General features: G+C 35.4%; 2 protein-coding genes across 2 annotated transcripts in view; both read right to left on the reverse strand.

Annotated features, from left to right (window-relative positions):
* Positions 1-7,823: 7,823 nt before the first annotated feature.
* Positions 7,824-39,391, reverse strand: Fhl5 (four and a half LIM domains 5). The gene is made up of 6 exons (XM_042679602.1): positions 39,352-39,391; positions 18,601-18,768; positions 17,339-17,513; positions 15,907-16,076; positions 11,574-11,760; positions 7,824-8,060 (listed from the first exon to the last, which is right to left on the reverse strand). The coding sequence occupies exons 1-6, from the start codon at positions 39,352-39,354 to the stop codon at positions 7,897-7,899; spliced, it is 867 nt and encodes a 288-aa protein (XP_042535536.1). The 5' UTR covers positions 39,355-39,391; the 3' UTR covers positions 7,824-7,896.
* A 9,199-nt stretch (positions 39,392-48,590) lies between these two features.
* Ufl1 (UFM1 specific ligase 1) overlaps positions 48,591-72,089 on the reverse strand; it is a 25,782-nt gene continuing 2,283 nt past the window's right edge. Inside the window, exons 3-19 of the mRNA XM_042679565.1 lie at positions 72,012-72,040; positions 71,144-71,241; positions 70,536-70,650; positions 68,107-68,237; positions 64,741-64,799; positions 63,859-64,005; positions 62,528-62,703; positions 61,259-61,438; positions 58,652-58,772; positions 56,160-56,282; positions 53,394-53,511; positions 52,372-52,535; positions 52,163-52,293; positions 50,775-50,855; positions 50,389-50,474; positions 49,583-49,763; positions 48,591-48,979 (exon numbers count right to left, since the gene is read on the reverse strand). Coding sequence (XP_042535499.1) covers positions 48,761-48,979; positions 49,583-49,763; positions 50,389-50,474; positions 50,775-50,855; positions 52,163-52,293; positions 52,372-52,535; positions 53,394-53,511; positions 56,160-56,282; positions 58,652-58,772; positions 61,259-61,438; positions 62,528-62,703; positions 63,859-64,005; positions 64,741-64,799; positions 68,107-68,237; positions 70,536-70,650; positions 71,144-71,241; positions 72,012-72,040 — 2,159 coding nt within the window. The 3' untranslated portion in view covers positions 48,591-48,760. The remainder of the gene's footprint in view (positions 48,980-49,582; positions 49,764-50,388; positions 50,475-50,774; positions 50,856-52,162; positions 52,294-52,371; positions 52,536-53,393; positions 53,512-56,159; positions 56,283-58,651; positions 58,773-61,258; positions 61,439-62,527; positions 62,704-63,858; positions 64,006-64,740; positions 64,800-68,106; positions 68,238-70,535; positions 70,651-71,143; positions 71,242-72,011; positions 72,041-72,089) is intronic.

The following is a 72,089-nucleotide window of genomic DNA, read 5'->3' on the forward strand; positions in this document are numbered from 1 at the left end:
ACAGACAGTGGTTGTATTATAGTTCCCTAATTAAAAAGCGGAATACCAAGGCTATGACAGTTTAATATCTCTGCCAGGTATCATACAAGCAGCAGGCAGAAGAGCTGGGATGGAAAGGTTTTCTTGTTCTTTTAACTAGATTGCCTCTCCTTCTTAATGTAATATAAACTAAGTTGTTTAAACTTGTCATGGAATGATGAAAGAAGCCATAATTTTCTTCAAGTTGGGAGAAAATTATTAAATTTTGTTAAGAGACATTTGCAAAGGTTTTACAGAGGAGGTAACTTTGATCTGGGCTTTAGGGATTGAGTAAAATTTTGACAGGCAGGCAGGAGGAGGGGCATCTTAGAGGGACCAGCATGGGTAGAAACACAGAAATTGGTATTGTGGAGAAACAAACAAAAACCGCAAGGGAAAATTAAGTTATTGATTTACATATAGCTCTTAGACATAGGGACTAGGGACAGAGGTCAACTTAAATAAATAGAAAAGCCTTATTGAGATGCAGATTATATATCATAGAATCCACTCATGGCAAGCATATAATTTAATGATGGTTTTGTAATTTTACCAAGTGGTACAGCCACTATCATAAATGTTTTAGAATATATTCATTTCCTTCATTGCCATTCACACCATCAATCTCAGGAAACCATTAATGTTTGTTTCTATACATTTGCTTTTTCTGGACATTTAAAATACATGGAAATCCTAAGTATATTACCTTTGTATATGGTCTATATCAGTTAGCATCAAATTTTCAGTGTTTCTTCATGTTATAGGATTTGTATTGATTGCTTTCTAGGGTTGTATAATATATTGTGTGGCTATGCTCATTTTATTTACTGATCAATTACCAATTCATTAATCCACTGCTTGAGTTGTTTTGGTGTTTGACTATAAGTAATTCTATGGACATGCACTTTCATTTCTCCTGGGAAAATATATAGGAGCAGAGTTGCTAGGTTTTCTAGTAGTTTTATACTTTAGAAACCACCAATTTGTTTTCCAAAGTGGCTGCATAGCTTGGCATTTTTGCCAGCCATATATGAAATTTCCTGTTCCTCTGTATCTTCCACAGAATTTCATACTTTGGGTCTGACTTTAGTAAAGGCATCCTAGTCTATGCAAAGTGCTATATCATGGTGCTTTTAATTTGCATTCCTCTAATGACTAATTTTTAATACATTTTTTATTGTAAAAATACTGTTCAGAGAGGTTACAGTTACATGAGCAAGGTAATGAGTACATTTCCTATCAAGCATTGTTGCCTGCTCCTTTGTTTTCCCCCTACCATCCTTTCCCTCCCACCTCCACAACAACCGTCCCCACAAATTGTAAAGTTCATTTTTCAACATAGTGTCTGATGACTAATTTTGATGTGGCCAAGATTTGGATTCTGAAAACTCTGTTTCAATAACACTATGATGAAAACTGTAGAGCAATGTATGGAATTTACAGGAAAAATAAAGCTATTCTTACAAGAATAAGAACAAGTTTAACTGCTATATGTCCTTGAGTTGCAGACAGCCAAAAGACAGCAAGACACTTGGGATCAGAACTCGGGAGATGATTCAAGTAAGCAGAGATGTAGATTTTAGAGAAAACAGAGAAGTCAGTTGAGATCATAAAATTAGGTGAGTTCACTAACAAAAAAAATACAGAGGAGCAGCCTTGAGAATACTGAATATTTATTTTTAAGAAATTGATGTACATATAGCCTGGCACTCGTGACTAATGCCCGTAAATAATTCTAACTACTCAGGAGGCTGAGATTTGAGTATCACAGTTCAAAGCCAGTCTGGATAGGAAGACCTGGGAGAGTCTTATCTACAATTAACCACCAAAAAGCTAAAGTGGATCTGTGGCACAAGTGGTAGTATGTCAATCTTGAGCACAAAAGGTCAGAGACAGTGCCCAGGACCTGCATGCATGTGTGCGTGTGCACACACGCACACACGTGCGCACACACACACATACAAGAAAGAAAATTGATGGATTTATATAAAAATAGAACTAGAAAATTTGAGGGGATGGGTGTGGTTAGGAAACATAGGGAGAGGTAAAAAATGATCAGGATGCATTGTACACATAGATCAATGTCTTGTAATTTCTTTGTACACCTATGTATAGATAAAATATATCATATTTTTTACAGAACTATTAAGGAAGGCAGAGACTCATGAGACTTTGTTATCATGGAAGATTCTGAAGCAGCAAAGGGAGGTCAACAACTGCAAATAACTCACATCTGTATAGAAGATTGAATAATAAAAAAGAGAATATTAACTTTGATAAGTCCATATCCTTTGGTGGCATTCAAAAGGATAATTTCCATGAAGTTGTTTTCAACTTCCAATTTTGTCAATGTTTTCTATTTTAAGTATCTATTTGCTTCCTATGGATGCTATGTAATTTTAGAAAATGTTAATACATAAGGAAAGCAATATTTAAAAATTCTATTTCTACCAGGTGCTGGTGGCTCATTCCTGTAATCCTAGCTACTAAAGAGGTTAAGATCTGAGGATTGAGTTCAGAGTCAGCTTGGGCAGGCACACTAGTAGCCCTGAGGGAAAAAAATAAAAGCTCAGGGATAACACCAAGGCCCTGAGTACAAGCCCAGTACTGGCATCAAAACAAAGCAAAATTCATTTTATTTTCCCATGAGTCCTCTCTCTGTACTTCCACATTTATTCTGTTGAGAGCTTGAGTTGGAGCTATCAGGAAAAAAAAACTTCCCCATTAATGATGCTACAGAGAAAATCCAAGAGAGGTAGACTATTATATGTTTAAAGAATCAGCGTTTGGAAATCAGTGTGTGAACATCCGTAAATATCAAGTGTATTTCTTTTTGTGTGAGGTAGGAATAGTATTTAATGTAACTGAGTCATTGAATGAATGTCTGTTGAGCTCATTAGTCTCACTCAGAGAACCCTTTATGGACATCTACTCCACAAGTTCATTACCATTCGTGGGAAAGTATTTGGCCAAAATACTCTCTGCTCCTCTGTGACACAGATCATAATTCTATCAGAGCAAGCCATTCTCAACCACAGATGTATCCAATCCAGTCACCACAAATACACACAAACCCTGTTATTTTATAGATCCAAATTTTCTGCCCTATTCTCTTCTGTTTACTTTCCCTCCTTTTGATTTCCAATTTTAGAAATAATGCCTCCATCTTCAACAGGATCTAGTCCTAAAACTATTCAGCTAAGAAAATTCAGAGTGGCTCTAATTCTGATAAATTTTCTAATTTTTTTCTAGAAGATGCAGTTTTGGAACTATCTAATAAGCCACATGTGTAGAGGAACTCATTGCTCAGTTCTCTTCAATTGAATGGTTAAAATGAAGACTGATAATATTTTGTCTCTTGGCATTTTTATATTGATATATAAAATTCAGATGGAGTAATTTCTGTGAAGTTATAAGGTTGTATTTATCCTTGTGACATACTTTCCCAAGTCTTGCTAGGTCTCTTTGATCTCATAGAAAGAGAATGCTTCTAAATATCACTTTGTTTTGAAATGGGTTTTCACTAAGCTGTCCAGGCTAGCCTTGAATTCCTGGCTTCAAATGATCTTCCTGAATCATTCTGCCTCAGTTTCTCAAATAGTTGTGTCTATAGAAGAATATTATTCTGCTCAGTTCAGACATTTCTTTACTGTGACTCAGAATGTTTCTGGTAGGTTAATAAACCTTTTTCCTAGTTTTGAGAAAAAATGGTAATATCCCACAAACAATAATTCCTCTTTACTTGATAATTACTACTCCAAGACAAAAGGTTCATATTTTGAGTACCCACAAGAATTTCAAAACCATTGATTAAAGCAGTAAACTGGAAATAATAGGTGTTTTCCTAAATATTCCTTAGTTCTTGAATTAAACAAATTCAGGATATAAGGACATTAAACAAATGAAGATATTAAATATTTAAGGTAATTCTAGAGAGAAACTACCTGATGCGTGTGGTAGTGGGAAATGTTTCATGAAAGTTTATATGTCAGACACAAAATTTGCTTCAGTTAGAATAAATAAAAACTTAAAAACTTTGTGTGTGTGTGTGTGTGTGTGTGTGTGTGTGTGTGTGTGTGTGTGTACATGGACATACACCAGTACTAGACTTTAAAGTAAGATCCTGAACTCTGTTCCTTAGTTTTTGGATACTGCAGCTCCACTTCTGGCTTTTTGGTGGTTATTTGTAGATAAGAATCTCATAGACTTTCTTGCCTTGACTGGTCTGAACCACGATCTTCAGATCTCATTCTCCTGAGTAGCTATGATTATAGGCTTGAGCCACCGGCATCCAGCTTCCAAAGATTTTATTTTTCTCCACAAGGAAGAAATTAGGAAAGCAAAAATATTGAGTTGAAATTTGCAATTTCTGATAGAGTCATTAGAGTAACAGATATAATAAGTATAGATGCTCATTTTAGTTTAGGATATTTCTAAATTTGACCACTATAAGAAAGATGAAAGCATGGCTCTTATTTAGGAGAGTGCTGTGTTATTTTTCAACTAATGCTGTGATTTGATATCCAAAGGTATCTATTTTAGTTAATGTAAAAATGTTTGGAACAAGAAGACCAAAGTCATTATGTAACAGAAAGGCAGACATCTGTAACCAAGTAGAAACACTGTAGATCATACTTCATATCTGTGGTATTTACAATAGTTGAAGTAAAATGTAAATCTTTAAAATAATTTTAGAAAATATACTATGTGAAATGAACATTTATTCAGTTTAAGAAACTTCTGAAACCCACTATTTGTAAAACAAGCACAAAAGCAGTATTATTGCAGTCATCAACATCTATCTGTTAGCGTATTAGAGAGAATAATTTGTGTTCAATTATACATATCCAAACTATACTGTAAAAATCATTTTTATTTAAAATGTGAAGTTATCAATGTGTCAAGTAGATTAAAAACTATTTCTTTAAATTACAAAATGTAATTACTAACATCAAAAATGGTTTTAGACTGATTTTTTTATTTTGACATTAAATTTTGTGATAGTTTTTAAGCAAAGTCATTTGTAATTAGTCACATCTTTCACAACGATGGCTCATTCCTCACTGCAATGCACAATGTAATATTTCCTTTTCTAAGGTTATAATAACTAAGGATTGATCCTGTGATCACATTTCACTTGACCAATGGTGCTAGTTTATTTCAGTCTAACATTTTTCTAATTTTACTAAGTAAAAATTGAACCCTTTGGTATCCTACCCATTAACATTGAAGTCGAAATTCCTTTTCGATTTTACCTTTACAGTCTTTAATACCGAATATGACAACACAAAATACTTTTAGATGTCGATTTGTATACTCACCTTACATCTATAACCACAGGTCTAGGGCTATATAACCTTTTGCTTGTCGCTACTACTGAAACGTATATTACTGTAGTAAGAAACCTGAGCCTTGGAACCCTAACTACATTGGTTCTATTCCATACAAAGTCATTAGCAACAGTTTCCCCAAACATTGTCGTAATATTTTTTCTTCCATAGTTAAGAAAAGTTGTTAACTGACAGTGACATTTGTGTATGCCAGTTAAACAAGTTCTCTTTTCTTAGTTGTGCTACACATTTGTGCTGTGCCTGTAGTGGCATCTTCTCTAAGTTGTAGGAGTAGGATCTCTGCAGCTAGAAGGATATCTACATCAAGAATTTTCACATTTACCACTTCCATATTTCCATGCCAGGATTCACCTCCCTCTGTCTCAGAACCACAAGAGTGGCTCTAGTTATGATCATAGCATATGTTTAAATACATGCTTAATGACTAAGTCGCCTACTTAATACAGAACTATAGGAAAAAATATAACAAATTACACTCACAAAAGATAATTAAATCTGTGTCTAGTAACTCTATGAATTTTAAATGTAAAGATTAAATGCAAACTAAACAATGTGCTCACTTAACCCCTACACCTTAAACAGCAAATGTCTAAAGCTAATGGCTTAGCTAAAAATCTTTATGCAAAATATATATATTAGCAAATACAATTCTATGCATTATATATCTATCCAGGTTTTGCATGGTTTAGCTTTCACAGAGATAGTGTTTTGTTTCCAGATCATAGTATGACTGGTGTGCTTAGTGGATTGTGTGCAATTTCATAAAATTTACAGGACAATATTGATATAGACTGTATTTTATAACGTGAATATGAGAAAGCACTCTGCCATTATGAATCTGAAAGTACAATTATAGTTTTCATAATCTAGGTACTCTGTCCTTGGAGTATCTCTAAATGGTTAACATCACTAGATGTCTTTGCATTTGAAATTGCTTCCAAAAAACTTTTGATAGTAATTTTAATTGCATCTACTGGGTTGTTTTAATTACTGTAATTAGCCATAGCCCATACTTATATTTCCCTCAGGATCCTTAATGTTTCTACAGTAATCTGAAAGCAGATACATATATCTAGGTGAGTTTCTTTTGAACTCTTACCATATCTGAAAGCTGTGATAATCAAAGGTGATAACTGCCTATTAGCAAAAGATGTTTTCCCTTTGTACCAAAATGGAAATTACTGCTTGGGGAAGTTGGTAGGGTCATGATGAGTTAGATATCTTATTTGAAGATTAACATATGGTGATAGACTTTTCACTAAAACTTCTTTTCACGAAGAGTGACTTTCTTTAGAGACCTCATAAATACTTATTTGTAGGATTGCTGTTTAGGGTTAGAAATAATGCTCCTGCCTTGCATTAAGGTGGATACAAGTGTGGTGAAAACCAGCAGGGCCGGAGAGGCTCATGCACAGCCCATATTACTCTATTGTGCTTTACAGGTTCCGATTTGTCAACAGTGAGTTATTCTTGTCAGTTCTTATTTTTACTGGGTTTCTCTAAAGCCCACTTTTATGTCTGACCGTTAATCCTCTATGTAATTTCAGAAGGCAAAATTCATGAGGCTTGGAGCTAATTTTGTTTCTGTTATGCCCTTAGATGTCTGGATGAAAGTTGTGTTCTGACACTCGATTCCTTCCCTAAAATTCATTCCCAGCATGAGAGTTTAATGATCTATTTACTTTAAAAGTTTGCCTTTGGGAGCAATGATTAGCCTCACTAGCTTCACTTAAAAGAATAGACTTTCATTTCATTAAGTCTATAAGCATTTAGAAAAAGATCATTGTGGGCTTTGAATATAGAATTCATACAAAATGTGCTGAAGCCCATGCCTCAGCTATCTGTAGGTAGAAATGGTCCCTTTATACATCTGTGAAGGATGAGGCTCCCAGCATCCACAGTGCAGAGGAGATTCCACTGCGAAAACACAGGGAACTAGCCAGAGAGGCAGCCTGTATGAGGACCAATTGTATTTAGCAATAAAATAATGATTGGGGAATGATATTTCAATGATACAATTCTTAAGTGTGCTGATCATGAGTCACAATTTCTTATGAATCTTATTCTACCATTCATAATCAATCTATCAGATTATATGTAACTCATTAGGCTAGAAATGCAAACATTCATCTCATGCAGACCTCTCAAATTTGTCCCTAGTTTTCTTTTACTCTGAAGTTCTGAAACATGCCATTCTTCATTAATTAATGTGAACAAGTCCTAGGTATGGGTCATACACTCAAATATGAAGAGATTGTTTTCTAACAGCAGAGTGCAGCATTTTGCAAGGTTGTAATTTTGCAGCTGTAGTATATATTCATTTGTGTTAAGCTGTGCTTTTGTGCACAGATCCTGTAGCTCAGGAGGAATATATGTAAAGCCTTTTCTGTTCTCACCCTAACATTAATATTCTTAAAAGCATCAGTAAAACAGAAAATCAACTAGTTGACTGAGACCAAGTTCTGGATTTAGTGAGAACAATGGCAAAGTGGATTTTGGGTGGGGATAGACTGCTTCCTTTCTCCTTCTAGTTGTCAGTGTCTACCCCAGAGCCACACTTGCGGCACAAGATTTCAGTGTCCTGGGTCAGGAAGCCTTCACCCACCAAGGAGACAGAGCACTTCCCACAGTTGAAGCATTCACTATGCCACTGGCGGTCTTGAAAGCAGATGAACTTGGCACCTCTGAGACCTGTGAATGATTGGAGACACAGAATCATCATTCTTTCAAGGATCCCTTAAATTTCTGTTGGGTACTCTTCTAGGAGTGAACAAGAGCATGTAGAAGCAGACAACTACAAAATAAACCCTTTTCCCTCCCAGCTCTCTGTTCAGGTGAGATTTTTCAGACATGCCTCTCTCTCTCCCTCTCTCCCTCTTTCTCTCTCTCTCTTACACACACACACACACACACACACACACTCTCCTTCATAAAATGCACCAAGATGTAGTTCATGAGCAAAGCAGTTGCCTACCAAGTGCAACCTCAGTACCAAAAAAGAAAAGACAAAAGAAAAATACAGTTAAAGATTGCCAGCCAACTTCTGCAATCTACAGAAGTGAGTGAGTAGAAGCTAGATAAATATATCACCTACTTTTCTAAACATTTAATCATTTCAGCTAGGCAAGGAAATACAATTAAGTGCAGTGGGCAGACAGAATAGATTTTGAAGTCAGATATGCATAATTTTATTTGCCCTCTTTCCAGGTGACCCAGTTTTCTTAGTTGCAAAATAAACACAAAATGGAATAAATGTACATATTCAAGACTGGTATTTGGTGTTTTAATGATTTTTAGTTCTCTTCCTTCAGTATCATATGCTTAGTTTTACCTGGAGTAAGCACTATGGTTCTATGATTGTTTATAACATACTTTCTAGAAATCCAAAATAGAAAATGTCATCCATTATAAGATTGAGTTATCCTATAGTGGTAATCTTAATACCTGCCCAGAGACAACTTGAGTTTAGGGTTCTCATGAAGATCTACAAATCTGACCACTCCAGCCTCTGCAGCACCCTATCTAGTGATGAATTTCTATGAAATGCCTCATTAACTTTTTCCACTTTAACTTGGGCCTCATTTGAGTTTTCAGTGACACTCAGATCTCCATCTCCTCTATGATTTCAGGGTACACATCAAGGAATTGATTTTGAGGAGTTGTAGAAAAGAGAAGAGTCTGGGATAGTATAGACTCCTCCTATTCTTCCTCTTTTGTACTGATCCTTGGGCTTGAATTCAGGCCCTGGGTATTGTCTTTGAGCTTTTGTGCTCAAGACTAGTGTCCACCACTCGAGCCAGAGCTTCACTTCTGGCTTTTTGGTTTTTAATTGGAGTTGAGAGTTTCACAGACTATTACCTGGGCTGACTTGAAACTTCAATCCCCAGATCTCAGTCAACTGAGTAGCTAGGATTATAGGTGTAAGCTACTGGAGTCCAACAACATTTGGGTTACTTTTAGATCTAATAATTTGTTCTTGACAATCTTATGCTTCACCTAGCAATGTCTTTCTGTTTAAACTTAACAAGGGTTGGTTTAGTGATACTCAAAAGAAGTCATCAAAAAGAATCACTTAGACATAAGTCTGTGATAGATTGGAACTGAAACTCATCAAGTTGAGGATTTGCATAGGCTCTCTGAGAACATTAGATAGGGGAGTTCCTAGGATTCTTTATGATTTCATTTTCTCATTTACCTATTAGAGCATCATTTTTTCCCCAGCCCAATTCAAGAAAAGTTTAGAATAATTTGGGATTTCAGATTGCACTAATGAGAAATTAGGGTTCAGTTACTGTAGCTAATCTGGAAGCTCCATTTTTTTTCTAACTTAATGTCATGGAGATAGTTTATTCCCTTAGCAGTAGAAGCTGCCAGATGTACAAAAGGCAGAAGAATGTAGTGGTTAGAACTTTGTTATCTGGAGTCAAATAGGTCTGAAATCATTAATGCAAGTCCTTGTAACTATCAATGAGGTAATGCAGCTGAGTAACAGAGGCATACCCCATTCAACTGGGCAGCCACTGAGCTCTTTGTGATGGTGATCTTACTCAAAGAATCTGAAGGCAGCTTGTCCCTTTGCTTTTGTCATCAAAGATGGATTTTTAGTATTCATTCTTGTTTGTTTGTTTGAAATTATGCGTAGGCCAAATAAAACCTGTCTGCTGACTGGACATAGCCAATAGACAAGAATGAGAATCTACACAACATGATGTCCCTGTACAGATAAATACAAGTATGACTTATCTGGGTAGTTTAGGCCTTTCTCTTTGTAAGTGGATTAAAGTCTCTAAATTGGGATTTGCATGGAAACTCTTTTCCTTCTTTGGAAGATGAATGTATGCTCATCTTTTGATATGTTATGTGTATCTTTGGAACTGGAGGGAAAGTCTTTAGTTCTCTGTTGCCTAATCCAAACTAACAAAGTGAAATACGGTCTAAGAACACTAGCAATGGAGAATAGATACTGTCAAGTTATGAAGTAGTGATGAATTCCTTGATAGATTAGCTGCTGGTTTTTCAAATACTGAGCTAGCTTCGGTTCCTTAACTGCAGGATTAGAACTTTAGAAGAAATAGAATATGTTTTTCAGAGCATTATCAATCTAACATTTATCAATTTACTATTTATGTTACTTTTGAATTATTTCTCATCTATTTTCTTTTTTCCCGGACAATGCTATGTTGTTTTCTTTCATCTAGTCATAAGTTCATCATAAGTGAATAGAAAGAAACAAGAGTAGCACATTTCTTAGAAGCATCTTAATAAGTTGAATTAATTCTTGATTTATGCCACTATAATCACTGCAGCGTCAGATAGTTTTCAGAATAGTTACACTCAATTAACTCTTACCCTTTGTTTGGAACTAAGCAGAACTCTGATTTCTTTCTTTCTTTTTTTGTCAGTCATGAGGCCTGAACTCTAGGCCTGGGCGTTGTCCCTCAGCTCTTCAGCTCAAGGCTAGTGCTCTACCACTTGAGCCATAGCACTATTTCTGGCTTTTACTGCTTATGTGGTGCTGAGGAATTGAACCCAGTGCCTCATGCATGCAAGGCAAGCACTCTTCCACTAAGCAACCTTCCCAGCCCCAGAACTCTGATTTTTTTCTTTTCTTTTCTTTTTTTTAATTGGTCTTGGGGCTTGTACACTGGGCTTGGGTGCTGTTTGTGTGCTCTTCAGCTCAAGGCTACCACTCTACCGCTTGAGCCACAACACTACTTCTGGTTTTCTAGTGGTTTATTGGAGATAAGAGTCTCACGGAGGTTCCTGCCTGGGCTGGCTTTGAACCGTGATCCGCAGATCTTAGCCTCCTGAGTAGCTAGGATTACAAGCATGAGCCACCAGCGACCGGCTTCAGAACTCTGATTTCTTAATATCATTCTTTCCACGCACTTTGTTAATGAGATTCAAATTAAGGTTTATTAAGGTTTGCTCTGACCTCTTAGCTCCTTTCTTTTTACTCTTCCCTTGACTTTAGAGACTGTAGGATTGGATTTTTCTTTTTACAGAGGATAAATACACATATTGTATTGTCTTTTCCTTGAGAGAGTCATGTAAGTTACAAATGGGCACCCATTTGTGTTGATCCCCAAAAGGAATATAATAAAGAAGGTTTACATTTTCACTTGCATTTTTGATAGTAACTAGATTTCATGTTACAACCCTCTAGCTATGTTCTACTAAATCCTATTAAACTGAAAAACTTACCCGTGATGGGTTTGGTACAGGCTGCACATTTCTTGGCATAAAGGTGGCTATAGCAATCCAAACAGAATGGGTAATCATCTCGGGACATGAACTCCTCTTCACAAAGCTCTTTTCTACAGCCACTGCACAGAAAACACTCTTTGTGCCATATCTGGTCACGAAATGTCACTCCACCTGTGGTTATCACCTGGCAAAGGATGAGAATGGCTATAAGGGTGAGTGCCATTACGGTTCAGAGCATTCTATGGTTTTCTTCTGTGTTTACAGCTGGTGCTTTGCCATATGATAGCCTGATGATTCTAGGATTTCCTTTTCCTGACAATTTCTCTAATTTTTGTTTATAATCTGTGGGAGAAACCAAAGTTTACAGGAATTGAATATTGCTGGAAACAATTATTCTAATATTTCTCCATCTGTGGATTAGAAAACATTCACGACTATTTTGGACTCCGGCAGCTGAAAAGAAGAAATTGGGGATTTGATTTACCTCAACTTCTCTGAGTTTTTTTTTTTTTAATTTGGGTCTTCAGAGATCTGCTATTAGAGCTAAGAAACTTTTTTTCTGGGGGGGGAGGGTGTCCGGTCATGGGGCCTGAACTCGGCCTGGGCACTGTCCCTCAGCTCTTCAGCTCAAGGCTAGCGCTCTACCACTTGAGCCACAGCACCACTTCCGGCTTTTTTCTTTTTGCTTATGTGGTGCTGAGGAATCGAACCCAGGGCCTCATGCATGCAAGGCAAGCACTCTGCCACTGAGCCACCTTCCCAGCCCCTAAGAAACTTTTTATGCCATGTTCTTATATTAAGAAATAACTTTCAAAGGTGCTGAAAACAAACCTGCTATTCCTGAAATTTTACACTAGGTCCAAGAATACCCAGCAATAAAAAAATCCTGAATGGAACTGGTGAGGACTGTCATTGGGAAATATTGATTTGCATCTCTTTTTTTACTTTAAAAAAAATCTACAAATGGTTACACAAGAGCTTATGATTTATCATAGCTATTTATATGCACAGTGCATCAAGTTTTCAACTTCCTTTCTCAGCTCTGTATATCACCTTTACAATAAAAATAAAAATTAAAAACAAGAAATATTTGTTTATCTTATAGAAAAATTTATTCTAAAGTGCTTTTATTTTGTAATACTATCTTAGAAATTAAAACACTTTTTTTCTATAGAAACAAAGCATACTATGTAAATGGAAAGGAAAATAGTGTGTGTTAAAGTAAAGCAATTTAAAATATTCCCTACTAACTTCAAACGTCTTTATATCAAGCACAGCAGAAACCGTGGTTTCTTTGATTTGTCTGGTCAAATGATCAGCACATAATGTTTACAAGCCTGATACCAGTGGTTTACGTCTATAATACCAGCTATTCAGGAGGCTGAGATCTGAGGACCTCGGTTCAAAGCCAGCTCAAAAAGGAAAGTCTGTGAGACTCTTATTTCCAGTAAACCACCAAAAAAAAATCCAGAGCCGTGACTCAGTGGTAAGGCACTAACCTTGAGCAAAAAAATCTCAGGGACAATGCCCAAGTTCCAGCCACAGCATCAACATTTAAAATAAAGATTTGAAAGTTAAGAAACTGATCAACAGCAAGATGAAACTTGATATATACACCAGAATCTGTTTAATTTGGAAGAAGAAACTCTTGAACATTAAAAATAAGTTGCTTGTGAAGAGGTAGGCAGGCATAAATAAAGCTGAATGTCTAATCTTGGTTTTTACCACTGACTGATGTCAGGATTCCTTATGTATTTTATCTGGCAAGATAAAGACAATAATGATTTTGCATGCAATAGATGACCAATGAAGAACTGAAAAATATGTTTAACTCTATTTAAATCCTGAGGTGGAAGTGGTGCTGTGGCTCAAAGTGGTAGAACATTATCCTTGAAAGGAAAAGCTCAGGGACAGCACCGCGGCCCTAAGTTCAAGCCCCACGACCAAAAAAATAAAAAAATCCCAAGGAATTTGAATTCAAAGTACTAGGTTGAAGTCACTTACTTTTTAGTGGAAAAAAATTTTAATGTAGAACAATGAAATCAATGGGAAAACATTTAAGGTAAAGATCTATTGTCAAGTAGTTTTTTTTCTCTTTTTTAATCGTCATTAGTTTGGTTTGAAAAGTTGTTTTACTTTCACTTGGATCAAAATAGCTTGTTTTCAGATTTTCTTGAGAAGCTTGTCATTTTGGAATTTAAATAGAAAATAATCTGGCATGTCATGATCTATCTGCTTCCCAACATAAATATTTCATAAATTTTTATGAAATATTCTATAACCTGCACTTTGTCCCTAAGCTCAACACTGCAGTATTAGAGATTTTCCTTGGTTACCTCTTTACAGCAGTGGACAGATTATACTTTCTCCAATGAATTCTAAGATAATTCTCACAAATTTCATTAATATTTTAGCCTTAGTTAACAAAATGAAGCCGAAAGCTTGCTACAACAGTAAGATTAATGGACTAATTGTATTTCCTGTCTCTGCTTTTGAATGCATGTCACTGACTTTGATATTTCAATGGAGCTTTGTATAGTCCAGGGACATAGGTTCTGACTACTGCCTATAATAACATCACTTTGTAGAGGCAGTGTTCCTTCCAAAGTAATGGAAGACTTTCAGTATTAGGTGGTTTGGTGTCATGTTACTATCCATTGTAATTCTGTTATCATTTCAGTATAATTTAATAATTACAACTTAGAAAAATATATATTCCAAGTTGGTCCAAATGCAATAGTGATTTTTAGTACAGGTAGAAAATTTTTCCTCTGCCTATTCCTTTTCTCTCTCCCTGCATCTATGTGAATGCATGTGTTTCATTATGCATCTTTAGGAAATGGAATGGGACTTCCACCTCTTCAAATGCAAATATACAAAGGTTTTAAGGAATCTACCAAAGGATCCCATAGATTAAAAAATGCTTAGGAACCACTATACTGCTTTAGTGTGATGATGTTTTGTGTGTGTGTGTGTGTGTGTGTGTGTGTGTGTGTGTGTGTGAGAGAGAGAGAGAGAGAGAGAGAGAGAGAGAGAGAGACAGAGACAGAGACAGAGACAGAGAGACAGAGAGACAGAGAGACTGAGACCTGGGGCTTGAATGCAGAGCCTGGGTGCTCTTCTTGAGTTCTTGAGCTGCCTGACACTCTGCCACTTGAGTCACAACTCCACTTTTAAATTGGAGAGAAAATCTCCTAGACTTTCCTGCTCAGGTTGTCTTTGAGCAATGGTCCTCAGGTCTCAGCCTCTCTGAGTAGTTAAGATTATAGGAATGAGTCACTGATGCCTCACCTATAGTGTCATTTAAACTTACGATGTGTCAAGGATTTCTTTGGGAACATCAATGTATGTATTTCATAAAACACAGGCTGGATTTCACATGATAGACATGAACCACTTTTCATATGAAATCTTAAGAAGCTAAAATGTTAGACAATGTTTGTCTAATTTCCCTCTTATTAGAAATGTGATTTGAATGAGGAACCAAATGAGAAGGTCTTTCATGTTCCTCTGGAACAGGGAGTACAAAAGCGTTCAGCTTGCCTTCTTTGTACTTTTGTTGTTGGTGGTAGTGGTGGTAGGGCTTGAACTCAAGGCCTGGGCATTGTCCGTGAGCTGTTTTTCACTCAAGGTTAGTGCTCTACCACTTTGAGCCACATCTCCACTTCCAGTTTCCTGTTGGTTAATTGGAGATAAGATTCTCACTACCTTTCCTGCCTGGTCTGGCTTTGAACTGCAATCCTCAGATCTCAGCCATCTGTGTTGCTAGGATTACAGGCATGACCCACCAGCACCTGCCTCTTTGTGTTTTTATGCTACTAAATTTCTTATACAATCCATCTTCTCACTTGCTTAAGCCTACTAATCTAGTCCATGAGAAGAAAGCTTCAAGCCACAAACCTATTTGCATTGCTGAAAGAATACTGGAGGAGATCCCAGATTGACTTGTTTTCCTTGGTGAATCCATGGGCAAACCAGTTAACACCAAATGAATCACAATTTATTTCCTAACAAATTTCCTGCATTGGAAGACAAATGTGCCCTCTCCCAGAACACTTGCAATCTTGTATTAGAGCTGCAAATGAAACTTGACTGTTGATTACGTGAGTTGTTTAGAGAATCTAATATCCATGTTCTAGGAGGAATGTTATGGATGTGCTAAGTAGGTACTCATCGTAGCAGCTAGGACTTTAGAGAGTTGTTGAAGTTCAAAACTAACATGTGAATGTGTTGGTTAGACAGAGCAGGAGAGCATCAGTTTACTCCAAACTGCAGCAAAATACTAGTGGTAGATGAGGTCTTACAGCCTTCCTCTTCTATAGATAATTACCTTCTTACAAAAGTTGCAGTAGTTAGCAAACTCCTTCTCAAAACATGGCACACAATAATTGCCAGTCTCTTTGGAGATCAGAGGCTTTGTTCCTATTGGTTGTCGGCAATGCTCACACACAAAGCACGTTTCATGCCAGTAGTTGCCTTTAAATTCCATTTTGCGAGAACCTGAACTCCAAAAGAAAGAACCTGTTAGTGCAAGTCCAGTATAAGCTTATTTTCTTTGAGCAAATGAAATTACCTAAAATACATTTTAAAACATAAAAGCTATAAGCTAATTGTCCTTTCAGGAACATAGTATTTCCAGAGTTTCAGGAACATTCATCTAGAGAGAGAAAACAGCCATGACAACAACGAATCCCTCCTTTGAAAGAGAAGTCTTGCAGGCTTTGTGCGTGCTGCAATGTAAAGATGTGAAAGTATTTTAAGTGGAGACTGAATACCTCATGATTAAGATAAAATGGGCCATAATAATCATTAGAGGGATGTTAGGAACGCCCACTGCATGACTCCAGTAATTTGTGTTGTATACTTCTGACCTCTGAATTATTTGAGTCTTTAATGTGTGTGTGTGTGCGTGCATGCGTGTGTGTGTGTGTGTGTGTGTGTGTGTGTGTGTGCATAAGTGAGTGAGAGAGATAAGAGAGGCACAGAGAAAGGGGCATAGACAGAATGACACTCTTCTATGCTTATGTTTGTAGGGATAAAGATAAATTCCAAAACATAGTGAATCAACCTTGCCAAAAGTGGCCGTAGTGTGGCTCAAATAGTAGAGGGTCTGCCTAGCAAATGCAAGGCCCTGAGTGCAAATTCCAGTACTCCTGAGAGAGACAGAGACAGAGATAGAGATAGAAGAGAGAAGAAACTTCAAAAATAAAAGTTTAGAAAGAGTAATGTAGATGGGGAAAATTGGGTCAAAGTACATTACATTCATGGTGTAAGTACCACAACGAAGTCCTTTCATATAATAAATGTATGCCAATAAAACATTTTTAAACATCAGATTACCTAAAATGGATTGTTTTACACGGGCCCTTTTCTTCCCTAAGAGAGTGTGACAACTGACCCTCAAGCCTGCTTGTAAGTAGTCAAAAGTGGTGATTGCCCTCAGTCTCCCTCTTCTAATGCTATTGGTGTTGCCTAGCTTCAGGGGGCTTACAGTACTTTATTCTGCAGCTCAACTTCTGGTCCAAAATGTTTCTGAGAATGAGGTTTTATGAAGAGAAAACACTGTACATTGTAATATCATTGGGGATCACTGTAATTTACTGTTCAAGGATAATGAATGAATAAAAGGTACATGAAAGAAGATGTTGAGATGGAGAAGCCTCTGTCAAACCCAGGGCTTTGTGGCTCACTCAGCTCTTTATGCTGGTGCTTATTGAGAAGCATGCAGCGTGGGTGGGAGCCCAGCTCCCTGGGGGTCTTACCCGGCATGATGGTCCTCTTGCAGTGGAAGCACTTGGAGGAGCACTCATTGGAGTAGCACTCTGTGCACAGCAGGCGCTCATCCTTGGCAACAAAAGGCTTCTCCACCAAAGAGTGATTGCATTTGGTGCACCGGAAGCATCCTTCATGCCAGTGCCAGTTTTTGTAACACAGATCCTTGCAGACAGCAAATAGAAGTTAGTCTAATGCATTTGCAACCACACAAACCATTTTATAAGCTAAAAGTGAATACCCTTGGGACTCTCGCATAGTAGGCTCTGCCATCAGTTTGGGGGAAGTTGCTGTTGATATTGTTAGGTATTGGGAAGAGATTTTAGGAGACTGGTGTAAGGATTAGATGGAGCCAGGGCATCTTTCATTGATCAATAAAGGACATTGGAAAATAAACAACTCTGCTGCTCTTTCTTCACATTTTTTTCCTATCTTCTCTTTCTAACTACAGAAGAGGCTTTTCACATGTTTTAAAATTCTTGGTTGCAAAATAATACCACCTAATTAAAATAAATGAAAAAGAAGAAAGTAAATAATGAGCATTAGAAGAAGAACGGGTGGTAGGTAAATAAGTTTAATATGTGGAGATTAGGGAAGATAAGGTTGATAAGTTAGAAATTTGCAAAGGGCAAATTGTTTTATTTTTATTTTTATTGTGTGACTATGCGTGTGTATGTGTATGTGTGAGTACTGGGGCTCAGTTTTGCTTGGCAAGTTTGCTCAAGGCTGTCTCTCTACCAGTTGAGCAACACCTCCATCCAGCTTTTTACTGGTCAGTTAGAGATAGGAGTCTTAGATTCAGCTGCCCTAGCTGACTTCAAACTGCTGTGATTCTCAGATCTCAGCTTTCTGAGTAGCTAGCATTATAAGTATAAGCCAATAACACCCAGGAATATTTCCAATCTTTACACCTCCAATTATTTATGTACTTATTTATACTCTTGTTATTATGAAAGCAACTTTGGGAAGTAGTTTAACCACTTTAATCTTTTAACATCCTAAGCATGGAGTTTCTGTATTCTCTTTTACACACATACACACATATGCAGATACACCTACTTTACAAGATAATATTAGGATTAAAGAATGCATTTTGAAGTGGCTGGAACTTGATTAATGATAACGTTGAGGATCTTTTATGCATAGCAACAAAGAGTGTTAAAATAAAGTCAACACAGGTGGAACAGAGGGAACTCTAAGTCATTTATCTCCAGCACATAACTGTAATTCTGTGCACTGAGGTGAGCCCTACCTTTGAATCAGATTCAATGGGTTCTTTGCACTGCTCACAATAGTTACAGAAGATGCGATCATAACAGGAAACGCAGTACAGATTGTCATCCTTAAGTACGTACTTCTTCCCAAGAAGGGGTGCTGTGCAGTATTGACAATCAAATGGAGACGTCATTTTGGTTTGACTCTGTGAATAAGAAAATGATTCTTATATTAAAAAAAAGCAAAACTGTGTTTATACATGATGAGCAATCAAGACAATGTGAGTCAAGTACTTAAATAGATGTATATTTTCTTATTCATAATTCACTCATTTAGGAAAAGATTCTTGTAGTCATGGTGAAACTTAAGAGTGACAGAAAAAGACTGTTTTCTTTCTTTTAGGCAGAAACACAGAAAAATGTTTTGCTAGAAATAACTAAATAAATAAGACAGCACTCAGGTTGTGGGAAAACATATTCATGATGAGCTACACATCACTGAGAATGTGATTTGTGTGGAAATCAGATGGCCAAAGCTCAAGGATATAAATATGAACTGGTGATGAGGGCTGCCTTGATTGTCACATCACCTATTACCGTGGAGAGCATTGGAAGGGAAGTGAGATGAATACAGCTGTTACCCCCCCCCCCCCCGCCTTTTCCTCAATCTTAAATAGGAATGCATGATCAAGTGCATTGCCATATTCTCATCCATGTTATTTCTCAAATTTGGCAAGAGGCTGATGGCTCACACCTGTAACCCTAGCTACTCTGGAGGCTGAGATCTGAGGATCATGATTTGAAGCCAGATCCAGAAGAGAAGACCATGAGATCCTTATCTCTAACTAGCAAAAAGCTAGAAGTGAAGTTGCGGTAGAGTTCAAGAGGTAGAGGACTAGTCTGAAAAACTGCTAAAAGCAAAGGCACAGGGCTCTGAGTTCAAGCTTCATTATGGCACTAAAAAAGTTATTGGTTATGAAATAACTAATAGAAGGCTTTCACATTCATCCTGAAGTCTTCCTATATCATGTACCCTCTGTTGGAACAGCCTCCTTACCTATGGATTTAACCTCCTACAATGTCTTGATGACTCCAAAACCTAGTTTTTGATCATTCTAATCCCGGACAACTCTTAATATCCAACCAAGCTGACAAATAATATGTAGAGTTTAGTGAAGAGCTATAGGTCTTTGTGATAACTGTTGAGCAAAAGTCAGATAGGAGATGTAGATAAAAACACCAAAGGCTATGAATATCTACATTGTTCTTCAAGCATTAAGGCTAATTAACGTGTACAACATGAATAAAAGAACAGAATCTTACCAAATGAAAAACTGCTATGAAACAATGCCAGGATGGGACTAGAATTCTGGTTGTTGTATAAATTTGATGCCATTAAGAGAAAAAATATAGGAAGGGGTAACATGGAACAAGAGACATTGTACTCAAAATATTTTTATGTTGAATTGAAACCCCTTTGTTCCACTACTTAAAGACAACAAAGAAAGAAATGATTTCAGAGGTTTGTAATTAGATATGAGTATGAAACTGAGTCTGACATTTTCTATATTAACAGAAGCAGTATTTATTGGAATACTTTCATTGGAAATTGACATTTATAATTTTTGATTGATTGGAGTATTATATTAAAATATATGAAGATTTTCAAATTCTCTAAGGAAAAACATTTTTAGTAAAAAGCAGAGGATCAGTTAATCAATATGATGCTTTCACAAACCATTTCAATGCTATTCTCAGATGTTTTGCCTTCTTGTTTTAAAGACGAAGTTCATAGCATAGTGCCTGGTTGAGTACTCATCATTAGTAATTCTGATATGACACTTTTGCTATATTGCTACTCATTATTAATAAAAGGAAAGACTGATTTGGAATATGTGTTCCCCCCCCCCCGCAGGAAAGATGAAAATTCAGACTAGAAAATTCCCAATGGGACATAGCCAAAATTATCTACAAGGAACATTGAATTCCCTGTTTGATTAGTTCTACAGATACATCCCTTCCTAGTGACCACAAACATTCTCAAAGGGATACTGAGGACTTGGAAACAGCTGGAAAATAGATCTTATTCCCTTGAAACAATTTAAGTTTCTATTTACATTTTCAGTGACCAAGTGTTTATTTCAATAGTAACATAAAGCTAATACTTTTACTTTCATCACTTCATATGAAAAATGTCCTTTTAAATACCTACTTGCATATGACCATGTAACATATTTACATATGACCAGGAACTCCAAGACATGGACACAAGAGGTTTTTCTTTGTTGTTGTTGTTGTTTTCAATGTACTATGTCATTTGTTGTTTCTTTTGTATGTTCTTCCCCCTATGGTATGTCCCCTGTTGTCACTGTATTTGATTTGGTACCTTGGTATTGTATATACATTTATTTGAATTAGGGAAGGGAAGGGGAACCACAGAATGATGAGGCAATGGAGAAAGGGATAGCAGTGATATACACAAGACAATATATTGGAAATAACGTGCATTACTTGGGGGTATACTACTAGTTGGGGAAGGGAAAATAGGTGAAAAATGAGGGAAGGCATAACAAGTTTGACAAGAAATGTACTTATGCTCTTACTTATGTAACTGTAACCTCTCTGTACATCACCTTGACAATAAAAAATTTAAAAAAGAACTTCAAAAGATAAAAATAAATTGTTAATTGTTATTTAATTTCAGCTGTACATCATGAAGCATGGCCACTCTGTTTAGGTATGCTCAAGCCAATAGCATCTTATAAAGCTTATGAAGAAATAACAAACGATATTTCAACAGAGGTACTATTTTAATTGTCTGTCTTGAACAACACTTTAATTAAACAACATTATAATAGCTGGATCTCGTCCATTGATCTGGCCTTAAGTCTAAGTGCAAGTACAATATTGAATGGCACTTTTCACCTTTCATCTCCATCCTAGCTATATGATAGGCTTTGTGTCATGGATTCTTAACAAAATGAACAAAATTCTTAATTTTCAGGGAAGAGTAAAGTCACTCCTTTTTCCATTCTGTTCTATACGTGCAATGCCAAAGAGTTGGGTATCAACAGAATTGATGCACTATCTTAAAATCTTCATCTATGGGACTAAACAATGATATCAAACATTTAGTCCGTGTCAACACTTTTACTGTGCTGGACAGATGCATAGATTCACAACAAGTGGGTATTAGAATCTGTCAAGCAGGACACAGGCAAGGACTTAAGATGCCACTTTTGGTCTCTTTAATATGCTCTTGCTTACAAGGCATCCTGCACTATTCATTTAGTCAGGAAGTCAATAAATATGTGAAGTATATGCCATTTGCAAAGTAATCTGCTAGAAGCTGTAAAGCACATAAAATACATTTGATTTTTATCCTATCTGCAGAAGGCTAGAATCCATTAGGAAACAAAGACATTTTATAAATAACTAAATAAAAGTTCAGAAGTGATCAGGAGAAATGGAAGGTAATAAGTACTTAAACATTACAATTAAAAATTATTGCTCAAAGTCCACTCCTACTCTAAATTGGAAATTGGGGTGTTAGAGGCTGAAGATAAGTATTTTTTTGAGTTATTAAATGAAACTAAATGTTCAGTGAGGGTAGAAGTCTCCCAGCTGAAAGAAAGGGAAAGGAGAAAGGATGATTACTTCTAGCCAGGAAAGATTGAGGAGTAAGTAGAAACACCATTTGAATGGCAGTGAGACAGCTATTCTGGATTGACTTTCCCAGCCTCTTCCAACTATTCTCCCACTAATTATAGAGATTAGAGAGATGATAGCATCTCCTGAATCCTTTTACAGACTTACTATTCAGGACACAAGTTGGCCTGGCAAATTGGAAGAAAGATGAAATAAAAACCATAATGAACTTTACAACTTTGGTGGCAGCAGGGGGAGGGGGAAAAAGGGGAGGGGGGGGATATGGGAAGGGATGGTAAAGGGAAACAAAGGAGGAGGCAACAATGCTTGATAAGAAATGCACTCATTACCTTGCCCATGTAATTGTAACCCCTCTCTATGGTATTTTCACAATAAAAAACCCCCAACAAACAAACAACCAAACAAAAACGTACCTGGCTGCGGTTGATGGCAGCATGCTGGGTCACAGAGTTATAAGTGGTTTCTACCCACCCAGGGCAAGGAATCAGTTTCCCAGGGCCAAGCAGCTAGTGCTAGGCTGTGATTGACAGTCGTGGTAGAATTGGATATAGTAAAAGCAGTTTCCTGCTCTGGAGAGCAGATCACAGGGGGGAATGGAAGTGGAAATGAGGAAGGAGTAGTTTCAAAGACCCTCGAGAATATTACAAGTATTAAAAATGGCTTCTAATATTTCTGCTTCCTGAGTCCTGCACAGTGTGTTAACCATTGTGCATGGATTTTCCTTATGTTCTCACCAGTCCATTGGAAAAGTATGTTTTTGTTATTCTCAGTTAACAGAATAAGAACTCACACTTTCAGAAGCTAACATCACTTGGCTGATGAAAATGTTGGCTCCAAACTTCAAATATACACATGAGAGGACAGAAACCTAGGATGTTAGCCCAGATGAGCCTCTCTTTACCTGAAAATTCAGGGAATGGTATCTGAGATGAAATAACAGAATTGAGAAGACAATTATGCTTGTGTGTGTGTGTGTGTGTGTGTGTGTGTGTGTGTGTGTGTGTGTGTATGGCCCTTATAGACAAGGACCAGTAATTAATTCTAACTGGCTAGTGGGGCATGAAAAGGTAACTATGGAGGTTCCAAAAGAAAGACTGGAACCAGGTCATCACTGGTTCAAGCTTCAATCTAGTGGGTAATTTTTTCTGTGGACAAAATATTGTTGTTGATGATTTATAATAGGTAAGCGTTACATATTGAACTGATGAGTATAAAAGTTGAGTGATTTTGACACAAAGGATTACATAGGAAAGTAAATTAGAAGCTTATTTTTTAATATTATGTTTAATCAGCAAATAATATCATACCTTCTATATAAAAAGTGCTGTTTTATTTAAGGGAAATATGAAGGAAAGTCAGTGTGTGTATGTGTATGTGTGTGTGAGTATACTTTTAACAACAACAAAGTCAGAAAGGAAAGAGAAGAGAAATACAGAAGGAATCCGGAGGGAAGAGAGAGAAGGAAGGAAGATACAGAGAGACACAAACACAAAAGAGAGAGAGAGAGAGAAAGAGAGAGAGAAAAGACTGTATAGACCATGAAAGGAAGCTAGAAAAGAATATTTACATATGTGCTCTCATAATTTCAAGAATCAAAAATTATAGTGTGATGGGTGAGGATAAAACTTGGAATCAAGATGGGGAAGGATGGAAGTTAGAGGTGATCAGAATGATGGTCATAATGATCTCATTTACAAACCAAAACCAAAACCAAAAAACAAATTGTATGGATATGACAGAATTGTGCCAAGAAGACTCAGGTGTGGTAAGACTTAAAAAGTAGATGATTTTCCAAGGATATTGATAAAAATTATATTAAGTGAAGTGAGCCAGAACCAAAGAAATATAGCTCCCATGGTTTTCCTTATCTACAATAACTAGTATATGTCTAGGACAAGCAGAAGAGGTCAAAAGTTATGTACATATGACCATATAACCTAATGCTAAGTGAAATGAACCCCAAGATAGAGACACAAGAGATTTTTATCTTTTTTGTTATTCTTTTTAATTTATTTGTAATGTACTATGCGACTTTTTTGTTTCTTTGTATGTTTTTCCCCCATGGAACAATTCCTGTTGTCACCGTATTTGATTCCAGTGTCCTGCATCTTGTATATACATTTTTCTAATTTTAGAGGGGAAGGGAAATAACAAAATGCTGAAATAAGGACACAGGTCGACCCATTGGAACAATGAGATGTACAAGATGAACTTTACAACTTGGAGGGGGGAAGGAGTTAGAGAGGTGGGGAGGGAAGAGATGGTAGTGGAAAAACAAAGGAGGGGGGTAACAATGCTTGAGAGGAAATGGACTCATTACTTTGCTCATGTAACTGTAACCGCTCTGGTACAGTATCTTTACAATAAAAAATGTATTTTTTTAAAAAAATAAATGAGCCTGGAAATCAGAGAGTCATCTTGGGATCTTACAAATGGGTTCCTAGTAGGACTAGTGTGCACTAAGATGGGAAAATGGAAAAGAATCTACTTGGGACACCAAACTAATTATGTTTATATACATTAATTCTAGCAGGGCATCAAGTTGAATATTAATGAAATTGATCTGAAGCATTGTATTAAACAGGGAAGTTTAGTCTTTGTCTCAGCTGAGTTACTTAATGGAGCTGATGAGATGTGATAACTGAAGTTAGGAAATGGAATGGGATGATCAGAGAAAGTTGCAAGTGTAGAAAAATATAAAAGGTAAAAGATGAGCTCGTAAATGAATATATACTGTTTGATGGGGAGGCAATAAAGGAGATGGACAAAGGACCACTGTGTCTTGGAAAGCAAAGTAGTGAAAATACTAAGAAAAGAGTATATATTAATGAACTTAAAGTATTGGCAGAAGGTAAAAGATGTTTTTAAAAAGTCATTTGAAAACACTAGCAGATGTCAGATTTCAGAGTCATTTCAGCTGCTGTTGCTGACAGATTGTAAAGGTACACATACAAAAAGTGCTTCTAAGAATAAAAACTAAAGTAAAATGCATCAAAGAACTGACAAGAAGGGAATGTCTCAAAGATCACAAATAGACGGAAAGCAGTAAGGTAGAAAAGATGTCTATCTCAGGAGGAACTTCAATTCCTAGAGAGGTTTTCTGAGCCTCGATGACATTGGTAGTATTATATACTAGACTTCTACTAACTTAAAGCTCTAAAATCATTTAAATGACATAGTCCAAAACAAAAGTGGGTTGGTAGCACTAAGGGATCTGGTATTAACACAAGAAAATGCTGTATGAAAATTTCCAATTTAGGCTTGCCAAAAAAATTCCAAAGGAAAGTTGAAGAAAGAATAGGAATGAAAGACCTTACATCACATGCAGTTACATACTAATAAACATTATAAAAATTAACAGAAATAATTTGTGAAGTTAAAATGTAATATTTTACTCATACTGAGCAAAAACATTTAGGTAATTAAAAAGTTGATTCTTCATTTCTGTATTATTTGAGTCAACTAATAAATTTTTCATGTTAAATTTTTAATGCTCAGTGCTTCTGACACACTGAATTTTTTGTGGGTCATTAAAAAACACAAATACAATAATTGAAATAAAAAATAATTTTGTTATGCCAAAAGTAGAGAGGGAAAAATTAAAAATCAGGGCTTAACATGCAAGCCAAAATACATATAACTGTGGGAAATAGTCTATAAATATTTCTATTAAATATTCTATAGACTTTATAAATATTCTATAAAATGATATTTAAAAATCTGTATTTGCAACAAATCTTAGTTAGAATCCAACTGAATTCTAATTAACTTAATATGCTTTTTTTGTTGTTGGTACTGGGACTTGAACTCAGAGCCTGGAAACTGTTCCTTAGCTTTATTTTGCCAATGCTGTTGTTCTACCACTTGAACCACAGCTCCACTTCACACTTCTTGGTTGTTAACTGGAGGTAAAATTCTTATGAACTTTTCTGCTCAAGTTGCATTTGAAGCAAAATGCTTAGATTTCACCCTCCAGTGTAGCCAGGATTAAAGATGTGTGCCACCAATGTCATATTATGGTCAACTACAACCCAATCAAAACCTGAAAGTTAGCTCCTGTCCTTAGTCATGTGAGTGAAACACTGTGTGGGGGAGGGGTGATAAAAATGATACATATATCTTTAATATCTAGTGAATGAACAGAGTACCACTTTGAAGTAGAGGAGTATGATCTGTTACCAAGAAAAATGAAGGAATTTTCTTTGTAGTATAACTTAAGGGAGTTGCATTACCATATATCCTTTATTCTAAGCATCACTATAACTTACATTGATTTGATCACAGCCTTCCATTTCCCATGGAGACAGCAATGCCCATAATCACATTAAATATAGGTCTTACAGTAAATTATATGGAGCAAATGGTAATTAGTCCAATATGTGCTTTGCTCTTGTAAATACATTCAAAAAACACTGCAACCATTACTTTCACATATATGTACAAGTGCATTTTTCTTTAAAGTCTGATGGGATTTCTGGCTTAATTTTCATCTGTTTCTTCAAGGTAAGCTTCACTTGTGTAAATGTGTCTGTGCTCACACTCACTCTTGTCTTTCACGGATTCTGTACATTTGTTTCTGCGTTTCTATCAGGAAGAACTTGAAAGAATTAAAATATGAGTACGGTAGGAATATTAAAATGCTATTGGGAAGTGTTAGGGTGAAATTTGAAGGCTGAAACTTGTTTGGCTTATACACAAAACTTAGATCGAAATGGAAACTGGATAAAATATTTTATCTTGGTGAGTTTGCTTTCAGTGACTTTCTCATTTAGAATGAAAAGGCCAGCAAGTGTCTGATGAGCAGCCAAGAGCATTTTTAAAGCCTTGTTAATCAAAGTATACTGTAGTATTCTCTCTTATAAAGGGCTATGGAAATCAACTGCAGTGTAGAAGTAGCCAACACACCTAGTCTGCTAAGGCAGATGCTTGCATTCTCTTCTTTCCCTGCACCCCCTAGAGCCAAGCACGTATCTATTACATGTTCTTGTTCTCTGTTGATAGCTCAGTTTCCCTGAGGAGTACCATAACATCTTCCACAATCCTCAACAAGATTTACTCTCAGATTCATTGTTTTCTTTCCCCAGTGAAAGAATTTTAATGGCCTTTTCTCTAATTATATGTTCTGTCATGGTGAAGGGCGAACCAAGAGGGAAGGAGACGAGAATGGAGGAAGAGTGAGCAAATGCTTATTCATTATATTCAATGCATGTTTAAAAATGGAACTAAATAGCTTGTGAGTAGGCATGGAATGGAGAAACTCTGATTAAGATGCATTATGCTCATAACCTGACTTGTGGAATTGAAATGCCTTTGCACAATAAAACTAATAAAAAAATAAAGGCTAAACTCGATTGCTTAGCATAGAGATCCTTAGCTATCTTCTCTCTCCTTTCTCTCCTTTTTCCAGTAACTTCTAATGAATGACTGCTTCAAATACATCATGATCACCCAAGTTTTTCTTTCTGCTTACCTCATTCAAACTGATGTTTTCTTTATCAATAAAAGTCTAGTTAAAAGTCTTATCCTCAGGAACATTGTCATTTCTCCAGTGCAGAGTAATTAGTCTCCTAAATAGATAGATGCTTTTATCTTTTGCCACATTTTGTAACAGTTGTTCTGTTCTGTGCATTTCTTTCTCCCTCCATGGATTGCTCTTTAAGAATGTGTCTCTTACTTCACATTTGTATCTTAGGAGGCATAGTAGGATCTCACTAAGTGTTTTACAAGTGAATGGATGGATGAAAGGAAAGCTTGGAGTCTCATACTCCAATACCAAGACTAGTACCTAAGAAAGCACATTTTCAAAAAAAAGAACAAAAGATAAAGACTTGGATATGAAAGAAGAATTTGCATGGGATATGTCTCTTGATAATGCATTAATTTATATCTATTATATGTGTGGCAGAAATGTCAAAGGAGGGGGATGGGAAGGTGGCTCAGTGGTAGAGTGCTTGCCTTGCATGCATGAAGCCCTGGGTTCGATTCCTCAGCACCACATAAACAGAAAAAGCTGGAAGTGGCTCTGTGGCTCAAGTGGTAGAGTGCTAGTCTTGAGCTGAAGAGCTGAGAGACAGTGCCCAGAGTTCAGGCTCCACAACTGACAAAAAAGAAGAAAGAAAGAGAGAGAGAGAGAGAGAGAGAGAGAGAGAGAGAGAGAGAGAGAGAGAGAGAGAAAGAGAAAGAGAAAGAAAGAAAGAAGGAAGGAAGGAAAAATGGCAAAAGATCAAGAACAAAACAAGGTTCTGTGTGGTAGTGAGAATTCTTTCAGGATGGTGACCACTGAAGACCATTGAAGATTATAGATAAAACAAAGCAGAAAAGTAGATAATCTGTTGCTATAATTAAAAGAATTTCCCCCTAAACTAAAAGCAGTGATAAACTACAGTTAAACAGTTTTGAACTCTTTGATATGTTTTGGAGTCTGAACTGGCTCTTGTGTTCTGTATGAGTTGGTAGAATTCCTTGTCTTTACCAATACTGCAAAGTAATTTGAATTCACTATGTTAGCACAAGTATTGTTGATGTAATGAGCCACAAGACTGGAGAAGATTTAGCAGAGTCAAATGAGGTATGAGAAAAATAAATCTTCCAAACTTATTATTAGTCTGTGTAAACTAAGCCAAGTGGACTAAGCATATGTTCTAGAGCAGAAAATCTTCAATTTCCCATGCTTTAAAACTAAAAAGGACTCAGAAAAACTAGTAAATATGTTCTACTTTTGTTTCTTTTCTTCCATTTCTTCTGATTATGAGGTCAAGGTTGAGCAAACCTATGTGCTTCTATTTGTTTTGAGTTTGTAACCAAAGACTGGCTCAGAAGTCAAAAGCTACCGATTTTTGATAATAGTTGTTTTAGCATTGTATTTGATTTGTTCATTGCTGTAGAGGCCATTTAACTCTACTGGCCTTTACATTTTAACTGTAAACTATGAACCATATGCGCTGTCTATGATCTCATGCAAGGACTATATAAGAACAAAAAAGTCATGGTAAAATCAGCTGTAGGTATCCTGGGCTCAATGGAAAATATTCAGTAATGACCATAGTCTACACTTTGAAGGAAGAGGCTATTTTCTTCTTCTTCAAATGCTACTTTTAAAAAACTCAACAAACAATCTTAAAAATAACTAAAGCCATAACTTCAGGCCATCAATCAAAAAAGTAACCTAAAACAAGCATCATAGAATTGGGGTGGAATGTTTGATATTAGTCTCTAGGGATGTACTTGCAAGGTCAGTTTGTTGGAAGCTCAATGTCTTGTGTAGAGAGGTCAAACATGAATTCTCTTGAGGGCTGATGAACTATTCTCCCATGAAACAAAACAGCTGACTAGAGCTTTCCATCTGGGTAATCAGTGTTCTATGGATACTAACAAAGCAAAATAAAATAATAAAAAAAGGACTTTGTATAATTTTCTTGGACCAACTACATTCAGAAATATGCAGTTATGGTAGCTATTAGTAAAATAGAGGCAAAATATAATTCAAGATAAAACATAAGCCTAGCAACACTTTATGAAATGTTGCACTATAAGTAGTAAAAATGTAGAAAACTCTTTTAAAATACATAAGTTTAACATGATTTAAATTTTTTTCTCCATAAGCATATAAACAGGTTTTCAGGACAAGAGTCTTGCCCTTAAGGATAAAAATGAATTATCTGCACCTGTCCCTAAATAAATCTCAAATTTCAGCTTTAAAACTCATCATCAGGTTTGTGTCTACATTCTGATCCCAAAGGAGCCATAATCATTTTAAAGGATGTAAACTGAGTGTGTCCTCCTACTCTATTATCTTGTACAGATGTTCTGGAAAAGCAAGTGTAGTTCCTACATGGTCACAGGGGCTCCTGAAGGCTTACCTAAGGCTTTGTTATACACAAGGAACTCAGCCTAGAGAGATCATGTACCTAACACTTTCACATAGGTCAGCACATCATTTCTTAGCACATCGTTTCATTTGTAGGAATCACCAAATTGACCCTGTTTCTACAGGTGAAGTCTATGAGAATGTGAGCCATATCAAATGTGAGCCAGTAAGGGGACCCACTCCTCTCCATGTTTCTTGGGATATTCAAGAAACACTCTAAAATTCCTTGCAGGTTAACTCCAGGTTTTTTATTTTTATTTTTGTGATAGGTCATCCTTTCTATTTGGAGACCATTGATATCATGTTCTTTAATATGACTATTGGAACACAGACTGTAGCTTTCAGCATTGAGGAGAGAGGTTCATTGACTCTTCTGTTTCACACTGTCTCCTTTTATGTAATAACTAGTACAAGTTCAGGGGCCTGCCTTATTGACATTGAGACTATTGAGGAAGGGCCTAAACTCTAACCCAGGACACATCTATCAGCTAAATAATTCATCAGACCCAGGTATCTGGGTGCAAATGGCCATGTGGAAAAGTATGCGATGATCTGGGAGAAGCTCATGATAAAACTGATGGTGATTTGTGAGCAATTCTTGCTTTATGGAATATGAAAATGATGCAAGGCCAGGGAATAGGCATGAACATCCCTGCCTTGTAATGTCCTTCTTGGGCTCTCATATTCCCTTCCTCTTTCCATGTAGAAGGTGGTATGCGTCTTTTCCTTGAGTTTTAAAGATGTCTGGACACATTGGCCAAGTTAAAGGGTATTTACATCCGATCTCTCTACAAGTCTACCAGCATTGTTGCTGAAGGGTATAGGTATGGAGTAAGGATTCACACTAATGTTACATTTTTTCATTGTGTTCTCAAAAGCAGTGGTCCTTGAAGTATTCAGACTCTCGCTAGTCTGTAGAGGAATAAAGAAAATAAAAGTCGATTTTACTCATCAGAGCTCTCTTTCACAGATCTGGGGGATGTCCAACTCCAGATACTTGGTGAGGCTAGCATACCACTATCAGAAGGGCTCATGAGAAGGTGCATGCACTCTTTGACATATGCATTAACTTTCAAATCTGCTTCCAAATCCTTAACGTCCATTGATAATTTTCAAGATTTTGGGGGGAAGGGGATAAGTCATAGTAACTTTATACTAGAGTAACTTAAGAGGCATTTTGACAAATATACATATATATAATTTTAGAAAGCATATTTATAGATGATGTTTTATAGCAAACAAGCTAAGATATATCAAGCTACCTTAAAAGGATTAGAAGATACACAAATATGAACATTGTTGAGGAGTACAGAGAAAATACAGTAAGGATAGTTGGAAAATGACAAATATTTTAAGAATATCTATTTACCTATAATTTAGTATTCTAATAGTTCTGCAACATTAGTATTTATCAAAACCCAGGATGCTGGTGGCTCATGCCTATAATCCTAGCTAAACAGGAGGCTGAGATCTGAGGGATGCAGTTAAAAGCCAGCTTGGGCAGGAAAGTCTGTGAGATTCTTATCTCCACTAAGCTACTCAGAAAAAAGCTGGAAGTGGGACTGTGGCTCAAGTGGTAGAGGGCTAGCCTTGAGCAGAAAAAGCTCAAGGTCAGTGCCTAGGTCATGAGTTCTAGCCTAAGGGCTGGCAATTCAACAACAACAACAACACACACACACACACACACTCACACACACAAAACCACACACTCATACACACACAAAACCAATTTGGCTTCCTCTCAGTTAATTTAAAAATATCTAGAATTTTTTTTGGGGGGGGGGGTCCGGTCATGGGGCCTGAACTCTGGGCCTGGGCGCTGTCCCTCAGCTCTTCAGCTCAAGGCTAGTGCTCTACTACTTGAGCTACAGCGCCACTTCCGGCTTTTTTTCTTTTTGCTTATGTGGTGCTGAGGAATTGAACCCAGGGCCTCATGCATGCAAGGCAAGCGCTCTACCATTGAGCCACCTTCCCAGCCCCTAGAGTCATTTTTTTTTTTGTGTGTTTGGTGGTTCTCATTCAAGTCTAGCACTCTATCACTTCAGCCACAGTTCAACTTGTGGATTTTAGGAGTTAATTGGAGTTAAATGTCTCCTAGAGTTTTCTTCCCAGACTGACTTTGATCCATAATGCTTGGATCTCAGCCTCCTCAGTAGCTGGAACTAAGTAATGAGCCACCAGGCCCTGCTAAAGTCACTCTTGAAGAAACCACAGAGACAGCATGACGAAGAGACAGGAAAGGCAGTAAGATTTAGTTTTTACTGCAAAGCCTCTTTTATATCTTTGGAACTCTGCATTTAGTGTGAAAGTTGCCTATTTCAAAAATTGAATTAAATCTTCAAACATCTTTGTTCTTATTGAATCTCTTATCTTTATCACAGAAGGGAAGGACTAGAGAGAATTCACTTTCAGGGTGTTATTCTACCAGTATGAAAACTAAGTTCAAAAGACTATTTCTAGTATTTTTTCCCCCAGAGAATTGAAGAAAACTACAATACATCATTCTAAATATAATCTTGAAAATATTTATTAGAGAATCCTCACACTGTTAATCCAAATGAACTTTACACAATCTTTTTTAAAATTATAAATTAGCAATGAGTAGCCTACTTCAGACAAAGTTTAGTTAAATAAAAGTGATAGATTTCCTTTAAAATTAAATGCCCAAATTTGATGCCAGTTTAGTGACCCATTTAAAAACATTCTTATATCTGACACTATTTTGGTCATTTTGCAATTTATGACTCAGCTTAACTCTGTATGATATTTCCTTTTCTTAAGAAGAAAGAATTTTCACTCTGAAACGAACTAGTTGTACAACTATTTTCTGCAAATACTTACTGAAAAGGAAGAGGAGAAGGAAAAATTAGGGTGGGCAGGGGAAGAAATAAGATGAGAAGGGAGAGCAGAGAGAATTGTTAGCAGAAAGCAGGAAAAAGAAATCCTTTAATTTATGGTAAAGATACAGACTCTTAAGCTTAGTCATGTTTCTTTTCCTTTTAACTTTTTAATTAGCATCATTTGGTTATACAAGGGGATTTCCCTTTCACAAGTCTATCATGTATATAATTATCTTATTTGCTCATCCTCTCCAATTTTCCTCAACTCTTTTCTCCCTTTCCAAAAAAAATCTCAACAAGTTTAAATGTCCCTTGGTATTGATTTATTCCCCCCTTCTAAAAATACACTTTTAATCCAAACTCCTAATTTTCACAGGACCACTAAATCTAGGAACTGAGAAGGGGATGGGATTTTTAAACACCTAGTTTTCTACTTAGCAATTCTCAACTAACAAATGAGAAAAACTGAGTTTAGTAATTTAGTGGTGGCACTTCTCCCCTCCCCCCGCCTTATATACAGCAAGCAAATATGCTTTAGCCAGAATTCAGGATTCCAGATATATATGTAACAGAAACCATTTTTCCCCTTGGTTTTTACATATAGATATCTGCTATCATCATCATCATCATCATCATCATCACCATCATCATCATCACCAACAAGATTATTTGCAAAGAACTTTGGCTACTTTAAGATTTTTTGAAAGAGAAAAGGATGAAAGCCTTCTTCTTATTTGCATCTGTCAGTCCAGGTTTTAATTATTGACCAGATCACAGCCAGAAAGGTTCATTTCAAGCATGAGGACAGTCTACCGCTGACTTTCTATTAAAAAAAACAAGGTCTTCCAAAGGAAGTACCAGGACCCTCCAACATGGCAGCTCAGTTGTAGTAGCTTAGATTAATTATAAAGGGGAGAGGTTCATTGTTATAGTTTCATGCATGTACACTGCATTCCAATCAATGTCATCGCCTGTATCATACTCCCTTGCCTCTCACCCCCCAAAATAGCATCTCTAAAAATAGCATTTCCTTGTTTATTTTTTCAGAGTTGCAAATAACCTATTGGACAACCTCCTTTTATCCTCCTCACCAGCCTAACCCTTCCTGCCTATCCCATCTATCTACCGAGTCTACTTCCCTTCCTTCTCACCTTATTGATCAACAGCTTTCATTGAAGGCAACTCAGCTTTAATTATTTATTGTTGTCATTATTCAGTTGCTTTGGAGGCTGGAAAGAAAAGCCCCAAAACCAGATTTGGTTTTATTTTCTGGATCATCAGTAAAAGTGAGGTAGTGATACATACATATACATATACATATATATATATATATATATATATATATACATATACATATATATACATATACATATATATGTGCATGTATATATGTATGTATTGCTATATATGTATATACACACACTTATGGGTGTGTATATGTGCTGTATAATAGTGTCTGAGTTGGGACTACAGGATGGAGGTTGATGTTATCCAGTTATTTGTTTTCAGTATTTATGATGAAGAATACTGTACCTCACACTAGAATGTGATTTTAATACATACAAGGTAGACCTCTATTTGGTACTTTGTGTCGGCAGTACTCAATAATTATAAACTATCCTTTAACAGCTCAAAATTTATTGGCTATAAAAGTGGTTGGGCACCATCCAATATTTAAGGCCAAGCTTCTATTTTTGTCTGCTGTCAATCTCAAAAGATTTAGGCATGTTTGTTCCATAGCACCTGTTAAAGAAAAATTAGTATAGCCAAAGAATTCCAGCCTTCACTCAGCAGTTCTAAGTTTACAGCTTTAGAAACACAAGATGTTGGTATCAGGTTTTTATGCTAGTTCTGTATATAGAGAAGTGAGGAAAATCTGTTAGCAGCCTTTGGAAGCTGAACGATCACAGAATTCGTTGACAAATATTGGTTGGTATTTAGCATTACTTTTACTTTTCATCTCAAACATCTCTCCCGTGCCAATGAGTCACACAAAGCAGACTTCAGGGTTGTGTCCGCCACTCCTACAGCAGAGCCTCATACAAATATGTGTTGAATGAGTGCAGCTGTCTTGACTACAGACAAATCTGCAGAGCAAAATCCTCATTCATATTCTGCTTTATAAATAAAGAAGCTAATCCAGATACTTCAAGATACTTGGCTTTGAATCACACTATTCTTCGAGATGTAGAGAATTCAAGCTTTCAGTATAGCATTAAAGGAAGACCTTCTTTATCTGGCTCCCCACAGTCTGTGGGTCTTGTTTTATTAAAATATTGTCAAGCAACATTGAGCATGTGTGCTTTAGTTCTGTGGGTTTTGTTAAATCTCTCAAGTATTATTGCTGGACCAGCAATCATGTTTGACAATGACTCTAAGACTAGGGGTCAGCCTATAGAAAGTTTGCACGTTGACATGGGAGATGATCAGACACATACATCATTTCTTCTCTTCTAGTGGATTAAACCCTGTCTTGTGTTTTCCTGGCCCCCACTCTCTACCATTCACATTATTTCAGGTAATGATCTTTCTGCACAACAAAAAGTGCAGGCCAGGAACTAGACTCCTGGTGACTGTTGTGTTCCCAGTTCATATTGAGCATATAAACACCCACAGAAGTAAAAGAGGAGGAAGATGTGGAAATGCTGCTGGGTAGGCACACTGGGAGTTTCAGAATCATTTCTTCCTAACTTTAAGCAGAGCTTCTCCTATGAACTATGAAGATAGAGTAAAAGAGAGGCTCAAAGAAGAAGTGGAAGTATCACAAGTAGAGGACAGGCTCTAGTTGGGTAGGCGATGGACAGAAGGAGAATGAACTCAGCTTGAGTGGGTTCTAATGCAACTGCTTGTGGGACCACACCTAGGGCAGTATTCCCCCATGCCTGAATCACTGAGAGCCATGTTCAAAACTATTGTTCATGTCAGAGCTACACCTTGCTGTGAATGCTCTCAAGACCATTGTTTTCTTCTTAGTCAATTGAAGACACCACCACTGGAAAGGCAGATCTGTGACAGATTCCAGCAGCTAACAATCTCTCTTGCTTGGCATTTTGACAATTTTCATGGATGACTTACATTTAAAACAGACTAAGAATTTATTTTGTTGTTGTTTGAATTAAATATCATATGAGGGAAACTTTGCTTCCCCCTTGGTTGTGCTTGCCTTTTGTAGCAATCTTTCTGAGGATAAGATTTCTCTCCTTTGGCTCACCGATTTCACTCTCCACTCCAGTCAGTTCAGTGATAAATAACTGGGCAAAGGGGCACTTTGAAACCCCGCCTGCATTCTCTCCCTGTCCAATCATGGAGTGGCTGAGTGAGCCCAGTGCAGCCACTCAGCCTATGAGCACATCTATAAGCTGTTTGTTGTATTGGGTGTGTGCAGATACTGATATGAGAAAGAAAGAAGAAAGAGAATTACAGATACCTACGTTGTTCTTAATCAGGATGTTAAATTATGACACACAAGAGATTCCTTTATTATGATAGTTATTATAGTTTGAAAATAACGCACGCAAATAAATGATGTATACCATTGTTGGTAAATTCCTTGGCTCAATCAAAAAACCAAAAGCAAACATAATAATAAGTATTCTATTTACTTGATTGGAACAACAGCTAATTCATATTTTCAGTGCTTTATGGAATTCAAACTTGCTATTGATTTTCTCTATGTTAGAGTTTATTGTAGTTTTGGATTTACTGCCTAGCTCTTTATTGAAAATACTTACTGGCCTTAGATCCCAAGTTTCAAATTATATTTTGAGCTTTAAGTGGTACTTCACTTGGTGTTTGCTAAAGTATATTTAAGTTAAATTGGGATTTGATATTTACTTGTATATATTCCTTAGAAGACTACAGAGTAATTTGCTAAATTAATTTAAAAATAAATCTAGAAATCATTCATAAGGCACTTATAGTGGTATTTTGCATGATGTGCATGGTATGGAATGGTCATAATATTGCTTTAAATGTAAAAATATTAAATAGAATAATCAGCTCAAATGCGTACATTTTTCTTTCTTTTCTTTTTAATTATCTTTGCAAAAGGTCTAGTTATCTGTACAAAGGGCTTTCAATCTAACATGTCAGTTTCTGAATAAAATGCATCTTGATCAATGTTACACTCCTTTTATCATTCTCCCCCATCTCTCCCAGCTTCACTCCTCAGTTTACCTGCTTCCAGGTTCACGTATATTCATTGAATATTAGGACTGCATTCACCTATCTGTCCTCTCTCCGTTTGTTTGTCCCCTCTCTCTGGCCCCACACACTTTCAGCCCAACTTCCTGGTATTCTTTTTGCTCAACATTAAGTTAGTTATACCAAATACATAAGTATACATTTTAAAGTAGGAAACAAATTTAGAAGGAAACACGTTAAAAAGGTAAAACATCTGGACTGAGGATATGGAGTTTTTAAAGAGTTTTACTTTTTAGTATTTTCCAAATTGAACATCATAGTGTATCACACTTGGATAAAAAGGACAATATTGAACAAAGTTAGAGTGCAATGGTTCAACATTTTAAAATTATTGGTCAAGGGTTAGAATCTTTTCTGGTAGTATAATTATAAAAATGTTCTAGAGAACAAATGAGTAGTTTTAATGTAATTACACATTGTCAGTCATTTTAAAAAACATAAACCTTAATTTAGACAGTGTGACCGCTTAGTGTCAGCTGCTTGTATGTTTTTTTCAAGTGCAAATTATGCCCACATAATCACTAATGGTTGCGGTGATATGATAAGAATACACAAAAGTGGAGCCAAATACATAACTGGGTGCAAGGTGGGGGATCAGGATTATCTAGGGGATGTGGCATCTGAAACCTAAAAGGTGACAGTGGTTGAAGTGAGTTATGTTTGTCTGCAGAGTGGTTTATAGGAAAGTATCTAGAGAAGGCTTGTAGAAAAGAGGTATTTGTTGAAGGTCATGCAGTATTGACCAAAAGGGATATGTGTGTGTGTGTGTGTGTGTGTGTGTGTGTGTGAGTATTGTCCAAAAGGGATGTGTGTGTGTGTGTGTGAGAGAGAGAGAGAGAGAGCGAGAGAGAGAGAGAGAGAGAGAGAGAAAGAGAGAGAGAGTGTGAGAGAGAAATAGCAAAATCCAATTTGGAGCAAAATATAGAGGCTAAATCATTCAGTGTTATGACATGTAGCAATAGTAATTAGGGACTAAAAGGTACACCCTTTACCAGGTATGGCTGCAACTAATTTTAATATAGAATGTATTCATTCCTTATATCAAACCTAACAAAGGGGTACAACATTAAGACCTTTATTTTATGTAAAATGTAAATGAGACACACAGAGGCTATATGCTTCTCTGAGTTCACAGAAGTGTTGGATCACATATATTGTGATTTGAATTCCAGCCTGTCCCATAAACACCTTATTCTAAACCCTTTGCTCCTCACTGTGGCCAATGAACTAACAGTGATATAGGGAGCCTAGGGGGTTCTGGCATCCAGGGCTACAGCAAGAACATGTCCTCCATGGTGACCAGAGCCACTCAAAGGCCTCATCAAGGACTCACCCACAGATATGTTCTCCTTTCCTTAGAAAATGCTCCCAACACGTCTCCAAAGGGCCTTCCCTAAGGGACCATAAAAGTGGTGGCAGCCATGCGTTTCTGGCTCACATCTGTAATCTTAGGTACTCAGGACGCTGAGAGCTGAAGATAATGGTGCAAAGCCAGTCTGTGCAACTTATTTCAAACTAACCACCAGAAAGCAAGAAATTGAGATACAGCTCAAGTGGAGAATACCAGCTTCTTCTAAAAAGCTAATGGGTAGTGCCTAGGCCCAAGCCCTAGTACTATCACCCCCTCCCTCCACACACAGGTGTGATCATAAAGGTGCTTGATACCATGTCCAAATAACTAGATAGCTGTCCAGCAAAGCACCGCCCTTACTTGGTATGCCTCTGTGGTGGATTAATGACCTTCATGGTTCAGGAGCTAGATTTGGGATTACTCTCTAGGAGGAACATGTGCATATTCATACCAGCAAGTCCCAGCAAGGGGTTACTGTGACACTCAGAAAGGAGATGGCAGTGGGAGGAGGAAAGAGGAAGTGGATTGAAGAGGTAGAAGTTCATCCACAGGGCTGGGAATGGATTAGTGGTAGAGTGCTTGCCTAGCACGCATGAAGCCCTGGGTTCCATTCCCCAGTACCGCATACACAGAAAAAGCTGGAAATGGCACTGTGGTTCAACAGGTAGAGTGCTAGCTTTGAGCAAAAGAAGCTCAGGGACAGTGCCCAGGCCCCAAGTTCCCAGGACTGGGGGAGGGGAGAGAAGTTTATCCTCAGTTTTCAAATTGCATCACTGGCTGGGGTCATGGTGTCACTCACTGTATAGGAGGAAGCAGCGTGGGAAAAAAAAAAAAAAAAACAAGAGAAAATGCTGCTTACCATTACAATGCAATGAAGAAGCTTGAGAATACCGTGGGACAGCCAGATGGAACTCTTTGGCCAGGGCTGAAATGATAAGAGAAATATGAATTATTTGGGTGTGTGGGAAGATGTCCCCCCAAAAGTCTATTTTGACTGGCATGCCTTTGATGTCCTTCCTCAACATTGAGTTTGGTGTTTATTTGATTTCTGAGAAGAAAGTTTATTAGTTCTGTCAGATTCTTCAGGGAATCTGTGGTCCTAAGACAATCTGATTTAGAGGTGGATAAACACCCATGCCAATCATTTTAAGAGGATTTGAGGTTTTGGGGAAGCATTTTTCTTCTCCATCTTTTTTCTCAGCTCTTCTACGTTACTATGCGGTAACCAAGAAAACTGAGGACCAAGGAAAAATAATGATAAGAACATGGAAATGTATACTTCATTTAATTGACATCTGATTTGCCATGTCCTTTGTAAATGCAACATTTATTTCAATTACTTCTAAAAAGATCGTGTTTTCTCCATTAATAAAAGCAAAGCTTCTCTCAAATCTTACAAACACTGGTTTTCAAGAGTATAAGAAGAAAATCTTCTGGGGCTGGCTAAGAAACCCAAATGAACCCAGTTTTATTCAAAAACGTTGGTGAGTATAAAAAGAAAAAACAAGCTATAAGGTAATGTCAGGAAGTGATATTACACTAAAACACTAGTCTGCCACTCGAGTAGCACAGTTCAAGAATTATCAGCTGATAGCCATGTGAGAACCAAAGAACAAGTGTAGAAACTCTACATTGAAGTATATCTTCCCACCCAGTCATTTATGATATCTGCTTTAGGTATCTCTCATGATATACATGTTAACACACCAGCCTGATTATAATGATCATGTTAATTTTAATCCATAGACTTTTGCTAATGAAAAATACTAGCCTTTACACATGACAGGACTTGTGGATGGGAGGTGAGAGCCAAAGTGATCTGAGCATAGTCTCACATTGTATGCTTAAGAGCAGTACATTTTCATTAATGGTGTTTGTAATTTCCACCTTTCCAAAAATCGAAAATGACATCGGAAGAGCTGCATTTGCTTTTCCAATTAATGACCGACACCAAAGAGGGTGTGACTAAGAGAGTGAGAAACATGAACACATAAGATGCAGAGTGTTTAGCTTAAATAACAGTTTCAACATCTAGCACTTTAGACTGAGGTGATGTACACTAGACCTGAGTGGGTTGGTGCACAGACCTTTTAGTTGATCTCTGTATACATTTATATATGCCTATTTTAGAATGTAGGCAGATTTTTCGTGGAAATAGCAATACTTTTCTATTAACTCCTTTTACTTAGATATCTCTAAGAGACTTTAAAGTGTGCTTCTGAAATATGAGTTCAGTTATAAAATACCCTCAGTGATAAAGTTATTCATTCAAATAACTGAAACCAAATAAAACCTGGAATCTCTCCTGTCCCCTTTTATAACAGGGATTGCCCACGTTAAAAGACATTACAAAAACTCAGAAGGCAACTTAGAGTCATTTGGATAATATTGTGTGTATGTGCATGGTATACAAAGTAGAAATCTGAAAAGCCCAGCAAATAAAGTTCAGTAATTCAGTGACTCTAATTGCAGTTACTAAAAAGTATATTTAAAAAAATCTCTTATCATTAAAAAATTCAAGAAATTAAAATACCACATAGACAAAACACAAAAGAAACATATACAGAAAACTCACTTTGTCTTAAAGCTGCTTCTTCCTGCAATTTAAACAGCATGAAAGAATGTATGTGGAGTTTTTCCTCTAATACACACGCATGCCAATTCCAAAAGGAGTAGAATGAAGCACAGCCAGTGCTATCCAAAGATTCCTCCCAAGTGTGGCTTTCTTAACTTTGAAGGAAAAGAAAAAAAATAGAATCTCTGTTTGCTCCAAGTCTGTGACGTATGCACATAACTAATTCCCACTAGGCTGGGAAAAAATGCTCCTTGTCAATTTCTACTTAAAATTACAAATAACAGAATCTTTGCAGGGCATCCTTTAAAGGGAAATTCTGTCAGTGTTAGTATTTGAAACATCTGGAGAAGATCCAAAAAGTTTTAAATATGTAGTATTTATACATATCCATACACACCTGAGAAATTGCCACTGACTAGACTAACTTAAGCAGATTCTTATATAAAAAAAATGTTCTCTAAAAAGGCTCTGTATTCTCAAATTTCTTGGTTAATCTGCTCATGGCTTTGTTTTCTGGTGGCCATTAGAGCCTTCCATTTAAATTAGAATGGTCCAAAGTGAAGATCTTTTCTGGGGATTTAAATCACCTGGAAGGGAGGAATGCTCTCACCTGTGGAGTTCTTGGAAGTTGGAGAGGTGAACTCTGGCTTTTGGCCTCTATGACTTCTTTCTTGGGAAATCTGGGAACTTTGAGGCTTGGATGTGTCTAGATTAACTCAGGATCATTGCCTGCTCTGCACCTACAGTCTGAACTTCTGACCATTTCCCTGTGAGCTGGCAGCCATTGTTACATCATATCCACACTGTATGACCTCAAACTCACCTGAAGAATATAGACAGAGATGTCAGAGATGCAGCTCAAGAAAGAGTTGGACACTGAACAAACCTACAACAGGAATTCTCATTGTTCACTCTGATCTATTAAAAAAATCTTCACAATCTGAGGTTATGTCGAAAAACGAACTTTGCAACTTTGGCGGGGGAGGGGGGGTTGGGGGGGAGAGGTGTGTGTGGGGGGAGCTGGGAAGGGATGGGAAGGGGAAACAAAGGAGGAGGCAACAATGCTTGATAAGAAATGTACTCATTATCTTGCCCATGTAATTGTAACCCCTCTGTATGGTATTTTCACAAAAAAATAAAAAATTTTAAAAAAGAAAAGAAAATATTTGTGTTTGTGTAAATGTTTATGTATGTACATATATGGTTTCAATTCTACAATATAATTAAGAACTCAAAACCTCACTGTGCATAGTTATAAAGGACAAGAAATATTTCAACAACAACAAAAGAGAGCTTTACATAAGCTTTACATCACATGGGAGTCATCAGAAATGAAGACTCAGGCAGGTAATCATGTGTGCTTCTGTTGTGTGCTTAGGTTTCATGAAGAGTAGACAGTTATGAGTTAAGATTAAAGAGCTGGGATCCACTTCTGGTAGACATGATCCGATTTTAATAAGCTAGAAGAAACTTAATGTTCTTTGTCTTCAGGTATAGAGATGTTAACTCTTGAATGAAGATCTTGTAACTTGCTTCAAGGAAAAAGGAAGAAATAAGAGAGGTCAGAGAGACCTGTGCTTCTTGTTTTCTTTTCAACTTCATAATTTTTTTATTGTCAAGGTGATGTACAGGGGGGTTAGAGTTACATAAGTAAAGTAATAAGTACATTTCTTGTCAAACTTGTTACCCCTTCCCTCATTTTTCTTCTACTTTTCCTCCCTCCACTCCCCATCCCCCAAGTTGTACAGATCATCTCCAACATATTGTCTTGTGTAGGTCACTGTTGCATTTGTTTCCGCCTTGTCCTTTGTCTCACCATTCTGGTGTTCCCATTCCTGAAACTTCAAGTGAAATACACAGAGAAAAATCAAGTAAGAACTAAACTAGGAAGAATGAATGACAAAGAAGCCAAAAGCATAAAACATAATAATGATAAAATTATACATAAAGAGATGTTAAGTGCCCAGAATGGGGATTGCTGGGTCATAGGGGAACTCTTTGAGGAACCTTCATACTGCTTTCCAGAGTGGTTGAACAAGTTTACATTCCCACCAACAGTGCAGTAAGGTTCCTTTTTGGCCACATCCCCTCCAGCATCTGTTATTAGATTTCTTGATTATAGCCATTCTAACTGGGGGGAAGTGGAATGTCAATGTTGTTTTGATTTGCATTCCTTTTATGGCCAGAAATGTCGAGTATTTCTTCATGTGTCTATTGGCTATTCCTTTTTTTTGGCCATGGGGCTTGAACTCTGGGCCTGGGTGTTGTCCCTGTGCATTTCAGCTCAAGGCAAGCACTCTACCACGTGAGCCACAGCTCCTCTTCCAGTTTTTTTGGTGGTTTATTGGAGCTAAGAGTCTCACGGACTTTCCTGACTGGGCTGGCTTTGAACCGCCTGAGATCTCAGCCTCTTGAGTAGCTAGGATTACAGTTGTGAGCCACTGACGCCCAGGGTCTATTGGCCATTCTTATTTCCTCTTCAGAGAAGTCTTTCTTTAAATCTTTAGCCCACTTATTAATGGAGTGGTTGTTTCTTTGAGGAAGGAACAGCAGAAACTCTAGGGCTCCTTGGCACAGGCCAAAAATTTCTTAATGAAGATGTAGAAACACAGCAAATCAAAGAAAGGTTAGGCAAATGGGATTGCATTGAATTGCAGGTCTTCTGCATGATCAAGGACCTAGCTAGCAAGATCAATAGAAAGGACTGGGAGAAGATCTTCACTAGCCATAAAGAGACGGTCTCATATCTAAAATATAGTTAGAACTCAAATAATTAAAAATCCCCCAAACAAATCCTCTTCTGTGTTCTTAAATGTCAAGAATGTGGCATATGTTGGGTTTGTTCTGAATCCTTATTTTCCCTTATAACACTAATTTTCTTAATCAAATAATTACAAAATAATTTCAGTATAATGAAATACTATAATAAAATAGTGCTCTTTTTCTATTTTTTGATGCCAAAAGTTATGTAGAACATTTATAGAACATGAATCATGGAGACTTAGATTTAAGCAGGGAAAGAAGAAAAACGTAGCACATCCACTCTACATTCATTTGCATATATTAAATACAATTTAAACAACTCTATTTTCTATCCTAACATGCCTTCAAGCACTTTTCCAATTTACATGTATGTAATGAGTTAGGTTAAGAGCTACAGGTTCTTCAGGTAAACAACCTGACAAGGTGCTTTTACTTCCAAATAGCAAGATATGTCAAAGACACATTGATGTTTGTTTGAGCTTGACTAGTCACATAATGGACTTTTTTCTTTGACTCATCAAAAGTATTGCAGTCAAGATAGTTTCCTTTTTGTGCAAGTGCCTTCTCCTTGTTCCCCTTTTACTGAAACGGGGGGAAAGGTTTATATACTATGTTTAGTTTGGTTTTACTTCTCAGAAAAGACAACAATTGATTTCACCAATACTATGTCCAACTTAATGGATTTTGATAAATTATCAAATAGAAAGAGCAATGCTCTCTCTAAAAAGTAAACCAACCATCTTATTTCCATGGTAGATTTAATCTTTCAAAGGGTCTGCATGTTTGCAGGATACTGGTAGTGCATAAGGCATTTCATGATACCCCTCTGATCTCCACTTTACCTGCATTACACCTCCCAGGCTACTTGTCATGTTCTCATTTCTTAGTGCTCCCCAAATGTCTCATTATTCATATGTCTATGTCATAATACCACTTCTGTCCCTCAAAAAAAAAAAAAGAAATATTCCTTCTCTTCTTCCATTGCTTTGAGGACAATACTAGTATTTCTTCTAAGATTCAGTTCCAGAGTTATGCACAGCCTTCTAGCTGTGCATGACTGTCTGAATGTCATTTCTTCCCCTACAGCACCCTCTGCTTACTTTTGCCAAAACACTGTAAATGTTGATTCTTGCCATCCTGCTTAAAACTAAGAGATAACTTTAAAAAATTTACATTAGTATTTAGTATTCAGATGTCACAAAAGATCCAGGAAGTTGTTGAAGACAAATCTTTCTTCCAATCTACCAAAATTCTACCCTTTTCCTTTTCCTCAAAACAAGCACCATGCTTGTCTTAGTAAATTTAATAAATGCAATTAAGAACAAGTGTGGTAAAGCAAGTAAAACAACAGTAGGGATGTTAACTATGTTGTATTCATTGTGCTTAGTTATTTTCTTTTTGTGATGTACCTGGAATAAACTTGTTTTCTGAATGCCTATTAGATTTTAAGAATTTGGAGTCCTGCCATTCTTTAATTTACTTTAACTTTTTAAGACACTTATTAATATTTCTGGATTTGTATGAAAAATGTACATCCTTGCCACAGATCACTATCTATCATGTGTAATTCAAGCTATTCATGAGGATGAGATCTGAGGATTGTTGTTTGAAGCCAGTCTCGCCCCTTCCCCCCCCCCCAAAAAAAAAAAACAAAAAACCAACAACAACAATCAATGATACTCCTTTTTCCAATCAACCAGCAAAAAGCTAGAAGTGCAGTACAATTCAAGTGGTAGAATGCCAGCCTTGAGTAAAAATGTCAAGCCAGAGTGCAAGGCCTGAATTCAAGCCTCAGTACCAGCACACACATACAAAAATGTACAACCCAGAGGAATTATATATGTAGATTCACATTTGGCCTTAATTTACTTATAGATAGTACTGGGGTTTGAAATCAGGATGCTGTGCATTCTTGACGTTTGAAACATGACTTCAACCTTTTTTTTTTTTTTTTTGCTTTTGTTTGTTTCAAGATAGGATCTCACTTTTTAATATGCTAGCCTGGACTGTGATCTGCCTATCTAAGCTTTCCTTTGTGGATGGGATAATAAACACCATGTGTCAACTCATTTGAGATTTACCCAGGCAGGCCTTGAACTGTAATCCTCCTATTCTTAGCTTCCTGAACAGTGAGGATCATAAGTATATACCACAGGTGCCTCTCTTGTATATATGAAGTCAGCTTCCATGTACCCTGGTTTTAATAAAAGGAAGCAAAGCTTCCACCTTCTACTTCCAACCAATTCACAAACACATAAATTGTTTTGTTTGTGCTTGCACTGGGCTTTGGATTATCCCTGAGAATTTTTGGCCCAACGCTAGCTCTTTATCACTGGAATCACTGCTTTATTTCCAGCTTGTGGTGATTAATTGGAGATAAAAGTCTCACAAACTTTCCTGCCCAGGCTGGCTTCAAACCACGATCCTCAGATCCGTAGTCATAATTATAGGTATGAGTCTCAGGCACCTAGCTACAAATTAGTTTTTGACAGAGATGATCCCATGTGGGTCCGGGTTAAATGGCATCTCTGAAAATGCAGTCAGTTGCTTCTTCTCAATGTGTAGTCTGCAGCAATCTCCAGATCACTATTGAATCCACTGATGCTTTCTAGTATGGGCAGAGCATTTCCCTAATACATTCAAGATCGTTCTACATTTAGGTCAAACAACTTAAACTCTAGTAGTCACTGGATCTTTCAGATGGTCAGAACTGGGATGGCTTCCTTTGACTCTCCAAATGAATATTTGGTCTATAGATTAAAAATATCAGAAGATGGATCTGGCCACATGTTCCAACAACTCTTTAATAACTGCAATAATATGAATTAATAGATATGAGAATATAGCTGCGTATTTACTGGTATCTGGCTAATTGAGAAATGACTAAGATAATGATGGGCACACTCGAGTAATGAAAGATAACTGGAATTATTTATAAAATACAATCATTTAATAATATTCAAAATGAGAATTCAAATATATTACACAATGATATCCATCAACTAGTTTTGATATTAATGTCTTTAAAGTACTATTCAATAGAAGCAATTTTATTTTAAATAATATACTTAACCTGAACATTAAGATTTCAATAAATATTGAACAACTTTCACTATATGAATGAAATTAGATCTTTACATACAAAATCAACTGTATAATATTTACAAAAAAACTATTTACTTTGGAAAAATATGAATTAACACAAATTTAGACAAAATACTTTTTATTTTTTCAATGGTTTGCTGTATTATACTCACAAATTAAATCAGAATCTGTACCTTCTATTTGTTATCTAGTTTGACAGAAACATGATTACTTTGGTATCTGCTGAAACATAAATGATAAGATTCTTAACATCTGAATAAAAAGTCTGAATAAAAAGGTGTTTAATATTTTGGAAGTGAAATAAATAAAACTAAATTAGTGTCTTCAGTCATAAAGTACTTGCTGTTTGTCTTCCTTTGTTCATATGAAAATATACAAAATTAGTCAAAATATTTTTAACATAGTTCTACCAACTGTAATAAGAATGTTTAGTCAGCAATTACAGGATTAAAACTGTCTGAAATGCAAAAGAGGTAGCACGATCTTTGCATGCAAAATTTTTAAGTATAAAGTTTTATATGTCATATAAGGAATTATATAAAATATTTTTTACATTTGATATTTAATTTGCTATTATATTTAAAATAATCTATTTTCATAAGTAATAAAACTGTTGCTTTAAATTCATGTGGCTGAAATGATCACTCCAAAAAACTATCTTAGTTAAACAAATAATTGTTAGAAAATAAGAATACCTATTTTTTGGTGTGCCAGTCCTGGGGCTTGAACTAAGGACCTGGGTGCTGTGCCTTAGCAGTTTTAGCTCAAGGTTAACATTCTACTAGTCACAGCTCTACTTCTGGCTTTTTGGTGGTTATTTGGAGATAATGGTCTCACCAACTTTCCTTTCAGGCTGGCTTCAAACTGTGATCCTCAGATCTCAACCTCCTGAGTAGCTAGGATTATAGGCATGACCCCAAGTGCCAGTTATGATTATCTATTTTTTATTAAGAGCTTTTATTTTTGGAAAAAAAGCAAATGCATTTATAGATTATCACTGGGGAAAGCAACGTTCTACTTTACAGGTTCTTGTAACGTATTAAATGTTAAGAATAGCTCCTGAAACAACTTTAGATATGTAAACTGGGTTAATAGGAAACTCTGCACTACATCTGTAGTGAGTGTGATGTCAGGAGTGACTTATACCTGCTACATTCTTTCCTGTCACTGTTGTTAGCAGCAGCTTGTTTCCAAAGGGCAGGCAGGGCAGGGCCCTTCTGGTTTTTCACCAGTGAAAGCACCCCAGTGGCCCTTGAAAAGTTCATGTGAAAGCCCCATCTATGTGACACAAAAAAAAAAAAGTCAGGGCTTCATAATAAAAATGATGTTTTGTTTACTTTAGCATTTATTCAAAGCATTCTCCAACTCAGTCTTATTTCTAACACCAAAAACAGTTTTTCTTATTTTAAAAAACATGATCACATTGTTTCTCCGTAGATGTATGAAAGTATAGTAATGTTACCTAAAATCAAATAGCAAATGAGAAGTATCTTTCCTAGAGATGAAAAATACACAACTTTATTCGTTACTTAGTATCTGGAAGAAAATAAGCCTGAAATATATAATAGTGTTAGAACTATGCAAAAATAATTTTGTATGAAAAAATATTACACACAGAATTTATATGAAGAGAAAAACTTTCAGAGAGAATCCAATTGTACAAATTCACATCTTTGTAAGGTTGACATTTAATACATCACCACTATTTTATTTGAATTCCGTGTAGCGAAGGGCTGACAGGGGAGTAGGGGCCATGTCTATTATTTGCGATCATTCAACTTTAACCACAGGGAGAAAATGCTCACTAATAACACACAGAAGATCACTACTCTTCTGTCACAGATGATTTCCTGGGTTTCAGAACAAGGTCCTTAATGGATAAAGAAAGTTCTTGAAGCTCTTTACGAGTAGTATTGGCGACATCCTGCTGTTCTTTGTCTAACTCATCATTTGAGGGATCATCTCCCTGCCCAGTCTTCTTATTTTGGCTGATTAACTGCTTTACAACCAAACTTTGATACTTTACCAAAAGAGTATGCTGGTCCTAGGAAGAGAAAGGAGAAGAAAAGTCATTAGTGAACAGAATTCAAGGTTCTATGGGATAGATAATGTAAAGTTTTCTGACCAATGCATATTGAAGACCTCATCTTTATAAAACAATGGCCAGGTATGTTGAAAGATGAATCTAACAAGGTCCCTCATATCAAGTAGTTGATAGATTGGGGGAAACAACTATGCAGATCACTTCATAAAGTGACGAATCTAAGTTTTATCAAGCAAAACAAAGTGACAGGGAGGTTCAAAAAAAGCCAGATAACATTTAATTGAGGAGTTGGGTTTCTGAGAAGAATTTGTATAGGGTATGACATCTGAACTGGTCTTTGAAGAATATGCTAAAATGAGAGAAGCTGAAATAGAAGACATTCTTGTCTTTTTTTGAAAGTATTTCCATGGATTTTAAAAGATTCTTAAGAGCCATGCTAAACATGAAAAATCAATGTCCTAATTCACTGTTTACATTCTTGAAAGTAAAGAGATAGTGGTTAATGTTTGGTATCTGAGTGCTGACAATGATTCATATATACCCACTCAACATATTTAAAGTTGAAAAGCTTTGAAAATTTCAAATGCATTGAAAATGTAATACCTCTGGAATCCTATGATTAAGAAAAGCGATGATCTGTGGAACACATCTTCCAGGTGCATGGAGCATGCTGTGGGTTGAGAACTGAAATAACAGGACCGATGTGAGGTGCAAGGTAAGAGCAGGGTCTTCTGTGACTTTTAGCTGTTCAGCCAGTGCTTGTCGATGCTGGAATAGTATTTGCCTAAAATAAAACAAACACATACACACAAATAGACAATTTAAAATCTCCTCACAAAACTCAATTCTTTCCTTTTGAACTCTTATTTCCTTTTATAGTTTCCTGAGTTTAATGATCTACTTCCATAATAAGATTTTAAGAAATTCTTTATATATATTTACCTATTTATATATAAATGTTATATGCTATTTGTTAATATTTATAGAAATATATAGATATTTATATGCTATACATAAATATACTACATAAAAATATATACATATACAGCTCCACATGGACAGACTAATATGATAAAAAATTATAGAAAATTCTATAGAGCTATATTCATATATTTTCAAAGTATGATTTTTGTTTTAAGTTGCTAGGTATTAAACAGAACTATGCTGATTTAAATAAGCTTTCTTATAAGGTAGGTCCAAGCCAATAAAAAGTTCCAGGCTTAAATCAACTATGGAATTAAAAAACGTGGCTACGTTATCAAGAGGATCAAAGAGTAATATCTAATTATATACACTTGAAGATCTAAAGACACTTGAATATACTCTTCCTTGACAGTTTTAGATGGTCATATTCAAATTTCAAGAAATGTCTCATATATGAATATTATTAACAGATTAATCAATGTTACCTTTCTCTTTTTTTGTCTCCTTTTTTTACCATAATATCACAAGCTTCTGCTGCAGAATCCAAACAAGACAGAAACTCTTCTATGCTCTAGAAAGATATTTACCATAATTGATATTTTTATATAAGTACTTAAAGAAATATAGATATCTAATACTGCTGTATAGTGTTATACCTTTAATACGGTTTTGAAAAGGTCATTTTGGTATTAAATTAGAAATTGTGATTTAGGACAAAAAATGGTAAAATACATCCAGCTGTTTCTCTTCTTTTACCTTTGAAAGTTGCTGGGAACAGAGTATGTTTTAGTAATTATTCTGGTAAAAATCTACTTAAAAGATCATCATAATACAAAGCTCTAGCTATGATAACTAAGGAGAATCAACTTACTTTTTCATTAAGAGAGTTGTGGAGTTTTGTGAGAGCTACTTTGGTTTCTTCTGACAATTTACTTAAAATTTTTTTTCTTACCTATAAAGAAAACAATTGTTTTTGATAAATTACAAGTACAAACTCAAACAAACACCATGTACTTACTACTACAGATTAATCTTGTTTTTGGTTATTAGATCTCAAACTGGGAATGAAAATATTCTACTTGCAGTCCAAAATCAGAAAGCCAGCCAAGAGTTAGATAAAAAAGGCTAAAACAGTCCTACTTTCACTACCTGCTCCAGCAATAGAAGAGGAAGACTAGAAACAATGTCACTGGCTTTGTGGGAAGTAGAATATGGGGGTAACAGGCAATTTCCTCTCTTTTCACTAGGGTGGGAAGAAAGTACTTTTCTTGAGGTAGTGTAAGCTGCAAAGAGCCTTACTCACAGAGCTCAGGGATGCTTGTAGGGTGGGACCTGAGATCTTGTTCCATGATAACTTGCTTGTTATGCTATGACATGAGGAGGCTTTCAGACCTTTCTCCAAGTCTGTGTGCCTTGTGATGTTTTCTGGCATCCTTGATCAGTCAGATAGTTCCTTCTGGTGCAAAGGTTTGGGAAATGGCCTGCTGAAGTGGCTCCTTAACAAGACCCTAGGGTATACTGTATCTGGGAAGACGGGGCAACATGGCGCCTCTTCAGCCCACTTCTCACCAATCCTTTAAGGTAGCCTGCAGCCTTTAAGAGCATGGGACTAACTGCCTCTATTTCTTACAGTAGATATTGGCAAAAAAGAAGGAAATATAGACGTTTTCATATATATGTGGAAGTATTGCTCAAGCTGAAAGTGAAGAGGGCCAGTGCATTGTAGGAGTACAAGGGAGTCACTATGCCCCTGTTCTGGTCCTTATAAAATTATATAAAATTAAACATCATCCAAAAACCAACACATGTCACCTTTATGTCCTGAAACCCCAATGCCAGAGGCTATAAGTAAAACTGTAGTTTCACTCAGTTTAAAGTCAGTGTTATAAAGTCGTATGTATGAAGATACTTTCACCTTCCTCATTTTCCCTACTTTTTAATCTTAAGTGGACCAAGAAGGATGAGGAAGAGAAACCTGTTTCTTAGAAAATAATTAAGCATCTTTATTCTTAGTGTATTGGTCTTATTACCATTCCTGTGGACAACTATACATACATTTTGCTGTACTTGAACTAAAATCTTTTTGCTTGGCTCAAGGGGTAAAAGCCCTGCCTACCAAGCACAATGCCCTGATTTCAAACCCTAATACTGAAAAAGAACTCTTTCTTATATTCCTTTTTCCTTTAAAACTATTTAAAGCAAGAGAAAATAAAATGTGCTGACTCAAAACAATCCAGTGGCAGGAAAATCAGAACATACTTCACTTGTAATGGTTGCAGGATCATCCACTGCCATCATCAAATCTGAGGCTAAGAAGTTGAAAATGAGGTTAGTGATGTCAGTACACACTGTCTTCAGCAAGTGCTTGGAAAGAGCAGATTGAGTGTCATCTGGAAAAGAAGTACGTTGTTAAGACTAATTTCCTTCTATAAATACAAGAACCTATAACAAAACAGTATTAAGTGTACCTGCAAAATACTTCATCCCTTTTTCAAACAATCTAATATTATTGTATAGGTTTGAAACCTCTTCTTGTAAGTCTTTGATTGTGCGTTTTCTGCCAGCTCCAGAAGCAGAAGTTGAAGACATGAACACTGAACGTACCACCTCGAGATATGCTTTATTAAGAGGTCTGTGTACAAGATAAATGCAGTTAATTAAAATGTACTAGATATATGTAGATGAGAAATTTTGCTTCTAATGAAATAAGGACTTAAAAATGGCATCTATTTTGCAAGCAAATAAAATTAATTTGGAGAAGAGTTCACGAAAAATTTGTTTCTGACTCTAGGAATTATAACTCAAATGGATCATTTTTCTTAAAGTACTCAAAGATATTGCACTGAAAATGTCAAGAACATCAATAAAACTACATATGAACACAGCCTTTTAAAGCTAATTTGTAGAATAGTGGAATATAAGTCCCTGACATTCTCAGGAACTAAAACTTAAGGAACTTTTTGCGTAGACTCGTTTAGAGCCACAATGCCCCAGTCCTCCTTTGCTTCTTGAGTAGACTCGTTTAGAGCCACAATGCCCCAGTCCTCCTTTGCTTCTTGAGTAGCCAAGAGTGGTAAGCCCTTACACCCAGATAAACTTACTCCTTTTAAGGTTGATTTGTTACTTATGTGCTTCCTAAAAGTAAACGTTATTTTCTATCAAAATAAGATAGAAAATAATCTTTACTTGTTTTTGAATATGATTTTTATGCTATCAAGAGACAGTTAGTGATTAGTCCTGGTATTTGTCTCCCCAACCAAGATTTACAATGGAGCAATGGCAGCAAACATTCCAATGGTTCTCAGTTGTTAATTTCCATACTACTTTGGCCAAAATACTTATACAATGCTGAACTAAATTGCCTCTGTAGGCAATAAAGTCAAAGACATTGTGATTAATGTCAAAGCTTTGAAAACAAAATATCTAAAATGTATGTACTTAATAACCACTGAAATTCTATCCGAAAGGCAGAACAATGTTTTCTACTTGCTTTATTAAGTATTCAGCAAGTTCAGAAATAAACTCCTCAGATGCATCTTGTACATGTATTCTCAGATGATCTTCAATCTCATCCTGGAACATAAAAGTAATCTCTGGCTTCTTCTTTCCTATTACAGACAAGGCAGTGTGAGGGGAGAAAGGGACACATGAAAAACCTGAGTCAATAAGGTATTGTCATATGAAATAAAATGGTAGTTTATTCATTATCTATCATAAACTGTCATATTGCTAATGTCAAATAACAATAGCTAAAAAAAAATGTAATTAAATTTCTTTTAAACGATCATTCTCTTTTCTACAAGTGCATCTGAAAAATAGAAAGCAAAATTTTCCCTTTGTTTCATTTGGATGATACAAAATAGCTTGGGTTTTAAACAATCATGTTAAATAAAGTATCTTTTAGAACAGGACAATCTGTCTTTGCTAGACAATGGAGACCAAGTAGAATTTCTTTCATCATAAAAGTGATTATGTATTAAAAGGTCCAAAACTCTAATAGAATTTTTAAGCTAAAATTTGTCCTTTTAGAAGGCACCAATGAAAAAAGTAAAGATAATAATTTTAGAACCATAATTTATTTTTGTTTTTACAAAATTATTTCTATTGCAAGGAAATATGGGATGCAGCTAAAATAGTGGAAACTGTTAGCAGTGGAAATATTATGCCTACCTACTGAGTATAGGTTGTAGACAAAGAAGCCAACAATATTCCCATTAAAAATTATAAAGTTTTATTTTCTAAATAAGCAATTATTTCCATTGTACAAGTGAAATAGCAGTAGAAATAAGTTGCTTAAAATCACCTTTCAGTATAAATGAAGAATTAAGCAGAAGAAATCAAAGCTTTAGAGTAGACATCCAAGTACTATCCTTCTTTTCTGAGATCTGTTTTTCTAATCCTAATGTTCAAACTAAATAGTTTGCTTTCACTGTTTGCTTCATGTATGCTTTTTACTTGTTATTAAATTATATTTCCTTTTAGTAATCTTTCACACTGAATTGACTCTATATTTTAGCCAAAAACCCAATTTCAGTATCCATTTCAGAGATTACAAGACAGCCTTTTTCAAAGGACTCAAATTACTTTTTAGGTAGAATGTTTTTACTACTTTCATAGCTCCTCAATAATCTATGCGCACACACACACACACACACACACACACACACACAAATCTCATGCCTCATTTAGAACCACAGATACTGGAAAATTCTTGGTAAAAATGTATCTTTACACCTATATCCTGAATACATCTAGGAAATAGGAAAACTCATTTATTTATACACACACACACACACACACACAAAGGGTATATATTATATAAATATGCAAAAGAAAAAATTAAAATACATATGGGACCATCTCATCACTAACTGTAGTAAAGCTAACTAGAGCAAGTAGTTTTTACAAAGAAATTTTCCTTTAAATATCAAATACAGTAGACATTTCAACTTTTCTTAGGACATTTTAAAGAGAAGCTTAAGTAACCATGCTATATTGCAAATCACTGAGTATTAACACCAGTCACATCATTTGACATTTTCATTTCCTAGATATAACTCCTATGTAATGAACTCTGTGGAAGAAAAGAACTATAAATCTTATACTATGATCATTTGGTGTTGTTTTTTATTTTTTTTGATAAAGGGAGCAATATCATAGTTTTGTTAACATTTTTAAACAAAAATAAAAACCAAATTTATTTAGAAAAACAAACTACAATGTCTCTTTCAGATTCAACATTTCTAAACATTAGCAAATCTAGAAAAGATGCACTGGATTAGTCAATTCTATCCCTCTAAATATAAGCAACCAACTAGTTATGCTTTATTGTAAAAATTAGATATATAAAAAACTCTGTTTAGCTTTTTTTTTGGGGGGGGGGTCATGGGGCCTGAACTCTGGGCTTGGGTGCTGTCTCTCAGCTCTTCAGCTCAAGGCTAGCGCTCTACCTCTTGAGCCACAGCACCACTTCTGGCTTTTTTCTTTTTGCTTATGTGGTGCTGAGGAATCGAACCCAGGGCCTCATGCATGCGAGGCAAGCACTCTACCCCTGAACCATCTTCCCAGCCCTAGCTTTTCTTTTCTTTATCCTTTGGCCTTTCACTCAAAAGATTTATTTAATGTGAAGGGTTTTTTATTTTTGTTTCTAGGAGTTTTTTTTTTTTTGCCTATATCAGGACTATAAACTCTATCCTCTTAGTTACCATCCCTTCCTCACATCTGTCCACAAGTGCATGTTAGCTTCATTCCTCTGAGTGTGATGCTGGTCTCCTGAATGACTGCAGTGTCAGCAATCTCACCATTAACCACTTATTCTATCACTCAAATTTCCTGTTTCAATTATCCATTTTTTGTAAAATGTCAAATGGGTTTATTACAGGAAGACAGAGGAACTCAACTATATTGGTTTCCTTGTTATTTGACAATGAATAACAACTGGTGATCAGTGGTGATTATTTCCTTAAAATGAGTTGACCTGACTTTCAGGGGCAGTAATAGTCACCTGTCATTTTCACATGGTGATTTGTGGCCAGAAGAATTAGCAATAAGTTTATGCTTTATGCAATTATCACAGTGGATATCCAAGAACAACTGAAATTTGAACTGTTGATGGGTTTTTATTTAACCTAACTGTGGTGACTGAAATTTGTACCTACTGAAAATGTGTATAAGCACATACTTAACAATATACATTTTAATGAAAATACTTTAAAAGTCAGATAGAAATAAAGAAAAAGAAAGTAAAGCTACAAACCAGTGTGAGATGACTGAAACTCATCATCACTGTCATCATCTTTTCTTCCTTTCTTCTTGCTTTTTTTAATTTTGTATTCTCGGGCATTGCTCCCACCGCCTCCTCTCACACTTCCACTACCCTCTGGTAGGAATGACATTAGTTAGTCATTTAGAAAATGATGACTCTATAACTGTTGCACTTAACTTTAAGCAGAAAAATAAAAAGCAAAATAAGAAATCTTTTACTCTTTTTAAAGCCTAGAGTTTCTTTATTAAAATAAATAAATAACAAGAAATCTCTTTAAACAAAATCCTGAGAAAGCCTGCTTGCTTTAAATACAATCTCTTTCCAATGTCATCTTATTTCTATAGCTGTGTACGATCTTTTCTTAGCCAAATCCATCATATCACCTTTTATCTCTTCAAAAGATACATCCCTTCATTTGCTGATCTGTTACTGCATCCTAGATTTTTCCTCTAGTATAATGTCACAATTCTACTTGATTTCAGCTAATTAGCATAAAGATTACTGTCCATGTTCAGAGGAGACATCCTGACTCACCCACAAATCAACCTGATCATGAATTTCTTGAAGCCAAGAAGCATATCACAGTTTTACATTCTGGGAATACACCAGTTCTTTAAAGATAATAACATTCTACAAATATTGACCATGAATATTAATCACTTCTATAGAAGAAAATCATTAACAATTACCTTACTTGTTAACTAACGACCAAAAGCCCCCTAAATTATGAAACAAATTCAAACACTAAAAGTTATAAAATTTTACTGAGGTATTCTCTATTATTTACATTGAAGATAATAATTCCATGAGATAGAATATTTACCTTTAAATGGGTTGTAAACACTGAAAAATATTGAAACTATTTTCCTCCATAAAGATTTTTTCAGCCGGGTGCCAGGGTCTCACGCCTGTAATCCTAGCTACCAAGGAAGCTGAGATCTGAGGATTGCGGTACAAAGCCAGCCCAGGCAGGAAAGTCCATGAGACTCTTATCTCTAATAAACTACTAGAAAACCAGAAGTGGCACTATGGCTCAAGCGGTAGAGCACTTGCCTTGGGCTGAAGAGTACAGGGACAACACCCAAGCCCAGAGTTCAAGCCTCACGACTGACCAAAAAAAAAAAAGATTTTTCAGTAAATTGAAGTTATTTTAATAAGCTGAAAATCTTTTTCTAACTTCTGTATAGAATTCCCTCAGATTTCATGGTATTGTGGAATCTACCTACCCTTTGCTTTTATAATGGAAAAAAATACTATTTTTGAATATTTAAAGTGAATGTGCTTTTAACATTTAGTAATGTTTCTTATGAAAAGACATTCACTCTTGACATGATTCCAGGTGCTATAGCTGAACTTGCCAGACAACAGCACTTTCACTGAGAATAAAATACCACATGACCCATAATATTTGGAAAGAAACAGAACAGAATATAATTATGCTGACACATCACCAAGTGAGTAAGGTATATTTTAACTATATCATCAACTCACATAATAACTAAATGTGATAGATGATAATGATAAGAAAATATATGACAAAATATACATGGTCGTAAGCACTGCTAGAATTTTTGGGACTAATATGCTATCATTTCCTGGAAGAACTGAGAAAAATTTGAAAATACCATTGTAAGATTTTGCAAGAAAAGAGTTTGAAGAAGGAATGAAACTATCTCAAAGAAATAGTGAATTCCATGAGAAAAATAAAGTCTTTACAGTAAAAGTTCAATGTGTCTGTAGTTGTTAATAAAAACTGTATATATCAATTTTTATTCTTGACATAGCATTAAAACTTCTTCCTATGAAAAACACGTATCTCAACTACAAATTTCCAGTGTAAAAGTGCTACCGAGAATAATTTTCAGTGACTTATAAAAATAATAGCTCACTGGGGAAATCACTAATTCAGTAAACATTTACATACACAAAAATTATCAAATGGTGCTCTAGGTAACAGGTATGTAACAAAAAAATGAGATCGACATGGTTCCTAACCAAAATACACTGCAGTGGTTAGTGATAAAAAATTAGTAAGATGACTGACCTAGAGCAAGTCTGAATATTTTTCTGATGGCTTAGGGAGGCTCTGAGAAATGACTTTAAAAGCCAAGTTCTAAATAGCCAGCTAATGGTATTTGGGAGAGTGGGAGAAGACATCACAGGGAGAGAACAACTACTGCAGAGGCCTTGAAGCGAACATTCGTGGTATGTTCTAGTAAAGAGGCCATGCCTTTTGCATGTTTGAGAGCCTCCACCTCCCAGAAAACAGTAAAAAATCATGAGATTAGGTTTTCTCAAGAAAGTAACCATATTACCCCCAACACCTCCATTTTCCATAATCAAAACAACTTATTATCAAAAAGTTTGTCATTAGTTCTCAAAGGTCAAAAACACAAGGACAGGCTTCTAAATAAGGCTTAATACAAAATTCACACCAAATAAAAACTTCCTTTAAATCTTTTTAATAAGCAACAATTAATTACCTGTTGCTTTCCTCCTGCGCTCATCCTTTTTATCCTTCTTATTTGTATTAACATTTTCTAAAATGGAGAATTGTTTCAGATCTTCTTCAGTGATTAAATGCACAGGATTATTTTTCATTTCCTGAAATAAACATGCACTTTAGGTAGGAAAAATATGTAACTTTCTAAAAAGCATACCATAAAAGTTGTTTGTATAATCACATTCTAATGTTTTTCCTTTGCGTCTTAGTTAAGAAATCTAAAGCTTTGTTTACTACTCTAAATCTGTTTCATCTTGATAAAAAAAAATTAGCTTTTTGTACCTAATACTAGGTTAGAAAGTATAATCTCTGAAAACAATAAAACATCAGACGTAATCCTTTTTAACTATTACCTGAGAGCCTTTTGTCCCTTGTTTTATTAAGACCTCCCAAGACCAGTGCTACCCGGTAAGTCTATTTTTCCTTGGAATTCTTTCTTCCTCTTTTTAGGTAGGAGGGTCTTGGGGCTTGAACTCAGGGCTTGGGCTTCTTACTTGAGCTTTTTTGTTCAAGGCTAGTTCTACTTCTGGTTTTCAGGTGGTTAACTGGAGTCTCAGGGTCATGCAGGTGGCTCATGCTAGTAATCTTAGCTACTCAAGAGGGTAAGATCAGAGGAATGCAATTCAAAGCCTGCCTGGGGAGTTAAGTCTGTGAGACTTAGCTCCAATTAACCACCAGAAAACTGTAAATGGCACTGGGGCCCAAATGGTAGAGTGTTTGTCTTGAGCTGAAGAGCTCAGGGACAGCACCTAACATATGACTGACAAAAAATTCTCAGGGCTTTTTCTGCCTGGGGCTGGCTTCAAATTGCGATCTTCATATCTCAGCCTCCGGAGTAGCTAAGATTACAGGTGTGAACCACCAGGGCTGGGCTGGATTAATTCCTGATGCTATTTTTTTTTGAGTTTGTATTAACAACATGAACTATTTTCAGGTTCAAAGATTGGCTTTTTCATAACAAAAGGTTCTATAATTCCTGTAACAAAAGCATATTTTCATGAGAAAAATGCTTAGAATGTTGACAGTTTAAGTAATAAGACTGTAGCTAATGTATCAGATATTTTATATATAGGTGTATATATATATATATATATATATATTTATATATCCCTTTATTTGTATTTATCATCTTTAGAGAGAATATCATCATCTTTTCTTTGAAGATAAGGAGAGAGGAGATCTGCTTGTACGAAGTCATAAAGAATAAACATGCTTAAACTAAGATTTACTCATCAAATCTATAAAATTGTTTATCTTTTTCTATTTACCAGGAAAAGCTCGTTTGTATACTATTATATAACTTAAAATGAGTGAACCTAAATACACATTATTTAATAAGCCTGCGTAAAGCCAGGTTCTATGAAGAGATGATGCTGCTAACCAGAAATATGAATTAAAACAAAGACAAAGACAAATCTGGCATTATTTCTCCTTCAAATACTTTTACAGCAATTGTGCTACAATTAATTTTTTTTTTTGAGACAGAATCTTAGTATGTGGCCCAGGCTTGGTGTGAATTGCCTTTTCTCAAGCAGTAGAATACTGATATTGAGACATGTCCCACTATCATTAATGAAAGTAAATTTTGATAGCAACAGAATTTCTTTCCTCAGTAAGTTCTTCTATTTATATACCCAAACTAGAAAAAAAAATGTTCTGCTAGATTTACTAAATAATACTTGTGTGTACATATATATATCTTATGCTATGTAAAAGCCTAATGATTTTCTTGAGCTACTCAATGTATGAAAGAAATTATAAAGATACTGCTATGCTCATTTCAGTATTTCAGTATTTTAAAGTTGGATCAATATCCTCAGGTGACTTAAGTATATAATTTCAGCTGGGCAAAGCTGTGCATGCTTATAATCCCTGTTACTTGGTAAGAAGGGCATGGTTAGGAAGATCAAGGAAGGCTTAAGGCCAGCCTTTGGCAAAAGTAAGAGCTGCTATGTAAAAAACAACTAAGTGCCAGGCCTTGGTGGCTCACGCCTGTAATCCTAGCTGCTCAAGAGGTTGAGATATGAGATTCGCGGTTCAAAGGCAGCCCAGGCAGGAAAGTTCTTGAGACTTTTACCTCCAATAAACCACCAGAAAACCAGAAGTGGTATTGAGGCTCAAGTGACAGAGCATTGCCTAGAGCTGAAGAGTTGAGGGACAATGCCCAAATCTAGAGTTCAAGCTCCATGACTAAAAAAAACAAATAAACAAAGCAAAAAAACAAAAAAAAACCCATAATGCACAAAGAGCTGCGGCACAGCTCAACCTAGTAGCGTACCTGCCCAGTAAGCATGAGGCCATGAGTTGAAAACTCAATTTTAGAAAAAAGAAAAGTATAAAATTTCATTTATGTTATTTTAATTTAAAAGGTCTGTAAGTTCTAACATATGTTCTGATAAAAATGTAAAGGAAAAATGGAAAAATGAACATGCGTGAAAGAAAGTAAATAAGAATGATTGAAGGAAATAAGATTTCATACAAAGTGTAGACAAAGGGTAGACTGCTTATGCCATTTTTCAAAAGACATCAGATGACTTTAACGTAAAAATTTTGTTAAGATTGGTGTAGGAAAGAAAATCTGGAATACCTTTTCAGCTTTCTGGTGCATAAGTTCACTGAACCGATCTAAACAGTCAGTTATAAACTTTTCACTGACTACAACAGTGTCACTAAAGACTGTAGCTGAAGACTGTTTGCTGAATAGTCTCATCACCTGCTGAAGCAACATTGAAGCATCTTCCACTGATATAGAACTGGGAAGCAGGGGCTAGAATTATAAACAAAATAAAAATGAAATGAAAAGGTCATTTAATACATATTACTTGCCATACATATAAAATATGCAAATGATTTAAGAATGTATGTATATAAATATGCACACACATGTAAGCATATTAGTATGCTCTCATGTGGTTTTCGTAACCATAATTAATTTGATGATTTTCCAAACTCTATTTCAGATTTCACTATCATGCTGAGCTTGGGAACTATAACCTATTTCCTATCTAATTTCCCTACATGTAAGTCATTACAAACTGTCCAAAATGACACCAAAAGCTCTCTTTCACAAATGCACATACAATCTCCCAGTAAGGCCTGAAAACTCTCCTGCAAAATACATTTCTTGTAAGCATTTTCTATTGCCTTTGTATTATCATTCTGTATAACTATGTCTCCTCCAAATGTCTCTCCTAAGAGACATTTTATCCAACAAAGAGAATGGTGACTGATACATACTAAGTACTTGAAATTTGTTACATATATCTATTAAACTACAAAATTCAAACAAATAACAAGAGAAAAACTTAAGGACTTTGTACCACAAACAAGGAACATTCTGCTTTATGAAGACTAAATTAAAGCCCTGACTAGAAATTAGTAGATTAGCCCTCTGTTTATCTTTACCTGCACTTTTCTTTTTTACTTATACTTTTCTTTTTTATATAATAGAGGGCAGGTCTAACTGAACACTGAAGTAAAACACTATCAGTGTCAAAGCAGCTTATGTTAATATGTTAACAGAGATTACTAGATAAGGGATAAACAAATGCTACAGCATATTCAACACCAGCAGAGTTCTAAATGCTTAAGTAAGTCTCATCAATGTCAGTATCAGGATTGATGTGTGTTTTACATTGTTTTCTTATTTGTTTTGAGATGAACAAAACTATAGATATTGATAATACACAAGAAAAAGATTACTTCAAAAGCTAGAATAACTTTATATGTAAAATAACTAATGTTAATGCTTTAACAATGATGGCCAAGATTACCTTTGCATACCCTAGCTTTCCAAATGGCTACATATTAGCAAAATCTTATGTGTTACTGGTTTAAAGAAATAGATAAAACATACTGATATATCAACCCAGGTTCCAGAGCTGATGGCTTCTTCTACTGATGCTTCCACCTGATCCACAAGTCCTTGACCAACACAAGCTGCCTTTAAAAACAAGAGCTGTGTAGTCTTATACCTTTTCTTTATGTAATTTACAGCATCTGGGATTCCAAGTCTGGACAGAGCATCAAATTCTAGAAATATATCACAAAGAACTGTCAACCACTCTCATTTTTTAGAAACCTTAAGCATAAGTTAAGTTCTAACAAAATCTATGCTTTGATCTTAAAGGTACTGCATTCTAGATTATTTTAGGAATAAAACATAGAGCTGTATCATAGCTCGTTCCCCGGTTATCTTCTCAAACTTCTTTCATTACAAGTCTTTGTTAGAAAAATTGATACTTTCTGCATACCAGCTGTGTCACTCTCTAAGGGTTAAAGAAAAACATGAGACTATAGAGCACTCAAAGCAGAAATAGGTAAGATAAGGTAATGATTTAAGAAACAAAGTAAAATTAATTTTGATTATTAGTTAAAATATTGCTATTTCTTTTTAAAATGTTAAACATTTAGAACAAAATAATTCTCTAGTCTTTTAACTAGAAAAGTTTTAGCATAAAAAATTCTCAAATGTACAGACAATATTGTAAATGAAGATATCTACATTCTTCACTACCACCTTCACCCCAAATAACCATACTATAAAGAATGTTTAAAACAATGTTTTAATAGATCTTAGCTTGAAGAAAAAAAACAGTATATCCCAAGAGATGAAGAAAACATAAGTAGAGCAAGTATTTGTTACAGGTTTCTTACTGGGAAAGTAATCTGCTATATAATTATAAAGTTGATCAAACTAAGTGATTATTATTTTAATGACTAAATTTAGTCAATCTGCTGTATACAAATGATGGTTAGAACCTCAGAAACACAATTTGAAATAACCTCAATGTTTCAGAAGTATAAGACAACTGATAAAAATGAACATTGATAAGTTGACAGTCAAAATATTTTGAAGAGGAAGTAACTGAAAACTGGGCAATTTCACAAAATATATAGGGAACATAATCTTATGCGTTAAAATACTTGTACTTTAACATTTTTATATAACAGAAAGGTTATTGATAAACAATACCAGTTTTTGGCAATTTTATGTTATAGTTGGTGAAGTGACTCTGGAATTAAATTCATATCTAAGACCCACAGAAGACTACAATGTGATTATATCTTTAAGTTAAGAGGAATAAGTGTAACCTGGCCAACAGAAGGAAAGTATGGTTAGTATAATACTTTCTAAGAATGTTTTAGTAATAAAAGACACTATACTCTTAAATTAAAAATAGTTACCTAAATAGCCATTCTGCCTGAAGAAGGAATCCACCCAAGTACTCTGTGTTCTGGAGTAGATATCAGGGACGAACACAGCTTTGTCCTGTCTCCCACCAACCACAGTGCCTCGTAATCGGCCACTAGTAACAAGCTCTTCGAGCACAGCTTGAAACAAACAGAACAGCCAGAAATCTTTAATCCCACAATTTTACATCTCACTATGTGTATGCCCAACACATGTGTGTGCGTGTATATACATGTATATATACACACACACATAGATACATATTCATATTTTTTCATTTTATTTATAAATTGCTTTTCTTCTCAACCTATCCCTCTGGAGATAGCTAACAGTTAATGTTTGGTAGTATACAAGATAGATACACATATGACCACTGTTATAAAGAAATATTCTAAAACAGAAAATACATTAGGGATATTAAGATACAAGAATATAACAGGAGAAAACATGAAATTAATTACATTTTGCATTACTAGTCTATTAAGCAGTGCTACAGTTTGGATGCTGGATGTCCCTTCTATGTATTAAAGGCTGAGTAGGGGGTCTTCAGGGGACCTAGTAGGAGGTCTTTAGGTTACTTGGACTGGGTGATCTCAAAGCTCTTTCCATTCCTTTGCTCCCTGGCTCCTGAAACAAATAGTTTTGGTCTTGAATATGTTATCCTGCAATGTGCAGTAAGGGTTCAAAGCAGTAAGTCCAACCAATCTATACTGCAGACTCTTAAGACTAAGTGAAAAGAAGCACCGCTCTCCCCCCATTTTGCTTTTTAGGACTGAGAAATGAAAACCAGTAAATTGTGCATATGCATGCTGAGCAAGCACTCTACAACTAAACTACCCCTTAGTCTGAGTGACACATATTTGAACAAAACTCACAGTAAAGAAGCTGCTCTTGAAATCCATATTTTGAAATCAAAGGATTCACTGCTGTGGGCCTGTATGGAAAGTAATAATAGAAAAGAGGGAAGAAGGACAGAAGAAAGGAAGAGAGCAAGAATTGAAATTGATTAATACATCTAAAAAACAAAGCAAAACAAGGAGACTTAGTTCATGAAAACCACGTTTTTAAATGGTAAAAAAGTTTTTACCGCATTTTAAATCCTTCATTGGAATTTCCCTAATGAAATGCTAGCGAAATCAAACTATTCTTGCAACCCAGGATAGATTTATATTATCATTTAAAAAATATTCACTTCTGATTTCTAGCCTGTGCCTTGCCTTCTCCTATATATAGTCATCCATACACATAGATGAGAAGCTGGTTTTAGAATATCCCTTCATTCACAGTAAAACCTGTGAATACTTAAGTCTCTTATTTAAAGTGGTGTAGTATTTTCCTATAACCTGCATACATTAAATCATCCTAGATGATTAACAATTCCTAGTATAATATTTATAAACAGTTGTTATGCTGTATTGCTCAGTCAATAATGAAGAAATAAACTCTATATGTTTATTATGGATGCAATTTTTTCCTGATTATTTTTACTACACGGTTGAATCCATGGATGCAGAACCTGGATTTGGAAGGCTGAATGTATGTTTTTCATTCTTCTCTTACGGTGCAGTTGATCTTTTCCTCATTTGGAAATATTCAGATGAGTGTTACAGATTCCATTTTTGAAGAAAAATGAGATAATATGTACATTCATAAGAATCTGGAATGGTATTTTCCTGAGTAAGGTAGATTATTAAAAAGGATCCATTTCAAATGCTTTTTGTCAGCATTTTCTGTAATGACTACATATTTCTTTCTCTAAACCACTTTAATAGGGATAAAATTTACTTGTAATAAAGTCCATTCATTTTAAGTGTATAATTCAGTAGTTTTAGTCTAATGAAGTTCAGAGACTTGTGTAATCCAGTTTTAGAATATTCCCATTACCCAAAATGTTCCTTGACATGAGTTAATTATTTACATAATAATGATTTACATAATAATGTTTTCTATCTCTAAAATACTTTGCCCCATTAAACACTGAATATAAATGAAGTCAAGAAGGCATCTCCTTTCACTTTCTTTCCCTTAGCATAATGTTTTGCATGGTGATCTATGACCAAGCATTTATCAACAATTTAATCCTTTTTATTATTAGACAACATATCTTTACATAGACAGAGATGTTGCCTATGTATCTACCAGTTATGTATCCACCAACTGTTAATACTTGTATTAATGTCTTTGTGAGGGCATATTTGTATGTGTATATGTGTGTGTGCTTTGAGATGTGCTAAGGACTGACCTAAGGTTTCTGCATTCAAAGCAGGGCTGTTATATACTGAGCCATATCCTCAGCCTTGAACACATTTTTATTTCTACTGGGTAGATTTCCCATGAGTGTATTTCATCTATAATAACTGTAATTTTCAAGTATGTTTTATTCCTATTCAGTTTAAGCCAGTATGCTTATTATCTAGTTAACGTTATTCTAAGTTTTCATTGCTTGCACGTAACTGAAAGATTTTTTAACGTAATTCTAAGCTTTAAGTCTCCTGCAACAAACTTGGGAAGGCTGAAATAGTTTCTGCAAATGAACTCAATATTTTAAAATCCTGTGTTTGGAGATTTTCAATTAAATTATTTTTTATTTGTGTGAATATTGTTTAATATTTATTTAATATTAATTATTAAATATTTGTGTGAAATAATTTTTTTATTGTGAAAATACCGTACAGAGGGGTTAAATTACATGGGCAAGGTAATGAGTACATTTCTTATCAAGCATTGTTGCCTCCTCCTTTGTTTCTCCTTCCCATCCCTTCCCATCTCCTCCATACCCCCCAAACCTCCACTCCACCTCCCCCGGCCAAAGTTATAAAGTTCGTTTTTTGACATAACGACTTGTACATCTCATTGTTGTAATGTATCCCTATTTAAACGATTTGTTTTTTCCCTTCCCTTCTACAAATTATACCAACATCAAATACAGTGAAAGCAGGAGTTATATCATGGGGGAGGGACATACAAAGCAACAAAGAAATCATCTTATAAATATGTTAGAAACAATTGGAAGAAAGTAAAAAATTTTGAATACTTATCTTGGGGTTCATTTCTTGTGTGAAATAATTTTTATCTTATCAAACTGTTTTACCCAAAAATGTTAGCAAAATTATCTAAAACTCATAAACCAACTAAATCAGTTCAAGTCCTTTGTGAAGTCTGCACATATTTGTTCTTTGTACAGTAATTATTACAACTTTCTCATATTTTATTTTGTATGCTTTACATTCCATTTACCTAAATATGTCCTGACAAAGTGTTTCTTAAAAGAAACTTAAAGAAATGATCTAACAACTTATGTGTCAGATTATTTAAAAATAAGAAAGAAGAAAATTTATATAGCCTATAAGCTCTTCCTCCTAATATTGTAGACTTTTGAACCTCTAGTGCTTTATTATGTATAAATGTCTGCTAATTTATAAAATAACAAAAATATCACTTTTGCTGCCATGTGAAAATCATGGCTGGAGTTAAACTGCTGAAAAGCAAAATAAAAATAGAAATAACCACTAGATTTAAAGATAAGTACATTATTGTTATTGAAGTGGTTGAAGCCAGATAGGTGGGATGAGAAGTAACAGATCACTGAGACAGATGCAGATCTTCATCTTAAGAAGGCTCACTAAAAGAAAATGAACCATGTCAGTAGTAGGTAGAGTGGAATGTGGAATATAGCATTCACAATTCCTTTTAAAACAAGAGCTGGTCATTTTCGGTGGGTCACAAAGTAGTGAAATGACAGTAATGTCACAGGAAAGGAGTTAACAGAGAATGTAGGTTCTGAATCTACGCTACATAACATTTGGAAGGAACATGATTGTTCCTCAGCATTATAGACTCTTACTTGGTAAGGATGGATCTTAAAAATCATCTGTCCTCATGTTATGTCCAAGTAAGTTAGGTATATGCTTACATGGTTATTATGTGACAGAGCTATGAGCCCAAATTGTTCTAACTTTGTAAACTGCACGATCTTTTCATGAATCCAGGGTGACCTTAATATAGTGATGTAGACAGCAATTTTTAAACTGCATCTGCAGAAAGCATTTCAAGGGTCATGAGGATGGTAAAGGTTGAAAATAGGGTGCATTCAAGGGCTTGATATCCCCATTCCCATTCACAGAAGCTCCTTTTCTAATAAACTGGGGTCCTCAAAGAGATTTTGTTTAAACAAGAAAGATGCAGCTGCTGGGGTTAAAAAAAAATATTAAAACAAGTCTCTATGTTTCAAGGCATCTCACCGGGTAATAGCACTGAACAGTCCTCGGATACGTGCTTTATGGCGAGATACAAAGGCTTCCGTAAAAATGACTCCTCTGTTATCAAGATCAATATGCCCATTGATAATTTTGCCAATTCGCTGAGTTAAAGCCTAAGGATACAGATAAATATTTTTATTAATTTTAAAGATCAAAATTAATCATATCAATTTGTATGATCCAATTCATGCTGATGCATAATCATGTGACTGGGAGATTTCATAAGCATAAATCAAAAATATATAACTTATAATAAAAGTTCAGGATCTTGGAAATTTCATTATTTCACAGAAAAGCCAACAACTTAGTCAAACTGTTTATAAGAAAAATGCTTAAGTATCCTAATAGCTCTTGGTAATGAAGTCTATCTCTAATGTAAAATGAAAATGATTGACTAACCAGTTTTGAAGATACAGCAGTTTCCAAAGAATAGACAGCCAAGGCATGTACATGAGTATCAGAGAAAACTCTATCTAGAGTTTCCAACACTAACAGAGTAATAAGTAGTATTTCAAGATTTTGTAACTTAGGGAAGCGTAAGATTTAAAAATGATTTTCTCTGACACAAATATGAGCAAGTTATCTTTGTCCAGATTTGAACTGGAAGATAATATGGTTTCTTGGTAAACTACTTTCAAAAGTGTTTCTCTACAGCTATACAATATCTGGGGTCAGGTACATGTGATATAAGTCTGAACACATTTCACATCTCAAAATGAGTTAGGTTTACATGGACAAATAACATGGAAAAATGTTTTTAAACAACTTATCAACCTTTGTGAATATTTGTTCGTAATGTTGAGAAAAAAATAGAACTAAAAAATAGTACATAGTTGTATATTCCAAAAAAAACACAAAAATGTATTCAGGGCATAGCTTTATAAGAAATCATTTGGAACTGAGCCTGATTTTTATTTTTGGGTCGTTGTTGTTGCTTTTGCTCCCCTGGGGCTTGTAATGTAGGCTTGGGTACTGTCCCTGAGCTTCTTTTGCTCAAGGCTAGAACTCTACAACTTGAGTCACAGCTCCACTTCAGGCTTTTTTATGGTTAATTGGAGACAAGAGTCTCATGGGCTTTCCTACCCAGGCTGGCTTTGAACCTCCATGCTCAGATCTCAGCCCTCTGAGTAGCTAAGATATATTTGTGAGCCACTGGTGACCTGTAACAGCCTGATAGTTTAAAAATGTTTTTAGGAAACACATGGTTTGATTTCCTATGGTAAGCATATATTTACTCATGTAAAATAGAACTTAGATTTCGAAGATGCTATGAAAAATACATCTCTAATATACATGCTATTTTATGATAGCTCATTCTCTTAGTATATGTGAGTAAATCAGTACTGCAAATTTATTTCATATCATTATGGTCTGATAAGTTTCATAAGTTGGATTTCTTAAAGTGATTTGTATGTAAAGTGAGATTCTTCTGTTCATTTGATTCAGTACATATAAAACAAAAACAGTATTTATTGAATGTCTCAATTGTACCAGAATTTCACTATTTCTCACTGAATAAAGCCTATGAAAAAGCACAGGTAAGTGCCTTGAAGCACATGGCAGATGAAATATTCTTCTTAGTGTCAAATAAAGAAGAAATGAACAGACAAGAATCAAATTAAGATCTGTTAAGCAGCAAACCCTATTAAGCATCTACTCTATCAGACAGACTTTTATGATTCTAAAATGTCAAACTACTTTAAAAACAGGAAAAAAATACTAAGGATATGCCTCTGTTTTCAGGAAACATTGTTATGCTGTAATTCAAGATACCTTATTTGAGCATTAACACAAATATGTAATTTAAGACAACATGTGAGATTCCTTGGTTTTTCTTCATATAATAGTGAGAGTTTGGAGAAGGAAAAAAGAGGACATCAAAAGACAATGTCACTATTGACATCATAGATAGAAAAATCTTTTGCTAATAAAGCAGCCTTGTGAACTACAAGGGGTCCTTAACCTTCACCCACAGATGATAGTGGTAACCCTTCTGTGTTATAATCTTCAGCAGTTATTTGCTAAAATATAACTGGGAAATTAATATTAGAGAAATATAACTGGGAGGTTAAAATTATAGATATCTTGGTTAAAGATTCTGCGCAGCTGATATGAGAAGTATTAAATCTATATGCTTATGGTATACATGCCATTGGATCAAGAGTTCTAGAATTTAATTTCTTGTTTTTAGGATGTTATGCAGCTCATGAAGAATGTAACCATTTTAAATGTCTCCTCAGAGCCATCAACAAATAGAAAATACACCTATACAGTATACTGCTGCAGCACATATCAAGTAGGATACTTGCAATATACCAATTGATGAGAATGGGCTTTCTTTTCCCCCTCAATGATATCCTTTAAAATAATTGTTTAAAATAAAAACATATTATACTATTAAGAAATAGTACCTGTGTCAGGAAACTTCCAGGAAGGTCATAGGTTTTACACAATTCTGATATGGTTACTTGACCACTTTCTTGCAGTTTATCATTTACTTCTTCTGCTAATCGATCCAAATAGTTTCTAATATATAAAAAAGAAAATAGGAAAAAAATGAGAACTAATGCTTTTCCTCTATATTCTCCATCTTTTACATTTAATTTCTCTTGAAATAGAGTCTGTCCTCAAAATAAGGACTAGAGTATAGGTATATATACATCATTCATTGCTCATATTCTAAACTTACTTTTTTTCCTCATCAATGCAACTAAGTTGTAAATTGTGTGATCATATTTCCTAATAGTGGACATGTTAGTCATTTTTTAAAAAGTATTTTTGGAAAAAATCTGCTTGCAAAGTTAACATAGAAAAAAACAAGTTATACTTTGTATTACTTTCATAGAAAAAATTCAAAATTTACTTATGAGTATGTTCACATACTTAGTACTTTTTAAGTGTAATGATTATTGTAATGAAAAGGAAGGACTCTATAAGCTCTAAATTCAACATCTAATTAGCCATGGTTAGCCTAGAGTATTTGAAAGAAAGAAAAGAAAGGCTCTTTAATTATACTTACTCATCTATCAGTTGTCCCAATACTAGCTGAACATGCTTTTCTGATTTAATAATGTCACTAATTCTATTCTCAATATGAGTCAGATCCACATTAATTACCTGGAAAATAAACAAAAATTATATTACTAGTAATTCTGTGCTGTTGTATAAGACAATACTTCTTAAAATAATACTTCTTAAGAAACTCCTTTATCTTAGGTAAATTTTGAATTTATTTGCAATTATTAAAAGTCTTCATCAAAGAAAAGATAGACTTATTGCTTACTTACTTTTTACTTAAAAAAATTACATTTTTTACTAGCCAGGAAAATTTTTATTAAGCAGAAAACTACATTTTTATATAACAGATAACAATTCAGACAAGATTTTTGAGCTTATTAAATAAAGTATACTTGACAAATACAAGTGCATTTATACTTTTTGAGAATATTTTCTAATTTTTATTTATAACTTCTACTTACTAAAGTATTAAAGACTGAAATATTAGTGATTTTTCTACCATGATTACATATACTGTATAAAATATTACATAAAATATCATACTAATATTAGTGAATATGTGTCTGTGTGTCTGTCTGTGAGCTGGTCTTGGGGCTTGAACTCAGGGCTTGGGTATTGTCTCTAGTTTTGTGTTCAAGACTAATGCTCTACCACTTGAGCCACAGCTATACTTCAGGCTTTTTGGTGGTTAATTTGAGATAGGAGACTCATGGACTTTCCTCCTAAGACTGGCTTCAAACCATGATCCTTGAATCTAAGCCTGGTAAGTAGCTTTCTTAATTTGTAGATATTTTGAAAGGCACCGAACAAATTCATAGTACTAAAAAAAATGAGAAACCAAAACAAAATTTTATAAATTTAAAATTTACCTGTTGTAGATCAACAATGTTTACTCGACCTTTAAAGAAAAGATATTAATTTAAAGTACATGTAAGTAAGGAGCAGGT

This window comes from Dipodomys spectabilis, unplaced genomic scaffold (genome assembly GCF_019054845.1).
Source record: "Dipodomys spectabilis isolate Male_0828 unplaced genomic scaffold, ASM1905484v1 ptg000053l, whole genome shotgun sequence".
Classification (NCBI taxonomy): Eukaryota; Metazoa; Chordata; class Mammalia; order Rodentia; family Heteromyidae; genus Dipodomys; species Dipodomys spectabilis.

Excerpts from the sequence above, each read along its gene's own strand:
- Fhl5 (XM_042679602.1), bottom strand. Across the intron at positions 17,514-18,600 it reads CCATTGAATCTGATTCAAAG|GATCTGTGTTACAAAAACTG; the intron begins GTAGGGCTCACC and ends GCTGTCTGCAAG. Across the intron at positions 8,061-11,573 it reads CTGTACCAAACCCATCACGG|GTCTCAGAGGTGCCAAGTTC; the intron begins GTAAGTTTTTCA and ends AATCATTCACAG.